Genomic DNA, 67,960 nt, shown 5'->3' with positions numbered 1-67,960 from the left:
ATCCAGGCAATGGAGTTGATTACTGTGCAGCATCACAACATCCTGGCCATCGAGAAAACAACAGGAACCTGGACTGAAGAGCAAATTAAACAGGATTACTCTGATGTATTCCAGGGAGATGGATGCTTACCCAGCAAACTGAAGCTGGAAGTTGATGAGCGAGTGGAGCCTGTCCAGCTGCCGAAGAGAAGTGTGCCAGTAGCACTATATAAACCACTCATAGAGGAGCTCAGTGGTCTCGAGAAAAGAAGGATGATAAAAGCAGTTGAAAAAAGCACAGATTGGATTAGCAGCCTGATGGTAGTGAAGAAACCATCTGGAAAACTAAGAGTGTGTATTGATCTGAAACCTCTCAACAAGGCGCTCAAGAGGAGCCATTACCCACTTCCACTGTTGAAGACGTGCTGCCAGATCTGAACAGAGCACGCGTGTTCTCTGTTTGTGATGTAAAAAACAGATTTTGGCATGTGGAACTGGAGGAGGAATCCAGCTATCTCACCACGTTCTCTACTCCCATGGGACGCTACAGGTGGCTGCGCATGCCAATGGGAATCAGACCAGCCCCAGAGATCTTTCAGAGGAAGTTGAACCAGGCAATGGACGGTCTTCCAGGAGTCAAAATCATTGCAGATGACATCCTGATTGTGGGAGAAGGAGACAATGATGAAGCAGTGACTCTGGAAAATGACAAAAACCTGAAAATGCTCCTGGACAGATGCAAGAAGCTCAATATCAAGCTGAATCCGGAGAATCTGCAGCTCAGGCTGAAGGAAATGCCCTACATTGGCCACCTGCTAACATCAGAGGGGTTGAAAGTGGACCCAGGAAAAGTGACAGCCATCAAACAGATGCCTAGGCCTACTGATGTGCAGGGGGTGCAGTGCTTCCTCGGCATGGTAAACTACCTAGCCAAGTTCTGCAGCCACGCCACAGGGCTCTGCGAGCCACTGCGACAGCTAACACACAAGGACTCACTGTGGGAGTGGTCAGAGAGACATGAGCAGACTTTCAATAAAATCAGGGATACCATTGCACAGACCCCTGTGCTGAAATACTACAACCCAACAGAGCAACTTGTACTACAGTGTGATGCTTCAGACAGTGGGTTAGGAGCAGCCTTGATGCAGGGAGGACAAACAATAGCATACGCCAGCAGAGCCCTGACAGAGACTGAAAAAGGGTATGCACAGATAGAGAAGGAGCTGCTTGCAGTTGTCACGCCCTGACCTTAGAGAGTCTGTTTTATTCTCTATTTGGTTAGGTCAGGGTGTGACTTGGGTGGGCAAATCTATGTTTATATTTCTTTGTTGGCCTAGTATGGTTCCCAATCAGAGGCAGCTGTTTATCGTTGTATCTGATTGGGGATCATACTTAGGCAGCCCTTTTTCCCACCTGAGATTGTAGGATCTTGTTTTTGTATAGCTGCTGTGAAGCCTGCAGAACTTTACGTTCGTTTTTGTATTCTTTTTTAATCTAATAAAGAAAGATGTACGCTGACCACGTTGCACCTTGGTCTAATTCTTCAATCGACGAGCGTAACAGCAGTGGCATTTGGCATGGAGAGGTTCCACCAATTCACATATGGACGAACTGTGGAAGTGCAGTCAGATCACAAGCCTCTAGAGCATCATGACAAAGCCTTTCCTCAGCGCACCAAAAGACTACAACGCATGCTCATGAGACTCCAAAACTACGAGGTTGGTCTCCGATGCGTTCCGGGAAAACATGTGGTACTGGCCGACACCCTGAGCAGGGCGTACCTCACAGAACAAGACAACAGAGGCCCTGTGGAGGTCCAAGTGGAATCAATCAATATGATACACTTCCTCCCTGTGTCAAGCAAGAGACTAAAGCACATCCAGAGAGCCACTGAGCTGGATTGGGAGCTCCAGACACTGAAAAATGTGATCCTGCAGGGGTGGCCTGAAGTGAAAGGACATGTACCCTTGGAAGTAGCCATGTATTTTCACAAAAGCGATGAGCTGAGTGTGAAAAATTGAGTTATCTTCAGAGGTGAGCGAGTCGTTGTGCCTACTGCCCTCAGGTCAGAGATAATGCAGAGAATCCATTCCTCACACATAGGAACAGAGGGATGTCTGAGAAGAGCTCGCAAGTGTGTCTACTGGCCAGGCATGAATGCACAGCTGAGAACGTACATGGCACAATGTAGCACCTGCACTGCATGGGGTATGAGGTAGCAGAAAGAAACGTTGAGGCCACACGAAGCACCAAAGCGTCCCTGGGAAAAAATAGGGACTGACCTGTTCCAGTTCAACGACTGAGACTACATGTTCACAGTTGATTATATCTCCAACTTCTGGGAAGTGGACCATTTGGAGAACACACAGTCAGACAGTCATTCCAAAACTGAAGACACTTTGCACGCTATGGGATACCTGACATCCTTTACTCAGACAATGGTCCCCAGTACTCTTCAGACGAGTTCCGAAGTTTCAGCAAGGCTTGGGACTTTACATACATGAAGCGCACATTTCGGCACTTGCTGTATGACTGATGAGGAAGTCCATATTGCAAATGTACGGTCCCTTACTAGACGTCCGTGAACGTTTGTAAAATCGGCGGACGGCGGCGGGCCGTGCACCGGGGCCGGGAAGTCATCGAACGAAGTCTCTCGGACGTTCGGTTTCCGTTTAATAAAAAGTTCAAATTTTGGTCATTTTTCACCTGTCCCGGAAAATAACAGCAGAGGACGAATGGATCATATTGCAAATGTACAAAACATCACCAATCACGACGTGGCCTTTTCTCCTAAACGGAAAAAACTTCAAAGACAAAACTTGGCGAGCATAGGTTTGGCATAATGGGCTGTTGGCCCCGATCAAGATGGATTTTAGGCCTCAACGCTTTTTGAGTTAAGGCCAATTTTCTGGGATTAAAGGTCAAAAACGAAAATAGAGCGCTAATTTGACCGCTTCAGGTCAAAGTACATGAGCCTACGCTGTCAGGAAAAAAAGAACCAGACATTTATCTATCGTCATTTAAGAGAAATCGTACAATGTACAATTGGTGATGTTCAAAAAATAAAAAATAAATTAAAAAATTACAGATCCAGTTGCAGCGTGTTCAGATGAATCTGTTAAGGTGGGTTTCGGAGCTCTGCGAGATTTCTGTGATTTTCTGAAATAACACAAACTCATTCAACCCTCTGTAAATAAGTCAGTTCTTAACCTCTCTCGGGGAGTTGGGACGAAATTACACCATTCAAACAGTTTTAGAAACTTCAGAGTGTTTTCTATCCAAATCTACTAATAATATGCATATTCCAGTTTCTGGGCCTGAGTAATAGGTTGTTTAATTTGGGTACGTTTTTCATCTGGCCGTGAAAATACTGCCCCCTATACCTTAAGAAGTTAGCGTAAAGACTTAAAACTCAATATTCTATAAGAGCCTAACCCAAGGAGGATATGTGTTCACTTTCAGCTTCCTGTGTCAACCAGAAGTGCCTTAAAATGGTGTCATAGGGGCTGTTTCGAAGGGTTAAAAAGGTCAGATCTTTCCAAAACTTCATATGTGTGACTAGGTAACCCTCATGAACTGTAAATCAGTCATTTATCCCATCAGATGTCAAAGAAAAGCTCTCACACACACATATACACACACAGCAAGGATGGAGTGACACAGTGCGGTGCTTAAAGACACACAGAGCCTGCAATGGCATTACCATTATCTCTAGGCTGTGCTGAGTTCAACGAGATGCCCCGCTTGACCGTAGCTCGCTCGGTCTGAGCGCAGCGACCTTGAAAAAAGTAGGCCCATAATGAAGCCTGGCCCTAAATTGCAGGTGCTTTTGGGTGACAGCGAGAGAACCGTTAGGGTTAGAAGCACAATTCGACCCCAGGAACGTTCCTGAGGTCCTCCCGATCTGTGCAAGCCTAACCTTGATCGTGTGGCATTAACGCTTAACCTGTTTAGGATAGGGGGCAGTATTTTCACGGCCGGATAAAAAACGTACCCGATTTAATCTGGTTATTACTCCTGCCCAGAAACTAGAATATGCATATAATTGTTTGATTTGGATAGAAAACACCCTAAAGTTTATAAAACTGTTTGAATGGTGTCTGTGAGTATAAGAGAACTCATATGGCAGGCCAAAACCTGAGAAGATTTCATACAGGAAGTGCACTCTGACCATTTCTTGGCCTTCTATAGCCTCTTTATGGAAAATAGAGGATCTCTGCTGTAACGTGACATTTTCTAAGGCTCCCATAGGCACTCAGAAGGCGCCAGAACGGGGAATGATGACTCTGCAGTCCTGGGGCGAAAAACTGTAGCGCATTTGGAAAGTGGTCGATCTGAGAACAATGACACGGGCGCACGCAAAAAACATAACAATTATTTTAAGAATTATAGATACAGAACTCCTTTATGCAGTCGCGGTGTCCGATTTTAAAATAGCTTTTCAGTGAAAGCACATTTTGCAATATTCTGAGTAGATAGCCCGGCCATCATGGCTAGCTATTTTGACACCCACCATGTTTGCCACTCACCAAACTCAGATTTACTATAAGAAAAATTGGATTACCTTTGCTGTTCTTCGTCAGAATGCACTCCCAGGACTTTTACTTCAACACCCAGTGTTGTTTTGGTTCCAAATAATCCATAGTTATATCCAAATAGCTGCGTTTCTTCTTGCGTTCAAGACACTATCCGAAGGGTGACACGCCGGCGCATATCGTGACAAAAAAATTCAAAATATTCCATTACCGTACTTCGAAGCATGTCAAACGCTGTTTAAAATCAATTTTTATGCGATTTTTCTCGTAAAATAGCGATAATATTCCGACCGGGAGACGTATCCGTTCAAACACTGAAAATGTAAAATGGACTCTTCACATGCACGCACGCCCATCTCATTGTTCTCAGATCGACCACTATCCAAATGCGCTACTGTTTTTCGCCCAGGGACTGCAGAGTCATCATTCCCCGTTCTGGCACCTTCTGAGAGCCTATGGGAGCCTTAGAAAGTGTCACGTTACAGCAGAGATCCTCTATTTTCGATAGAGATGACAAAGAAGGCCAAGAAATGGTCAGACAGGGTACTTCCTGTATAGAATCTTTTCAGGTTTTGGCCTGCCATATGAGTTCTGTTATACTCACAGACACCATTCAAACAGTTTTAGAAACTTTGGAGTGTTTTCTATCCAAAGCTACTAATTATATGCATATTCTAGTTTCTGGGCAGGAGTAATAACCAGATTAAATCGGTAAATTTTTTATCCGACTGTGAAAATACTGCCCCCTATCCATAACAAGTTAAAATCGGACACCGCGATTGCATAAAGGAGTTCTGTATCTATAATTCTTAAAATAATTGTTGTTTTTTGTGAACGTTTATCGTGAGTAATTTAGTAAATTCACCGGAAGTTTTTGGTGGGTATGCTAGTTCTGAACGTCACATGCTAATGTTAAAAGCTGGTTTTTGATATAAATATGAACTTGATTGAACAAAACATGCATGTATTGTATAACAATGTCCTAGGAGTTTCATCTGATGAAGATCATCAAAGGTTAGTGCTGCATTTAGCTGTGGTTTTGGTTTTTGTGACATTATATGCTAGCTTGAAAAATGGGTGTGTGATTATTTCAGGCTGTGTACTCTCCTGACATAATCTAATGTTTTGCTTTCGTTGTAAAGCCTTTTTGAAATTGGACAATGTGGTTAAAAAAAGGAGAGTCTTGTCTTTAAAATGGTGTAAAATATTCATATGTTTGAGAAATGGAAGTTTTGGGATTTTTGAGGTGTTTGTAATTCGCGCCACGCTCTATCATTGGATATTGGCGAGGCGTTCCGCTAGCGGAACATCTAGATGTAAGAGGTTAACATAGGGCTATATATCATTTGGGCAGTATAAATGCCATTTGGACATGGTTCACTGACTTTTGGGTTTGGAAACCATCTTCCTATGATCGTACATGGCAAATGGACAAACATCCTGATTTGGCACATTCAATACTTTCATGTTGCAGTTGGACATTTCTAATGGCATTTGGCAAAAAAAGGGAAAAAAAGTGACTTTTGACTTCGACTTTTGTCTTCCTATGAAATCATATTGCAAATGGACAAAACTTATGCCTTATGTACAAGCAAAATAAAAAAAATAAAAATGATGTCAATAAAATATGTGAAAAGTATGTTCATACGGTTCTTATACATGTGTAATTGACAACAACAAAAAAAAGGAAGAATTTCAAAAAACGGTCCAGAATGCACTTTTTTAAGGGGGTGATACGTTTTCGGAAAAAAAACCTTTTCTTCAAAATTTGACTCTTGGGTCTTGACTTGTGTTACATTTGCAATAAGAAAATTCCCGGTGGAGCGCACTCGCCATCTATTGGATATTTGCTGTAATTTGGCACATTCAATACTTTCATACATGTATAATTGACAAAAAAATTATTGGATATTTCATTTGGACATATCTTATGGCATTTGGCAAAAAAAAGGAAAAAAATGTCACTTTTGACTTCCTATGAAATCATATTCCAAATGGACAAAACATATGCCTTATGTACAAGCAAAAACAAACAAAAAAATTCCGTCAATAAAATATGTCAAAAATATGTTCATACAGCTCTTATACATGTGTAATTGACAAAAAAAATCAAAAGAATTTCGAAAAACGGTCCAGAAAGCACTTTAAGGGGGTGATAATTGTTTTTATTTTTTTTGATCACTTTTTCAAAATTTGACTCTTGGGATTTGACTTGTGTTACATTTGCAATATGAAAAAGGTACGGTGGAGTGTGCTCGCCATCTATTGGATTTTTGCGGTGTGACACTTGGCATTTGCAATATGATTTGGATGAAACGGCGTCCAAATGAGTGGTATTGTACATCGTGTGTATGATTCGTACAGTGCCAATATGTTCCCATTCATTTTTGTCCATTTGGAGGGGGTCTTCCCTTACACACAAAACATCGTCTCCGGGATACCCGCAAAGTAATTGGAAAGTGGATTTGGCAGTGAAAACAGCCAAAAGACTGATATCAAAAGCAAAGAGAGCATGCTGACCCATACCTGGCCATGCTGGATCACAGATATACCCCGTCACAAGGAACATACAGCAGCCCTGCAATGGTGCTCATGGGAAGACACTACTTATAACCTCTCTGGGCTAGGCGGGACGAATTCGTCCCACCTACGTAACAGCCACTTGCAGCCTGTGGCGCGATTTTCAAAACCTTAAAAATCCTATTACTTCAATTTCTCAAACATATGACTATTTTACAGCTATTTAAAGACAAGACTCTCGTTAATCTAACCACACTGTCCGATTTCAAAAAGGCTTTACAACGAAAGCAAAACATTAGATTATGTCAGCAGAGTACCAAGCCAGAAATAATCAGACACCCATTTTTCAAGCCAGCATATAATGTCACCAAAACCCAGAAGACAGCTAAATGCAGCACTCACCTTTGATGATCTTCATCAGATGCCAACCCTAGGACATTATGTTATACAATACATGCATGTTTTGTTCAATCAAGTTCATATTTATATCAAAAAACAGCTTTTTACATTAGCATGTGACGTTCAGAACTAGCATACCCCCCGCAAACTTCCGGGGAATTCGCTAACATTTTACTAAATTACTCACGATAAACGTTCACAAAAAGCATAACAATTATTTTAAGAATTATAGATACAGACCTCCTCTATGCACTCGATATGTCCGATTTTAAAATAGCTTTTGGTGAAAGCACATTTTGCAATATTCTAAGTACATAGCCCAGGCATCACGGGCTCGCTATTTAGACACCCGGCAAGTTTAGCACTCACCATAATCATATTTACTATTATAAAAGTTTCATTACCTTTTGTTGTCTTCGTCAGAATGCACACCCGGGACTGCTACTTCAATAACAAATGTTGGTTTGGTCCAAAATAATCCATCGTTATATCCGAATAGCGGCCTTTTGTTCGTGCGTTCCAGACACTATCCGAAATGGTAAAGAAGTGTCGCGCGCATGGCGCAATTCGTGATAATAAAATTCTAAATATTCCATTACCGTACTTCAAAGCATGTCAACCGCTGTTTAAAATAAATTTTTACGCCATTTTTCTCGTAGAAAAGCGATAATATTCCGACAGGGAATCTCCTTTTCGGCAAACAGAGGAAAAAAATCACAAAGGCGGGGGCGGTCGGGTCACGCGCATAAGCCCAGAGTCCCTTGATCGGCCACTTGAGAAAGGCGATAATGTGTTTCAGCCTGGGGCTGGAATGATGACATTCTGTTTTTTCCCGGGCTCTGAGCGCCTATGGACGACGTGGGAAGTGTCACGTTAGAGCAGAGATCCTTAGTAAAAGATAGAGATGGAAAAGAAGTTCAAGAAATGGTCAGACAGGCCACTTCCTGTAAAGGAATCTCTCAGGTTTTGACCTGCCATTTGAGTTCTGTTATACTCACAGACACCATTCAAACAGTTTTAGAAAATTTAGGGTGTTTTCTATCCATATGTAATAAGTATATGCATATTCTAGTTACTGGGTAGGAGTGGTAACCAGATTAAATCGGGTATGTTTTTTATCCAGCCGTGTCAATACTGCCCCCTAGCCCTAACAGGTTTTAAGGGGGTGATAATTGTTTTTATTTTTTTTTATCACTTTTTCAAAATTTGACTCTTGGGACTTGACTTGTGTTACATTTGCAATATGAAAAAGGTACGGTGGAGTGCGCTCGCCATCTATTGGATTTTTGCGGTGTGACACTTGGCATTTGCAATATGATTTGGATGAAACGGCGTCCAAATGAGTGGTATTGTACATCGTGTGTATGATTCGTACAGTGCCAATATGTTCCCATTCATTTTTGTCCATTTGGAGGGGGTCTTCCCTTACACACAAAACATCGTCTCCAGGATACCCGCAAAGTAATTGGAAAGTGGATTTGGAAGTGAAAACAGCCAAAAGACTGATATCAAAAGCAAAGAGAGCATGCTGACCCATACCTGGCTATGCTGGATCACAGATATACCCCGTCACAAGGAACATACAGCAGCCCTGCAATGGTGCTCATGGGAAGACACTACTTATAATGAGTGAAAATCTTCTGAGACCGGGGATGGCAAACTGTCAGCTGGAAAAGTTCAAAGAAAGACAACAGAAACAGGCAAAGTACTACGACACCTCTGCTAAGGATCTCACAGAACTGCAATGAGAGGACAGGGTGAGAGTTCAGCCACTCACAGGACAGAAACAGTGGTGGCAGAGGGCCACAGTAGTCAGACCTGTGGAGCAAAGGTCCTACGAGGTGAAGACAGAACAGGGACAAGTCTTCAGGAGGAACAGGCGACACCTGAGGAAGAGCAGAGACATAGAGGAGGATTTCCCCACTGTTGAGGAGCCTGGCACAGAGCCAGTAAACAGAGCACCAGCTGATGCCCAGCAGGGTGCTGAACACAACCTAGAGGTGAACGCTGCACCTCAACAAGAAGATCCAAACATCTCAGGTCAAGCACCTCCTGATGTAATCAACACTCCCCACACAAGGTGTGGTAGGACCTATACACCTGAAAGAATATGTGTGAAGGTAAAAAAAATAAAAAATTAATGGACAGTCAGAGACAGTAAACAAACATTCAGTTCACATTCCAGTTTATTGCAGACATGGACGACAAGCCAAAGTTAGGTGGAGTCTGCCTTTGTTGTAAAAAAATTAAAAAGAGAACATGTAGCAATATTGATGTTACTCATATTGATGTTACACAGGAAACCAGTTGTTACTTACTTGATTAATGTGCTGGTTGACAACATGCCTAGTAAAGTTTGCTTAACTATATATATTTGTCTGTCGTGACTACAACACAAAGCATATTGAAACATGGATCATAGAACCATAACACATTCACATTGCATGCCTGGAGTTAGATCAGAGATGGAAGAGAAAGTGAGACATCTCACTGGCTCCTTGTTTCTGGTTCATAACAGAGAGGTAGAAGAAGAGAGAGGCCCAACTCCCTCTTCCCTCCCCTCCCCCACCCTAGCACTAACACACTTGATTCCACTCATCAACTCACCCTTAATTAGTGGAATCAGGTGTGTTAGTACTGGGCAAAAGCTAAATGTGTATACAGGATTGGGAAACACTGCTATAGGTAAACCTACCCTACATACACATGCACTCAGATCCTCTACTATAGACCTATAGTCTCACCACAACAGCTCTCAACTTTCAACAACTTTCCCTGTCTCAACACCATTAAATAAATATATATATTTTTTAATGTTTGCACTAGATACGTATCAGTGAAGTTCATCTGTCCCTATTCAAATATACTTATTACTTAGTCTGAATGTCTGTATGGTCTGCCAGCTTAGTGCACAAACATAACAGGCCCAAGTAATTTCACTATCCAAATATTTGTATTCATTTTCATGAATTATTATCATAGTTAAAATGTTCCACCCCCCTCTCTCTTTGTCCTCCAGGCATACCCAACACTGCAGGTCTGGTGTCCCGGCGAGGGGTGCTCTCCGTGGGGGACACTACTCCCCTGGCCCTGCTGAAGGGGGGGCTGAGGCTATCCCCCAGGTGGCAGCTCAGGTGTGGCATTATAGTGCTTATAACATGGTAATAACATGGTTGTAACATGTAATAACATTATGACTGTGCTGATGTAATAACAACACAGATAGATGTCATAGTAATAGGATACCAGGAAGAAGCTCAGGCCTGTTATGTTAAGTGTTCAATTCTTGCCATATCAGGCTACCTCACTCTATAGAAAAGGGATATGGGCTCCTGCCCTGTGGGCCGTTCTGGCTCGGACAAGGTTTACTTCTTCCCCCATTGTCTTCTCTCCTCCTTTCCTGTGGACTCCAGGTGGAGAGGGCATTAAACTGGGGAGAGGAGCATCAGTGATCAGGATGTGTTCTGACATTGGTGGAAGTATTCGTATGCCGTGCTTCCACAACGGCATTTTTGGCCATAAAACCACACCATCCTGACTGGTTGCATCACCTCTTGGTTCAGCAACTGCTCTGCAACATAGGGTAGTGCGTACGGCCCAGTACATCACTGGGGCCAAGCTTCCTGCCATCCAGGACCTCTACACCAGGCAGTGTCAGAGGAAGGCCCTAATAATCTGTCAAAAAAGAGTCCAGTCACCCAAGTCATAGACTGTTCTCTCTGCTACCGCAAGGCAAGTGGTACCGGAGCGTCACGTCTAGGACCGAAAGGCTCCTTAACAGCTTCTACCCCCAAGCCATTAGAATGCTGAACACTTCATCAAATGCCTACTCTGACTATTGACCCCCTCATTTTATATATAAAAACAATGTGCACCGATTCTCTTAGACAGGCTCAATGTACACTCCCTGGACTCTAACCACATGCTACACCCCAACACACACACACAAAAAAACACACACAACACACACAAAAAAACACACACCCCCCCCCCCCCCCCACACACACACACACACACACACACACACACACACACACACACACACACACACACACACACACACATTCCCTCACACGCCTCACATACGCTGCTGCTACTCTGTTTATTATATATGCATAGTCACTTTAACCATATACATATTACCTTAATTACCTCGAGTATCCTGTACCCCTGCACATTGACTCCGTACCCCTTGTATAGAGCCTAATTGTTGTTTTATTGTTTTACTATTTTCTCTTCAATTTATTACGCACATTTTTTCTTACTTACATTTTAAAAACTCTGCATTGTTGCTTAATGGCTAGTAAGTAAGCAGGTCTACACCTGTTGTATTCGGCGCATGTGACAAATAAAATGTGATTTGATTTAAATACCACATTAATCAGATATCATACTGTACCTGACCATTACAACAGATCAACGATTTGACCAAATCAGTAGTCACTGCGTTTTTCCTTTGTTGTGCAGTGTGGTAGAAGTAGGCCTAATAGTAGTACCAGTTACTGTTGGTGGGTTCCACAATCCTGCAGAGTTACATTACATTTGACAAATTGTAAATGGCCGTTATAGACCTAAGTGGAGTGGCCATCTTGGAACACAACGACTGTTCTTTCACAAACTGTTTTTAGACTACTACAGAGCCTGTGTCCAAAATCTGTCTTGCCTACTGCTTACTAAAACTACATACTATGTACTAATTGTACTACATCCTTTTTACAACATACTGTTTAGTAAAAATGTGCTAAGAACGGTGCAAGGACCCCTAATTAAAGCTGCATCAGCATCTTGGGGTCCAAGCTCAAGGCCAGATCCCCACATGGTTCTGTTTAGTCTTTAAAGACTTTAATGTTCTGAGAGATATGAAAAAACTAAGGTTTTATAACAAAGGAGGGGTACCTGCTAGGCTGCACTCCATGTGGTGCAAAACAGAGTTGGGATCAGCAGGGTTTGTGGCGCTTGTGATAATGATGCTTCAAGCCACCCTCTTCAGGAATGTGTGATGGCATGTTGAAGCAGGCAGCAGGGTTTGTGGCGTTTGTGATAATGTTTCAAGCCACCCTCTTCTGGAATGGAGGAAGCAGTGTGATGGCATGTTGAAGCAGGCAGCAGGGTTTGTGGCGTTTGATAATGATGCTTCAAGCCACCCTCTTCTGGAATGGAGGAAGCAGTGTGATGGCAAGTTGAAGCAGGCAGCAGGGTTTGTGGAGCTTTTGACAATGATGCTTCAAGTCACCATCTTTAGGAATAGAGGATGTAGGGTGATGGCATGTAGAAGTAGGCAAGCCAGCAGTGTCTGTGAAGCTTATGATGAGGATGCTTAAAGCCACTTAATTTGTGAATACCCTGAAAGTATGGGCCACCAACAACAATGTTAACAATGGAGCAAATGCATCCCATGACATTTCCACATGCAAATAACAGTTGATTTGAATGATACATCTGTATTTCTTAAAAACGTTAATGTTCTGACAGATATGAGGAAACAAAGGTTTAATAAAAAGAGAGGTACCTGAATAAAATATATACTTAAACAGCTGTATCTCCTGATTGGTAGAATATATCTCTATCTGATTGCTCATTTGTAAAGCAGACAAGTAGACTAAGATATCATAAGCTCCAAGTATTAGTCTAATTTGTTGGGAAAGTGAACAAAACAGTGGGTGTTTCTAAAATAGGTTATTAAATCTTGGTCTACTTGTCTACCATTCAAATCTGAAATCAGAACAGAAATATCTACTGTCATTCAAGAGCTATCGCTGTTTTAGTAACCGCATCAGCTACTTTCATTAAGCTAACTTCCCACCGTTTATATAAATGGCATTGACCATTCAGAAATGTCAAATTATAGCACTTCCAGGGGTGAAAGTAAGGCAGTACGGTCCGGTATCGCATCCCGGCAAAATAAATAGTTGGGGTGCGCCGTACCGATAAAACATGAGCCTATAATGAAAACAAAACGTCAAGACAACTGTAGGTTATTAAACCATTATAATTAACGCCAGTCAGACAATTGAACGAATGGACTTGAAAACTGGTGGTATAGCCTACGCTCCAACATGTGATGTTGTTCGACGACAACATTGACATTTTTTGAAGGCAGATATGAGCGGCTGAGATGTGCGCGGACAGCAGTGGATGCATAAATTCTGGCCTAATGACAATCACCAAATGTCATTAACTTTTTTATGTTTTGTGTAACAGATGTCTGTTCCCATTCACCACTGTTTGGAGGCTGTAAATACATATACTGTATGTTGGTAGTGGATGAACGTGCGCGGGTAGCCTAGTAAAGATGAATGTGTGTGGGTAGCCTAGTAAAGGAGACCTTTGAAGTGATTGTTTGACAAGTGCGAGCAGACAGAGGTCCCATACCGGGAAGTAATTCATTCTACTTTCACCCCTGATCACTTCATAATTAAATGAGACAATTAGTAAACAATGAGACTTTTGACACACATAAATCAAGTCTTATTCGCATGTGCTCCAATGTTAACATTGTTGTTGGTGGCCCAGTCATTGAGGATATTCACAAATCACAAAGTAGCATGACAACATGACAAAAAACAGACACAGTATTTACATACCAGTCAGGGCAAATACTGTATATACTGTAGCAGCATCTAAGGTACAGTTGAAGTCGGAAGTTTACATTTACTAGGATTAAATGTCAGGAATTGTGAAAAACTGAGTTTAAATGCATTTGGCTAAGGTGCATGTAAACTTCCGACTTCAACAGTACCTTAAAGAATGTGAAATGTCAGAATAATAGTAGAGAGAATGATTTGTTTCAGCTTTTATTTCTTTCATCACATTCCCAGTGGGTCAGAAGTTTACATACACTCAATTAGTATTTGGTAGCATTGCCTTTAAATTGTTTAACTTGGGTCAAACATTTCGGGTAGCCTTCCACAAGCATCCCACAATAAATTGGGTGAATTTTGGCACATTCCTCCTGACAGAGCTGGTGTAACTGAGTCAGGTTTGTAGGCCTCCTTGCTCGCACACGCTTTTTTCAGTTCTGCCCACAAATGTTCTATAGGATTGAGGTCAGGGCTTTGTGATGGCCACTCCAACACCTTGACTTTGTTGTCCTTAAGCCATTTTGCCACAACTTTGGAAGCATGCTTGGGGTCATTGTTCATTTGGAAGAACCATTTGCGACCAAGCTTTAACTTCCTGACTGATGTCTTGAGATGTTGCTTCAATATTTCCACACAATTGTCCCTCCCCTCATGATGCCATCTATTTTGTGAAGTGCACCAGTCCGTCCTGCAGCAAAGCACCCCCACAACATGATGCTGCCACCCCCGTGCTTCACAGTTGGGATGTTGTTCTTCAGTTTGCAAACCTCCCCCTTTTTCCTCCAAACATAACGAGGTCATCATGGCCAAACAGTTTTATTTTTGTTTCATCAGACCAGAGGACATTTCTCCAAAAAGTACAATCTTTGTCCCCATGTGCAGTTGCAAACCATAGTCTGGCTTTTTTATGACGGTTTGGAGCAGTGGCTTCTTCCTTGCTGAGCGGCCTTTCAGGTTATGTCAATAGAAGACTCGTTTTACTGTGGATATAGATACTTGTGTACCTGTTTCCTCCAGCATCTTCACAAGGTCCTTTGCTGTTGTTCTGGGATTGATTTGCACTTTTCGCACCAAAGTACATTCAAGTCTAGGAGAGAGAACGTGTCCCTTCCTGAGCGGTATGACGGCTGCGTGGTCCCATGGTGTTTATACTTGCATACTATTGTTTGTACAGATGAAATGGTACTTTCAGGCATTTGGAAATTGCTCCCAAAGATGAACCAGACTTGTGGAGGTCTACAGTTTTTTTCTGAGGTCTTGGCTGATTTCTTTTGATTTTCCCATGATGACAAGCAAAGATGCACTGAGTTTGAAGGTAGACCTTGAAATACATCCATAGGTACACCTCCAATTGACTCAAATGATGTCAATTAGCCTATCAGAAGCTTCTAAAGCAATGACATTTTCTGGAATGTTCCAAACTGTTTAAAGGCACAGTCAACTTAGTGTATGTAAACTTCTGACCCACTGGAATTGTGATACAGTGAATTATAAGTGAAATAATCTGTCTGTAAACAATTGTTGGAAAAATTACTTGTGTCATGCACAAAGTACATGTGCTAACCGACTTGCCAAAACTATAGTTTTTTGACAAGAAATTTGTGGAGTGAAAAACGAGTTTTAATGACTCCAACCTAAGTGTATGTAAACTTCCGACTTCAACTGTACATCAGGAAGGCTGAGTGACACTGAGGCTTGAGTGACGTTTAAAAAAAAATATGAAGTGACATGTTGGTACTAGCGAAAATAAAATGGTTATAGGTGTCGGCCTACTGGTTATGTTCAGTATAAGAAAATCATCCCCCAAAAATCCTACCACTCCAGTTCCACAAGGAAGTGTCACTAATTATGTGTTCCTGAGCAACAGTTAGGTGTCTCCTAGATATTATCCCAGTATCTGTCACTCCCAGAGTGTGTGTGTGTGTGTGTGTGTGTGTGTGTGTGTGTGTGTGTGTGTGTGTGTGTGTGTGTCTGGGCCTATATAAGATGACAGAGGATGGGACTAGAGTGTGGAGATCAAGAGGAGATCAACTGGAGGTGAAGATTAAGACTGGACTAGTCTGCTGTACTACACTATACATCTCTGGTAAGACTTCTCTGTCTATAAACTGCATGTAGCATTTGTGTTTAGTTTTACTATTTTCTTGATTTTATATATATAATAATCAAGAAAATAGTATAATATCATATTGTTGTAAAGCCCTTTGTGACAATCTGTCTTTGTAAAAAGTGCTATATAAATTAATGGGATTGAATGTTGTGTAATAGAATGATGCAGGTGACCTTTATTCAAATCAGTCTAGAGTCTTTGGCTTCTAGTTTTGAAGTCACATTGATAGATGTGTTTAGGACATAGAAAATATATATTAGAGTGCCTTTCGGTTTCAACTGAGTACTATGTCCTTGAGTAATTGACTATCAAATCAAATCAAATTTATTTTTATATAGCCCTTCGTACATCAGCTGATATTCTCAAAGTGCTGTACAGAAACCCAGCCTAAAACCCCAAACAGCAAGCAAAGCATGTGAAAGAAGCACGGTGGCTAGGAAAAACTCCCTAGGAAAAACTCCCTTTATCACAGTAAAGTTATTAATTTATATAACATGTTATCAAGAGTTTTCTGACCCTTTGACATGGATAATAACAAAGGGATTGGTTTGTGTTTAAAGGATCTGTGTAAATGAATTCAACAAGAGCAATGTTGAAACCAAAAGATACTCTTAAGGTAAGAAACTCATCTTCACAATATAGAATAGGACATTTGTCTGAAAGAAACTCCACAATACTATAAAAATACCTTCTTATTGAAATGGTATGCTACTGCATAGTGGATATCGCTAAAATATATATTGAATAAAGCCCTTTTCTGTTGCTGTCAATATGAAGTTCACCAAATTGTATCACAATGAAAGGAAGCTTACTTCATTATGTTTATGTACAGTACCAGTCAAAAGTTTGGACACACCTACACATTCCAGGGTTTTTCTTTATTTTTCCTATTTTCTACATTGTAGAATAATAGTGAAGACATCAAAACTATGAAATAACACATATGGAATCATGTAGTAACTAAAAAGTCTTAAACAAATCAAAATATATTTTATATTTAAGATTCTTCAAAGTAGCCACCCTTTACTTTGATGACAGTGTTGTGTCTTTGGCTATGCAGGATTAAGTGATATGACATGCTATTCTATAAAATAATTTCTCTGTAATTAATATTACCTGATTAAGCTAATCAGATAGATAATTATCTAGAAAGTCAGGGCACCATGAAAGAATGTTTATAGTGCTGTTATCTCCTGAATAAACTCTTAAAGACCTAGTAATCTTTTACATCAGTAGCAGTCAATATTTAATTGTCACCTTGTTTAGTCTCATCTGAAAGTGGTAAATTCTTGGTTATCTTCACGAACCCTGGCTAACAAGTTGAACCAGCAATACAAAATTGGGTTTAATTATTTATTTACTAAATGCCTAAGTAATCACACAGAATTACATATACCGAATGGAACATACATTGATTACAAATTATGTCATAAAGAAAACGTCCCTGGTGGACGGAGCCGACATGATGGCTGGTTACACAAATGAAAGGGGGTTGGGTTTGAGTGAAAGAGCGGGAAGACTGAGTAACAAAGGGAGAAGCTATGCTATCGTAAATACAGTATCTTATGCATTGTAAATGACCACCCATTTGAAAAAGGAGAATACAATAAATATTTACTCTCAGCTGCGCTTCGGTAGATTGGTCATCGATGGAAGGCCGGTTTGTCCTTTATGGATCTCTGAAGAATGTTTAGTGGTGAACTGGAGCGTGGTAGACTGGTTACTCTGTCCGTCCTCTCCTAGCCCACGTTTAGCGACTGCTGCTAACTCCAATGGCTAGGAGGTATCACTTCTGGAGTGAATAAGAGTTCAAAGTTCATACCATTTACATTTATATTTACGTCATTTAGCAGACGCTCTTATCCAGAGCGACTTACAAATTGGTGCATTCACCTTATGATATCCAGTGGAACAACCACTTTACAATAGTACATCTATATCTTTTTTACTATATCCTATTCCACGTATTCCTTAAAGAGGTGGGGTTTCAGGTGTCTACGGAAGGTGGTGATTGACTCCGCTGTCCTGGCGTCGTGAGGGAGCTTGTTGCACCATTGGGGTGCCAGAGCAGCGAACAGTTTTGACTGGGCTGAGCGAGAACTATGCTTCCGCAGAGGTAGGGGGGCCAGCAGGCCAGAGGTGGATGAACGCAGTGCCCTTGTTTGGGTGTAGGGCCTGATCAGAGCCTGAAGGTACGGAGGTGCCGTTCCCCTCACAGCTCCGTAGGCAAGCACCATGGTCTTGTAGCAGATGCGAGCTTCAACTGGAAGCCAGTGGAGTGTGCAGAGGAGCGGGGTGACGTGAGAGAACTTGGGAAGGTTGAACACCAGACGGGCTGCGGCGTTCTGAATGAGTTGTAGGGGTTTAATGGCACAGGCAGGGGAGCCCCGCCAACAGCGAGTTGCAGTAATCCAGACGGGAGATGACAAGTGCCTGGATTAGGACCTGCGCCGCTTCCTGTGTTGCCATACCAAGTTGCCATACTTTTAACTCATGCTATATTCTGGCTGATATAGTCGAAATTCATCCTTTCGGCGTGTATATCGTCATCTTCACGTTAAAATTCGATGCTAATTTCATTAGGTTATTATCTGAGCCATTTCAACGTGGGGACCGTCGTCCTCGGAACAGGAAGTTACATTTTCGTCAAGAGCTTTATATAGGAGGTGAGAGAAGGGCGTGTTTCATAGTTTATAACCAATGTCTCTTCACTTGGGCGGGGCCACTGAGTTGAGCATAGTTCACTCATGAAAACCCAATTCTCTCATTTGGAAGCTAAAATTACATTTCATCTTTTCACAAATAGTTTCATATTTAAACATTTAAATTGCACAACAATTCCATGTGAATCTGATAACTATAATGTGTAGACTTTCCAAGATACTAATGATAGGATGACATAAACTGTAAGAATGTCTCAGATGCCAACTGATCTGACATCATATTCATTAAGTACCAACGCATATTTTCAACTGGTTGGATTACCGAAATATGGTTCCATTTCCCACCTTTTGATGTCCCCAGAATCTCTATGTTAACCAAGGGATTTTCAATAGTCACATCAGTAGAGTAGAGAGGAAAAAGGGGAAAGGTATTTATGGGAGTCATAAACCTCCCCCCCTCCCCCCAGGGCAACGTCATGACAACAGCTTCATACACTCTTGGCATTCTCTCAACCAGCTTCATGAGGTAATAACCTGAAATGAATTTCAATTAACAGTGTGTCTTGTTAAAAGTTCATTTGTGGAATTTCTTTCCTTCTTAATGCATTTGAGCCAATCAGTTGTGTTGTGAGAAGGTAGGGGTGGTATACAGAAGATAGCCCTATTTGGTCAAAGACCAAGTCCATATTATGCCAAGAACAGCTCAAATAAGCAAAGAGAAATGACAGTCCATCATTACTTTAAGACATGAAGGTCAGTCAATCCGGAAAATGTCAAGAACTTTGAAAGTTTCTTCAAGTGCAGTCGCAAAAATCATCAAGCGCAATGATGAAACTGGCTCTCATAAGGACTGCCACAGGAAAGGAAGACCCAGAGTTACCTCTGCTGCAGAGGATAAGTTCCTTAGAGTTAACTGCGCCTCAGATTGCAGCCCAAATAAATGCTTCACGGAGTTCAAGGAACAGACACATCTCAACATCAACTGTTCAGAGGAGACTGCGTGATTCAGGCCTTCATGGTAGAATTACTGCAAAGAAGCCACTACTAAAGGACACCAATAAGAAGATGAGACTTGTTTGGGCCAAGAAACACAAGCAATGGACATTAGACCAGTAGAAATCTGTCCTTTGGTTTGATGAGGATGGTTCCAAACTCAGTGTCTTTGTGAGACGCAGAGTCGGGGGAACAGATGATCTCCGCATGTGTGGTTCCCACCGTGAAGCATGGAGGAGGAGTTGTGATTGTGTGGGGGTGCTTTCCTGGTGACACTGTCTGTGATGTATTTAGAATTCAAGACACACTTAACAAGCATGGCTACCACAGCATTCTGCAGCGATACGCCATCCCATCTGGTTTGGGCTGAGTGGGACAATCATTTGTTTTTCAACAGGACAATGACCCAACACACCTCCAGGTGTGTAATGGCTATTTGACCAAGAAGGAGAGTGATGGAGTGCTGCATCAGATAACCGGGCCTCCACAATCACCCGACCTCAACCCACTCGAGATGGTTTGGGATGAGTTGGACCGCAGAGTGAAGGAAAAGCAGCCAATAAGTGTTCAGCATATGTGGGAACTCATTCAAGACTGTTGGAAAAACATTCCAGGTGAAGTTGGTTGAGAGAATGCCAAGAGTGTGCAAAGCTGTCATCAAGCCAAAGGGTGGCTACCTTGAAGAATCTAAAATATAATTTGATTTGTTTAACACTTTTTGGTAACTACATGATTCCATATGTGTTATTTCATAGTTTTGATGTCTTCACTATTATTCTACAATGTAGAAAATATTACAAAAAAAATAGTACAAACCCTTGAATGAGTAGGTGTGTCCAAACTTTTGACTGGCACTGTATACTGTACTCATAAGAAACTCAGAATATGAGGATGACATTAGTCTGCAACATACCACACTGTACTGTAATACATAGCTATGAATATGCATCCAGAATTACGGAATAAAATCTACTTTTCTGACAAAGTAAGAGTATAAACTGTCAGAATTATGTTTAATTATCTTAAAATAACTTTCAATTGAAATGCCATGTTACTTTATAAATGTTATGGCTCAATTAAAACAAACTGTATCATTATGAAATAATATCCTGTACAGTTTTTTCCATCTCTCGTTCATTCTGTCAGACTGTGCGTCTGTCTCACTCCATCAATGATGAAGAGATAAAATACGTGACGTTGAGGAAGACTCTGATTAAGAAGTGGCTGAAAGATCAGGGTATCAATTGTGAACTGGTGGGTACTCCTGTCTTCTCTATCGATCACTCTCTCTGGTACACATGGTCTTTCTCTAACTCCTCCCTGTCTCCACAGCCAGCTACATATGGAGCCCCCTCCCCACTCCCATGTCTCCAGCTGCCTGCTATTAGCCCCCCCCCCATCATCCATATATAACGCACTGTATGATGGGACACTGATGTGAAATCCTTTAGATTTGATCTCTCTCGGTCTCCCTCTCTCTGTCTGTCTGTCTTTCGTTCTCTTTCCTTCCCTCTCTCTCCCCATCTCTCAGGAGGATGTTCCTAACATAGCGTTGCTGGGGTCAGGTGGAGGAGAGAGGGCAGCAGTGGGCATGCTGGGATCTCTGCATCAACTGGCACAGGACAACCTGCTGGGCAGCCTCCTCTACATGTGTGGGGTGTCAGGCACCACCTGGTACACACACACACACACACACACACACACACACACACACACACACACACACACACACACACACACACACACACACACACACACACACACACACACACACACACACACACACACAATTATTCTTAGCAGGAAAGTTAATTTTGAATGTGCTGAAACAAATGAGGTATCTCTCTCTCACACCCTCTTACTCACTCACCCACTCACTGACACACACACAGGTGCATGTCATCTCTGTACAGCGATCCAGCCTTGTTGTCGAAGGAGCGTTGTGATGAAATGATAAAGAAGCTGAAGGATTCTACGGTGAACTTGAGCAAAGCTGTGGAGTGGCTGAAATTGAGGAAAGCACAAAACCAGGACTTCAACCTCACTGACTTCTGGGGCGCATTCACTGCATCCTATTTCATGAAAGAGGTCAGTGTATGATTGTGTGTGTGTTTGTGTGTGTGTCTATCTGTCTGTTTGCCAGTGTGTGTGTGTGTGTGTGTGTGTGTGTGTGTGTGTGTGTGTGTGTGTGTCTGCCTCTGTATCCCCCATCATCTCTTCACCACCGTTGTTCTCTCTTGCCCCCCTCCCACCATCTTTCCCTGCCTCTCCACCCCCCCATCTCTCCACTCCCCATCTCTTCCCCCTTGTTCTCTCTCCTGTATCAGATGCACACTCGCTGTCTCTCTGAAGATGCTAACACCAAACCCTACCCCATCTACAGCGCCATAGACCTGGACTGCCACAGACAGGATGACACTAAAGGTGACTTATGCAGGGTTCATGCAAACTTGGAAATTCAGAACTTTCTGAGTCAGACAAAGCCAATGAGTGTACATTTCTGTAATTTACCAACTTTCTGTAGGGGTGTGGTTTGAGATGACCCCCTACGAGAGCGGCTTTTCTGGATTGGGCGCTTTCATCCCCACTTCCTGTCTTGGGAGCCAGTTTGAAGGCGGGACTCTGAGAGAGAAGAGGAAGGAAATGGACATGGTTCTGCTGCAAGGTGGAGAACGCATAGACACACATGCAAACGTGCACACACACACACACACACATCAATTTATTGTTGTTTGTTTGTTGTTGCTGGGCAGGTATCTGTGGGAGTGCCTTTGCAGACAAGCAGGTGAACAATGCTTATGTGGTAAAAAAGATCTGGAGCTTATTTGGAGGTAAGCTACAGTACAGCATGCTAGTTAGCCTGCAACCCAGGAACAGACACAGTACAGACACACAAAGAAACAACAACAACGAAGAGAATCACCTTCAATCAAAAAGAAACACAAAAAAATGTAAAACAATACTCCAAAACACTACTAGACCATAAACTACAGGACACTACCAGACCATAAACTACAGGACAATACTAGACCATAAACTACAGGACACTACTAGACCATAAACTACAGGACACTACTAGACCATAAACTACAGGACACTACTAGACCATAAACTACAGGACAATACTAGACAATAAACTACAGGACAATACTAGACCATAAACTACAGGACACTACTAGACCATAAACTACAGGACACTACTAGACCATAAACTACAGGACAATACTAGACAATAAACTACAGGACAATACTAGACCATAAACTACAGGACAATACTAGACAATAAACTACAGGACACTACTAGACCATAAACTACAGGACAATACTAGACCATAAACTACAGGACACTACTAGACAATAAACTACAGGACACTACTAGACCATAAACTACTGGACACTACTAGACCATAAACTACAGGACAATACTAGACCATAAACTACAGGACACTACTAGACCATAAACTACAGGACACTACTAGACACTACTTTGGGGCAGGTAGCCTAGTGATTAGAGTGTTGGACTTGTAACAAAAAAGGTTGCAAGATCAAATCCCCGAGCTGACAAGGTCATTTTTTATTTTATTTTTCTGTTATTTTACCAGGTAAGTTCACTGTGAACACGTTATCATTTACAGCAACGACCTGGGGAATAGTTACAGAGGAGAGGAGGGGGATGAATGAACCCATTGTAAGTTAACCCGCTGTTCCTAGGCTGTCATTGAAAATGAGAATTTGTTCTTAACTGACTTGCCTAGTTAAATAAAGGACAATACTTAAGTGATAATGCCAGTGAAGCCGGTGTTTGAGGATATTTTGGCACGGGAGTTGTTAGGTTCGAGACAAAGCCGAGGTCAGCAAACTGTGCCAATATATCCTCCAAACACCGGCTTCGAGGGCATAATCACTTTTATACAATGGGGTAGCTACATATTCAAATAATGATTGACATATTTTTATTAAAAACATTATTTTGATATATTTATTAATACTATTTCATCCTTCCACAAGATATAGTCGCAACACAAATCTAGGGTTGCTACCCAAGCCGGCCGGCCGGTTAAGTTGTTAGAGACGCGACCCAGCCGTTCAGTCTTTTTGTTCTTTATCTATGGACGCGACCCAGTCGTTTGTTCTAAATGATCTTTTGCCATATTGGCTGTGATCAGCATTAATTTTGCAGATAGATTATAGCTTCCATCAATGTAAATGTCTTCATCACTTCCAAACTCCCATATATTCTTTTGCAAATATATATACACACATACAGTTGAACTCGGAAGTTTACATACACTTAGGTTGGAGTCATAAACTCCTTTTTCAACCACTCCACAAATTTCTTGTTAACAAACTATAGTTTTGGCAAGTTGGTTAGGACATCTACTTTCTGCATTACACAAGTAATTTTTCCAACAACTGTTTATAGACAGATTATTTGACTTATAATTCACTGTATCACAATTCCAGTGGGTCAGAAGTTTACATACACTAAGTTGACTGTGCCTTTAAACAGCTTGGAAAATTCCAGAAAATTATGTCATGGCTTTAGAAACTTCTGATAGGCTAATTGACATAATTTGAGTCAATTGGAAGTGTGGATGTATTTCAAGGCCTACCTTCAAACTCATTGCCTCTTTGCTTGACATAACGGGAAAATCAAAAGAAATCAAACAAGACCTCACAATTTTTTTTGTAGACTTCCACAAGTCTGGTTCATCCTGGGGAGCAATTTCCGAACACCTGAAGGTACCACGTTAATCTGTACAAACAATAATACGCAGTATAAACACCATGGGACCACGCAGCCGTCATACCGCTCAGGAAGGAGACACGTTCTCTCTCCTAGAGATGAACGTACTTTGGTGCGAAAAGTGCAAATCAATCCCAGAACAACAGCAAAGGACCTTGTGAAGATGCTGGAGGAAACAAGTACAAAAGTATCCATATCCACAGTAAAACGAGTCCTATATCGACATAACCTGAAAGGCTGCTCAGCAAGGAAGAAGCCACTGCTCCAAAACCACCATCAAAAAGCCAGACTACGTTTTGCAACTGCACATGGGGGCAAAGATCATACTTTTTGGAGCAATGTCCTCTGGTCTGATGAAACAAAAATAAAACTGCTTGGCCATAACGACCATCGTTATGTTTGGAGGAAAAAAGGGGGAGGCTTGTTAGCCGAAAAACACCATCCCAACCGTGAAGCACAGGGGTGGCAGCATCATGTTGTGGGGGTGCTTTGCTGCAAGAGGGACTGGTGCACTTCACAAAATAGATGGCATGAGGGAGGAAAATTATGTGGATATATTGAGCAACATCTCAAGACATCAGTCAGGAAGTTAAAGCTTGGTCGCAAATGGGTCTTCCAAATGAACAATGACCCCAAACATACTTCCAAAGTTGTGGCAAAATGGCTTAAGGACAACAAAGTCAAGGTATTGGAGTGGCCATGACAAAGCCCTGACCTCAATCCCATCGAAAATTTGTGGGCAGAACTGAAAAAGCGTGTGCGAGCAAGGAGGCCTACAAACCTGACTCAGTTACACCAGCTCTGTCAGGAGGAATGGGCCAAAATTCACCCAACTTATTGTGGGAAGCTTGTGGAAGGCTACCCGACATGTTTGACCCAAGTTAAACAATTTAAAGGGAATGCTACCAAATACTAATTGAGTGTATGTACACTTCTGACCCACTGGGAATGTGATGAAATAAATAAAAGCTGAAATAAGTAATTCTCTCTACTATTATTCTGACATTTCACATTCTTAAAATAAAGTGGTGATCCTAACTGACCTAAAACAGGGCATTTTTACTAGGATTAAATGTCAGGAATTGTGAAAAACTGAGTTTAAATGTATTTGGCTAAGGTGTATGTAAACTTCAGACTTCAACTGTACCTTTAAAAAAATATATACATTTCCTTTATTACTCTTCAACCCTCCCCCAATTGGAGCAAACTAGTGAACAACCATTCTTAGGCCTGTATTTCCAGTTCATACATACTATATACATTTTATGGACAGTCTATTTTACAATAGTTATATATACATATATGTTACTCCTGTCACTCCTCTTCCATCTATTTCTGATGTCCATCCGGTTTGATTTCCATATCTTTCAAATTGTGCTTTTTCAAAAAAGTTCTTAACCTGTATACATTTTACGGGCACAGTATGTTTTACATTAGTTATCTTGTTGTTATTAGTCCCAACCTTCAGCTCCATTTAACCCCTTCCACCTATCTCTTAACACCATCCATATTGGATTTCTATTTGCCATATATTTTTCTACTGTGCTATGATCTTTCACAACATTTCTGAACCTTTCTATTCTCATTGTTTTTACAGATTGTAAATTGAAAATAAACATTTTTGCTAAAAGTATTATTATATTATTGATCAATTGACTATGACTTTTCAGATCCCCCAGTACTGTCATCTGCAGGGTCAGATCCAGGTAAATATTGCAATTCTTCAGCTATTCCTGGGCTTGTGGCCGTATGGACAGTACCAAAACAAATGATCTAATGATTCCTCCTCTTCACAGCAAAATCTGCAGTGCTGGGAAAGTTGTATCTCCCATATAAATAACATTCTATTGGTTGCAAGAATTTGTATAATAATTGAAATTGAAAAGTTTTGAATCCGGCGTCATTTTGCGTATCAGTTCAAAAACCATGTGCCATGGAATCGGTACGTCAGAAATCTCTTCCCAACTATTTTGCAATCTATATGGCACGGCTGTCAATTTTTTGGTCCTTAAATGAAACTGGTATACTTTTTTATTTATCACAATTTTCTTTAACCAATTATGGGTTCCTGAGTGGCGCAGCGGTCCAAGGCACTGCATCTCAGTGCTAGAGGAGACACTATAGACCCTGGTTCGATTCCATAATGTATCCCAATCAGGCCGTGATTGGGAGTTTCATAGGGCGGCACACAATTGACCCAGCATCGTCTGGGTTTGGCTGTCATTGTGAATAAGAATTTGTTCTTAACTAACTTGCCTAGTTAAATACAGTTTAAAAAAAGTTCCTTCTATTTTTGCGGTAATGCTGCAATTAGTTGGTTGTAATTTTGGGTAGAGCAGACATTTCCATATGTTTTTGTTAGCTGCATGTATGACATCACTCCACTCGTATTGATGATATCATCTACAAAGATGATACTTTCTTTTTTTCCTTTTTTTTTAATGTTTTTTTTAATCAATTACTATATTTCAGTTTAACGACAATATCTGGTGTATTATTTGTTTTGTCTTTTCTGGTGGATTTAAACATTACATTTAAATTGCAACCAACCGAGATTATTGTTATAATCTCCACCTGGCACAGCCAGACGGGGACTGGCCACCCCTCAGAGCCTGGTTCCTCTCTAGGTTTCTTCCTGGGTTTCTTCCTTTCTAGGGAGTTCTTCCTAGTCACCGTGGATCTACATCTGCATTGCTTGCTGTTTGGGGTTTTAGGCTCGGTTTCTGTACAGCACTTTGTGACATTGGCTGATGTAAAAAGGGCTTTATATATACATTTGATTGATTGTATATAGACTGTAAACTCTCCTTCCAGACTCATATCAAACATCTCCAATCCAAAATCAAATCTATAATCGGCTTTCTATTTCACAGCAAAGCCTCCTTCACTCACGCCGCCAAACTTGCCCTAGTAAAACTGACTATCCTACTGATAGGAAAACTGACTATCCGACTTCCAATACTCTACTTAGCAAATTGGATGCAGTCTATCCCAGTGCCATCCGTCTTGTTACCAAAGCCCCATATACCACCCACCACTGCGACCTGTATGCTCTAGTCGGCTGGCCCTCGCTACATATTCGTCGCCAGACCCACTGGCTCCAGGTCATCTATAAGTCTATGCTAGGTAAAGCTCCGCCTTATCTCAGCTCACTGGTCACGATAACAACACCCACCCGTAGCACGCGCTCCAACAGGTATATCTCACTGGTTATCCCCAAAGCCAACACCTCATTTGGCCGCCTTTCCTTCCAGTTCTCTGCTGCCAGTGACTGGAACCAATTGCAAAAATGGCTGAAGCTGGAGACTTACATTTCCCTCACTAACTTTAAACATCAGCTATCTGAGCAGCTAACCGATCGCTGCAGCTGTACACAGTCCATCTGTAAATAGCCCACCCAATCTACCTACCTTATCCCCATATTGTTTTATTTACTTTGCTGCTCTTTTGCACACCAGTATCACTACTTACACACCTTCATCTGCTCATCATCATCTGCTCATCTATCACTGCAGTGTTAATCTGCTAAATTGTAATTACTCTGCTACTATGGCCTATTTATTGCCTTACCTCCTGTTATGAGAATTCTGTTCCCAATGTTCATAAACTGAACTTCAATTAAACTACTCAGTCTGCACCCCAGAGTTTGTAAAGTTCTGGTTAAATGACACAGACGGAGGCCCAGCCTACAATAATCAACCAAGTTTATTCACGAGAGCTCTGAATATCATACAATGTACACAGCCTTTTATACCTAACATTTGGTCATATCATATGTCATACCCCTTACAGATGCCTCCTCCTCTTCTTTAACACTGTCAATGCTTATTTACAAGTCTTCTCCATCACATACATTGCTTATCATATCCTGCCCCATGTTACATAATCTACTGTAAGCCTAAAGGTTTCTCCCCTCCCTGGGTGGGGAGACCTTCTTCCTGTTATTAGTTTCACAGTGGTCACAAGTTGTCTGCTGTCTGTTCACCTCTCTAGGGTAGGTGGCACCAAATCGTCCCACCTACGTAACAGCCAGTGGAATCCTGTGGCGCAATATTCAAATACCTTAGAAATGCTATTACTTCAATTTCTCAAACATATGACTATTTTACAGCATTTTAAAGACAAGACTCTCGTTAATCTAACCACACTGTCCGATTTCAAAAAGGCTTTACAACGAAAGCAAAACATTAGATTATGTCACAAAAAGCATAACAATTATTTTAAGAATTATAGATACAGAACTCCTCTATGCACTCGATATGTCCGATTTTAAAATAGCTTTTCGGTGAAAGCACATTTTGCAATATTCTAAGTAGATAGCCCAGCATCACAGGGCTAGCTATTTAGACACCCAGCAAGTTTAGCCTTCACCAAACTCCGATTTACTATTAGAAAAGTTTGATTACCTTTGGTGTTCTTCGTCAGAATGCACTCCCAGGACTTCTACTTCAATAACAAATGTTGGTTTGGTCCAAAATAATCCATAGTTATGTTCCAACAGCGGCGTTTTGTTTGTGCGTTCAAGACACTATCCGAATGGTAAATAAGGGTCATGCGCACGGCGCATTTCGTGACAAAAGATTTCTAAATATTTCATTACCGTACTTCAAAGCATGTCAACCGCTGTTTAAAATCAATTTTTATGCCATTTTTCTCGTAAAAAAAGAGATAATATTCCGACCGGGAATCTGCAATTAGGTAAACAGACGAAAGAAAATAAAGCATGGGGTCGACTCGGGCACGCGCATAAGCCCTTTGTCCTCTGATCGGCCACTTGTCAAAGGCGATAATGTGTTTCAGCCAGAGGCTGCCTCGATATCGTTCAGCTTTTTCCCGGGCTCTGAGAGCCTATGGGAGCCGTAGGAAGTGTCACGTTACAGCTAAGATCCTCAGTCTTCAATAAACAGAGGCAAGAACAACAACACCTTGTCAGACAGGCCACTTCCTGCATGAAATCTTCTCAGGTTTTTGCCTGCCATATGAGTTCTGTTATACTCACAGACACCATTCAAACAGTTTTAGAAACTTTAGGGTGTTTTCTATCCAAAGCCAATAATGATATGCATATTCTAGTTACTGGGCAGGAGTAGTAACCAGATTAAATCGGGTACGTTTTTTATCCGGCCGTGTAAATACTGCGCCCTAGCCCTAACAGGTTAACAGTTCCCCTTTTTCCTTGAATGTCTTGCTTACATTGCTAAATCCTTAAGCTTAAACTTTTCCTACACACACACATTAGTACCTTCATCTTATAATCACTCGGTTATACATTTTCAGGGTGAAATCATTTAGTCAAACCTTTAATCATAAAATTTTCATAACACCTCCTCATGCCATTTGCACACACTGTACACTTGTGTGTAACTGTGTTGTTGTTTCTGTCGCACAGCTTTGCATTATCTTGGCCAGGTCGCAGTTGTAAATGAGAACTTGTTCTCAACTAGCTTACCTGGTTAAATAAAGGTGAAATAAAAATTTAAAAAATGGATTGAAAAATAGCAATATTTTCAAATAACTGAAAGTGAGAGGTTAACCTGAATAAAGGGAAAAAGGCCTTTTTTTGAATATAGGGTGAGACATTCTTACTAATTTGCTAGAGAACCAGTTTGGATTAAGTATAACTTTTGTATGACTGAAGCTCTTAGTGCGAGGTCTAATGCTTTAATATTTAATCACTTCTGCCCTCCAAATTCATATTCATTATATAAATAGACCTGTTTAATTTTGTCTGGCTTGCCGTTCCAAATAAAATTCTATATTTTTTTCTCATATCATTTCAAAACTGTTGGCTAGGTGTAGGCAAGACCATAAGCAAATAGGTAAACTGGGATATGACTAAAGAGTTAATCAGGGTGGTTTTTCCACAAGGTATTTACCTTTCGATGGTAGCAAGATCTTATCTATTTTTGCTAACTTTCTATTAAAATTATTGGAATGAGATAATTTCTTTCTTTCGGGATATTTATACAGAGTATATCCACATCACCGTCAGACCATTTTATTGGTAAACTACATGGTAATGTAAAACTAGTATTTTTTAGTGATCCAATACGTAATATAGTACAGTTATCACAATTTGGTTGTAATCCAGAGAGGTTAGAAAAATTATCTAGATCCTCTATGAGGCTGTGGAGGGACCCAAGTTTTGGACGTTCTTATCCCTTGCTTGCTAGCTAGCCAACTACGGCTAATTACAGTCATGGCAAAAAGCCAGAATAACAGCAATGTAGCCGCATTTGAATTTGTTTAATTAAGCTGTTTTCTAGTGACATTATTTGCGTACATCCATAAGTGGGCTAATGAGGCGTGATTTCGCATGGCATAGAAATTTGTTCACTTGTCAAGGCCACTGTTGTTCAGAGGAGCTATCCAACAAGACAGCTAACAAAATCACTTCATACTGAAGCTGAAAAGACTGCAAACTAGTTGCACTTTGTTTCGTTTGACCTGTTTTCAATTGATATTTCATTGTATACTCGTTCATTACTATGGGGCAGCTGGAGATCGAATTGGTAAATTGAAACAATGTTGCAAATGTCAGAGATAGACAGCAATGTTTATACAAATCTCTGCTGTTGAAAACTAAATGTTAGTCTAAATTAAATGTGAGATTATGTCAACATGCTTTTTATAGTAGAGATCAAGTTTATAAATTGCCTGGCTGGGCTGATGAGACAGTGGATTGCGTAGTCAGATGGAACAGAGTAAATAGCTATTTTAATGTCATAGATTTAGACGTGGAATCGACACCGGCTGGAAACTGGTTTTAACCAATCAGCGTTCAGGATTAGACCCACCTGTTGTATAATAGACAATAAACTACAGGACAATAGCAGACAAACTACAGGGCAATACTAGACATTATTCAACGGGTGGGTCTAATCCTGAATGCTGATTGGTTAAAACCGCATTCCAGCCGGTGTGGGGAGGTAAATTGACCAGAGGAGGCTGGTGGGAGGGGCTATAGAAGGTCAGGCTCATTGTAATGGCTGGAATGGAATAGGCCAAGAGGACATCCTCAAGGTCCGAGGGCGACATGAGTTTTACATGTCTCAGGCAGGGTTACCACATCATGAGAGGAGGTTGTGTTTCCAAATCACCTCTTCTACACGTGACCAACCTGTTCTGTTCTGCAGGGCACGAGAGCATGAGGTTGGAGTTTGAGAGTACAGGGAAGGTAGAGGTGCGTGAGTGTGTGCCCTCCCAAGTGGTGAGGTGTGTGTCTGAGCTGATCATGTACACTGAGGACCCAGATCCACTGAAGACAAGGGAAGTCATCACCACACTGGGACAGCTACTGAATGGTGAGACACACACACACACACACACACACACACACACACACACACACACACACACACACACACACACACACAATTATCATGAACTATGTGCATAATGACTTTAGGTCTTGTGAGCAGTAAGGGCGAGATGCTGTGGAACATGGACTCTGAGAGGTGGAAGAGAACCAGCCTGGAGGAGAGAAAGAAGTTCATAGAGACAGTCAGTCTGGAGCTCATCCTCACCTCAGACAGCTGGGCAAAAGACTGGAAGGACAAACGCTACGGTAACAATGGCATAATATTGCTCCAACACCAGGTTAAACCATTGGACTACAGCCTGCACTCTGAGATAAAAAGGGTTATTGGCTGTCCATGTGGGAGAACACTTTGAACAACCTTTATGGGTTCCATGTACTGTTGAACCCCATTAAGTTCCATTCATAACCTTCTGTGTAAAAGGCTCTACATGGAACTTAAAAGGGTTCAACATGAAACCCAAACGGGTTATCAAAGGGTTCTCCCACGGCGACAGCCAAAGAACCCTTTATAGGTAGGTAACACTATGTAGTACTTTTATTCTTAGAGGCATTAGACCCTGCACCTGCTCAGGTAACACTAGCTTCCACAGTACCACTTCTATTACCTGACTTTGGCTTCATGACTCAAGACCCTGTTAGTTCACTGAGCTGATGCCTTGGAGCTGAGTTTTTTACAGAAGGTTTGGGGACCTGGATGTAAAATGCAGTATGGTTATGTGGTAATATGGTCTTAGTGTAAGAGGGTTTATGGTACTAGGTAGTTATAAACAGTGGACATCTGTATCTAGTACAGCTCCAATAGGGGAGGCTGGTGGAGGGAGAACTCAGAGGACGGCTTATTGTAATGCTTGGTAATGGCATCATGAACGGTATCAAACACATATCAAACACGTGTTTGGTACGATTTCTCAATCCGTTTCATCCATTACAATAAACCCATGCTCCGATTTCTCCCGCCACCAGCCCCCTGTGGTTCAGCATCATGTCCAGCCACCCAGTCACTAATAGGATACGTGTTCCTGCTGTACATGATAGTGGTTACTGGCTAAGTGTGTGTGCACGCACGTATCAGACAATAACAAGAGGGATACATATGGAAGATTGGCCTGTCAGGTGTTAGATTAGGGTTGGTGAGTGGGAGTACAACAATGACTTAAATCTTGAAGATTGGCCTGTCAGGTGTTAGATTGGGGTTGGTGAGTGGTAGTACAACAATGACTTGAATCCTGAAGATTGGCCTGTCAGGTGTTAGATTGGGGTTGGTGAGTGAGAGTACAACAATGACTTGAATCCTGAAGATTGGCCTGTCAGGTGTTAGATTGGGGTTGGTGAGTGAGAGTACAACAATGACTTGAATCCTGAAGATTGGCCTGCCAGGTGTTAGATTGGGGTTGGTGAGTGGTAGTACAACAATGACTTGAATCCTGAACGTCAGGAGTTCAAATCAGTTTCGGGTCAATTTTGACAAAAGTCCTTTAAGTGTTTTTGTTTGCTAATTCTTGTTGCTAATGCACCTTTTTGATAGTACCTTCCATTGACAACGTACCCTTATCCAAGCCACTCCAAGTTAATGCCTAATCCTAACCACTCAAAGTTAAGGCCTAACCTTAACTAGTGATGTTATGTTTGATACTGGAGCTCTGAGGCATGTGTCGACGTCTCTAAGCAGCTAACTTTGAACCATTGTGCCAATGTGTGTATTACTTTATCAAAAGTATGAAATCAATGACGTACGAAGCTTCATTTTTATCATGAGCTTTTTCAAACTGTGTGTTACATGTGTTACATGCCAGACCATGCAAATGAAGGGATGTCCGCGGAGTTGAGGAACACAACGGACAAAATGTCATTTACAATCTCCCAGTTCCCCGATGGTAAAGTTTTTTTTTCATTAAATCAAATCAAACTTTATTTGCCACATGCGCCGAATACAACACGTGTAGACTTTCCCGTTAAATGCTTACTTACAAGCCACTAACCAACAATGCAGTTCAAGAAAAAACTTACCTTTACCTTTCTATTACCTTTCTATCCAGTATGTGTGTGTGTACTCCAGTAAAGGAAGGATATAGAACAGACTGTATACTCTCTCCATCACTGAGATTATTTTTGACCAGTTGATATGAATTATTTTAAATTGGTGTGTGTGTCTCCCCAAGGGTTGTGGATTGTAAAGAACATTTTCCCTTTGGTCCAAACATGGGAATGGGGAACCACGTCCAACTTCCTCTTCAAGTTCCAAAGTACAGTAACATCAGACCTCTTCCTAACATGATAACATAACTAGTATCAGTCATCAGGATCTGATGTTTCCCTTCAAAATATCTACTTTCTTGGTTGGTTCTCTTTCTCTCTCTACCCCCCTCTCTACTCCTCTCTCTTCTCGCTCCCCCTATCTCTCTAATCCCCCCATTTCTCTCTACCCCCTCGCTCTCTCTCCCCCCTCACTGTCTGTCTCTCTACCCCCTTCTCTACGCTCCCTCTCTGTCTACCCCTCCTTTCCCCCCATCTCCCCAGATACTAACGTTCCGAGCAGCATGGCATCCAAAGAGAAGATTCACCTGGTAGATGCTGGGTTAAAGATGAATTCTCCCTACCCCCCCGTCCTGCGCCCATCCAGGGAGGTTGACCTCATCATCTCCTTGGACTTCAGCGAGGGAGACCCCTTTGAGGCAAACACACACACACACACACTTATTCCTATTCAAGCCTTTCAGAAGAACATGAAGTGCCTAGATAGTAGTGACCCTCTCAATTCAATTCAAGGGGCTTTATTGGCATGGGAAACATATGTTAACATTGCCAAAGCTAGTAAAGTAGATAATATACAAAAGTGAAATAAACAATAAAAATTAACAGTTAACCTTACACTCACAGAAATTCCAAAAGAATAAAAAGACATTACAAATGTCATTATGTCTATATACAGTGTTGTAACAATGTGCAAATGGTTAAAGTACAAAAGGGAAAATAAATAAACATAAATGTGGGTTGTATTTACAATGGTGTTTGTTCTTCACTGGTTGCCCTTTTTCTGTGGCAACAGGTCACAAATCTTGCTGCTGTGATGGCACACTGGTATTTCACCCAGTAGATATGGGAGTTTATCAAAATTGGGTTTGATTTGAATTATTTGTGGATCTGTGTAATCTGAGGGTAATATGTGTCACTAATATGGTCATACATTTGGCAGGAGGTAAGGAAGTGTTGCTCAGTTTCCACCTAATTTTGTAGGCAGTGTGCACATAGCCTGTCTTCTCTTGAGAGCCAGGTCTGCCTACGGTGGCCTTTCTCAATAGCAAGGCTATGCTCATTGAGTCTGTACATAGTCAAAGCTTTCCTTAAGTTTGGGTCTGCCACTGTGTACTCTCTGTTTAGGGCCAAATAGCATTCTAGTTTGCTCTGTTTTTGTATTAATTCTTTCCAATGTGTCAAGTAATTATCTTTTTGTTTTTTCATGATTTGGTTGGGTCTAATGGTGTTTCTGTCCTCTCTCTCCCTTCTCTTGCTCTCTCTCTAGGGAGTAGGGGCTAGGAGGTAGTGACTAGGAAGTAGGGCCTAGGGCACATGTCAAACTCATTCCACGGAGGGCTGTGTCTGCGGGTTTTCGCTCCACCCTTGTACTTGATTGATAAATGAAGGTACTAATTAGTAAGGAACTCCCCCTCACCTTGTTGTGGAGGTCTTAATTGAAAGGAAAAACTAAAACCCGCAGCCACTCAGCCAGCCATGGAATGAGAGACACCCCTGACCTAGGGAGTAGGAACTAGGGACTAGGGAGTAGGGGCTACAGAATAGTGACTAGGAAGTAGGTAGTTGTGACTTGGAAGTAGGGCCTAGGGAGTAGGGACTAGAGGCTGGTTAGGAGAAGGACATTGACATAACCATACTACTGATCCTGCTCCTCACAGACGGTGTTTAGTGCCAAAAAGTATGCACGTCAGCAGAAGGTCCCCTTTCCCCCGGTGAAGGAGAGTGTGAGAGATGAGAAAGACCGTCCGCAGGGCTGCTACGTTTTCGAGGGGCGACGCCCTGAAGAGCCCACCATCATGCACATGCCCCTGTTCAACCTGCAGAACTGCAAAGGTCTGTGGTAGTCATCATAGTAGTCAGTGTCTGTCTTTTATACTTGTCTCTCTGACTACACCATATTCTGACCTCTCTCTTATTTTCTGTCTCTTTGTTTTTCTGTGTCATGTCTTTTTCTTGTTTATCTGCACACACTGTCTGCTTTTTATGATGGAATTAGTATTTTTATTTTACTTTACATTTATATAACTAAGCAAGTCAGTTAAGAACAAATTCTTATTTTCAATGACGGCCTAGGAACAGTGGGTTAACTGCCTTGTTCTGGTTGCAGAACAACAGATTTTTACCTTGTCAGCTCAGGGATTCAAATCGTGCAACCTTTCGGTTATTAGTCCAACGCTCTAACCACTAGGCTACCTGCCATAATGCACTTTAAGGTGCATTACCACTACCGGGCTGGGCTGGACTGGAGTGTAGACTTCAGTTCACCTTTCAATCACCCACGTGGGTATATGTTACTAAAAACCAAATCAGGAGATGAGAGAGGCAGGACTTGCAGCGTGCAAGCATTGTGGGTGAAATGATTGAATACTGCACGCGACACGAGCAGTGTGGTCAGCATGTTAGTCTCTGTCTCAGTCTCTGTCTCTAAGTTGTTCTAAGTGTTGTGTCTGTATTAATTCTCTGGGCTCTATTTTTAACAAACCTAATGCTATGGTAAATCTAAACATTGGCGGTAGCACCATAGAAGCCATACTCAAGCGCGATCCGGACCCAGAACGGGGTCAATATGTCACGAACTGGCTTGTAGCCCATAACAAAAAGGGGAGGCAATGCAGAGATCAAGGAATAACAAATATATTTATTAACTAAAGAAAACTATATACAATTAACAATGCTGTGTGTAGTCAGTAATGTACAGTGAGGGAAAAAAGTATTTGATCCCCTGCTGATTTTGTACGTTTGCCCACTGACAAAGAAATGATCAGTCTATAATTTTAATGGTAGGTTTATTTGAACAGTGAGAGACAGAATAACAACAAAAAATCCAGAAAAATACGTCAAAAATGTTATAAATTGATTTGCATTTTAATGAGGGAAATAAGTTTGCGTACGTAGATGTGATGAGGGATGAGGGGTGTCCCTGGCTACACCCCCATAAAATCAGGGACCACCAAGGACCCCGGAACATCACCCTAACCAAACATACACAAACAAAATACTGCCCTGATAAACGCTATCACCCTGCCCCAGCCAACCTCATCCTCCCCAGACCTCAGAAACCTTTGCGCACAGGAACCAACCTTTAAAACCTCTTATGGCTTGGCGGCAGTATTTCGACGTCTGGAAGAGAAGCGTGCCCAAAGTAAACTGCCTCTTACTCAGGCCCAGAAGCTAGGATATGCATATACTAGCATTGGATAGAAAACACTCTGAAGTTTCCAAAACTGTTAAAATAATGTCTGTGTAAAACAGAACTGATATGGCAGGCAAAAACCTGAGGAAAATCCATCCAGGAAGTGGATTTTTTGACGTGGGTAGTTTTCAATTGAATGTCTATAGAGTATCTAATGGGTTAGGACCCAGATTGCAGATCCTATGGCTTCCAATAGATGTCAACAGTCTTTAGACATTGTTTCAGGCTTGTTTTCTGAAAAATTAAGAAGAATGAGACCTTTCTGTCAGTGGACTGTAGAATCATGCAGTGCTGGTTTGCGTGCATGACTGAGTGCGCGCCCTTCATTGTTTTTCCTTTCTATTGAATATGCTATTGTCCGGTTGAAATATTATCAATTATTTACATAATTGACAACCTGAGGATTAATTATAAACATCGTTTGACATGATTCGACGAACTTTACCGGTACTATTAGGATGTATTCGTCTGCATGTTTTGACCGCCTTTGAGCCAGTGGATTACTGAACAAAACGCGCCAACAAAACAGAGTTTTTGGGATATAAAGAGGGACTTTATCGAACAAAACAAACATTTACTGTGTAGCTGGGACTCTTGTGACTGCAACCATATGAAAATCTTCAAAAGGTAAGTGATTAATTTTATCGCCATTTCTGACTTTTGTAATTCCTTTACTTGGTTGTAAAATGTTTGTATGCTTTTGTAAGCGGGGCGCTGTCCTCAGATAATCGCATGGTATGCTTTCGCCGGAAAGCCTTTTTGAAATCTGACAAAGCGGCTGGATTAACAAGAAGTTAATCTTTAAGCCGATATTTAACACTTGTATTTTTTATGAATGTTTATTCTGACTATTTCTGTATTTTGAATTTGGCGCTCTGCAATTTCACCGGATGTTGTCGATGTGGGTCGCTAGCAGAACGCCTGCGCCAGAAAGGTTAAGAGGAAAGAAGAAAATGAGGACAGCAGAGAATAGATGACAGGAGCGACAGGACAATACAAAATAGATCAAATAAACAGTGGCCAGTCACGTGGACGACACACATACCCTCTGGGACCACGCATATGAGAAAACGCGTGTCCACCGATCAATAGGACCAGACGCATTCAGGAACAGCGCGCACGAGAGAGCACGTCAGCAACGACATTATCAGTACCCCTGATGTGCCGCACATCGAGATGAAATGCCTGTAAAAAAACACCATCTCATTATCCTCTGATTAGGACACATCATAGACCTCAAAAAGGTGAGAGGGTTATGGTCGGTGTAGACCACAATAGGCATTACACCCGACATGGCGCTGTTGGAAAACGTGACCAAACAGATAAGAGGTGAAATTAGAACATTGGTCACTCTGAATAACCTTAGGGATTCCAAACAGCGAGAAACTGAGTCAAAGCTATTAGCAGACTTAGTGGTGATAGAACGGAGAGGATAGGCAGCAGGAAACCTAGTTGTCTGACATCACAGTGATCACAGACCACTACTACCATTCTTCGAGTGAGGCAGAGGGCCAACATAGTCAATAATCAGATACTCAAAAGGTTGCCTGACTACGTGAATAGGAAACAGTGGTACCGGCTTAATAGCTTAACTTCTCTAGGGCCAGTGGGACGAAATCGTCCCACCTACGTAACAGCCAGTGGAATCCTGTGGCGCGTTATTCAAATACCTTAGAAATGCTATTACTTCAATTTCTCAAACATATGACTATTTTACACCATTTTAAAGACAAGACTCTCGTTAATCTAACCACACTGTCCAATTTCAAAAAGGCTTTACAACGAAAGCAAAACATTAGATTATGTCAGCAGAGTACCCAGCCAGAAATAATCAGACACCCATTTTTCAAGCTAGCATATAATGTCACATAAACCCAAACCACAGCTAAATGCAGCACTAACCTTTGATGATCTTCATCAGATGACACACCTAGGACATTATGTTATACAATACATGCATGTTTTGTTCAATCAAGTTCATATTTATATCAAAAACCAGCTTTTTACATTAGCATGTGACGTTCAGAACTAGCATACCCCCGCAAACTTCCGGTGAATTTACTAAATTACTCACGATAAACGTTCACAAAAAGCATAATAATTATTTTAAGAATTATAGATACAGAACTCCTCTATGCACTCGCCATGTCCGATTTTAAAATAGCTCTTCGGTGAAAGCACATTTTGCAATATTCTAAGTAGATAGCCCGGCATCACAGGGCTAGCTATTTAGACACCCACCAAGTTTAGCCCTCACCAAAGTCAGATTTACAATAAGAAAAATGTTATTACCTTTGCTGTTCTTCGTCAGAATGCACTCCCAGGACTTCTACTTCAATAACAAATGTTGGTTTGGTTCAAAATAATCCATAGTTATGTTCAAATATCCTCTGTTTTGTTAGTGCGTTCAAGACACTATTCGAAGTGTAAAGAAGGGTGATGCGCACGACGCATTTCGTGACCAAAAAAATTCTAAATATTCCATTACCGTACTTCGAAGCATGTCAACCGCTGTTTAAAATCAATTTTTATGCCATTTTTTCTCGTAATAAAGCGATAATATTCCGACCGGGAAAGCGTGTTTATGTTCAAAGAGAGAGAAAATAAAAACATGGGATCCCCTCGTGCACGAGCCTCAGTCTGATGGTCCTCTGATCGGCCACTTACCCAAGGCGCTAAAGTTTTTCAGCCAGCGGCTGGAATTACATCATTCAGCTTTTTCCCGGGTTCTGAGAGCCTATGGGAGCCGTAGGAAGTGTCACGTTAGAGCAAAGATCCAAAATTTTCAATAAACAGAGCCAAGAAGCCCAAGGAATGGTCAGAGAGGGTACTTCCTGTACAGAATCTTCTCAGGTTTTTGCCTGCCATATGAGTTCTGTTATACTCACAGACACCATTCAAACAGTTTTACAAACTTTAGGGTGTAGGGGTTCGTGCGTTCCAGACACTATCCGAAATAGTAAAGAAGTGTCGCGCGCATGGCGCAATTCGTGACAATAAAATTCTAAATATTCCATTACCGTACTTCGAAGCATGTCAACCGCTGTTTAAAATCAATTTTTACGCCATTTTTCTCGTAGAAAAGCGATAATATTCCGACAGGGAATCTCCTTTTCGGCAAACAGAGGAAAAAATCCCAAAGGCGGGGGCGGTCGGGTCACGCACATAAGCCCAGTGTCCCTTGATCGGCCACTTGAGAAAGGCGATAATGTGTTTCAGCCTGGGGCTGGAATGTCGACATTCTGTTTTTTCCCGGGCTCTGAGCGCCTATGGACGACGTGGGAAGTGTCACGTTAGAGCAGAGATCCTTAGTAAATGATAGAGATGGAAAAGAAGTTCAAGAAATGGTCAGACAGGCCACTTCCTGTAAAGGAATCTCTCAGGTTTTGACCTGCCATTTGAGTTCTGTTATACTCACAGACACCATTCAAACAGTTTTAGAAAATGTAGGGTGTTTTCTATCCATATGTAATAAGTATATGCATATTCTAGTTACTGGGTAGGAGTGGTAACCAGATTAAATCGGGTATGTTTTTTATCCAGCCGTGTCAATACTGCCCCCTAGCCCTAACAGGTTAACCTGACACTGTCGACTACACCAAGAGCTGAATATGCTTCCTGCGCTTTACCAGTCAACACACACTGCAACATTAAACTGTGATCAGAATCAGGCCAGCTCCTAGCGTCAGCAACACCCTCAAACAACGAAAAAAAAGTCTCTGGGTCCTTCTCATTAAATTTTCAATTTTGGCAACAGCCGTACGTTTTCAACAGTATCAAATGTGTCCGTGGCACGACCGAGCGAGGAACAACCGCTAGGTAAATCAGGGTCACTTTCACAAAGCAAACTCTCCCCCGGAATCTTTCCTTCCCTAACTAATTCTAGCCGCTCTTGTTGCAGCTTGATTTTAGCACACGCCAAATCCGGTTTAAATTCCAATTCCTTTTCATACTTAACACGATCATGCTCCAGTTTAGCTTGTTCTTGCTCTAGCTGTAACAGAAGCAGTTCTTTCTGCTGTTCAAAAGGAAGACTACTAGGGCTAACAGACGGAGAGGCCATTGTAACAAAACAGGGAGACTGCTGGGGCGGTGGCGAATCCTTGTCAGAGGCTGCCACAGTGGTAATGTTGATTATACCACTTTGCATCAGATTGGCCTTCAATATCAACCTAACAGAATTTGACGTTTATCACTTATTTCAACCTGGTAGTGATTAGTGATCTTCAACAGCTGTTCTTTAGTACATAATTCTAACAGTTCCTCTGATGGAACGCGAATGAACTCATCTACATTAGACGCCATAGTCACAAGTAACTACTAAAAATAATCTTGCTCTACCCCTCTGCTGAGCACACCAGACCACAACAAGAGAAACGCAAATCACACTGGGTACCACAGGATAGAGATGAGATGCATAAGGAGCTTCCCCAAATCCTACAATAACTCAACCCTAGTCTTCATGCGGATTTGCGGTGTGTAATTACGCACTGTAGCCCGCTGGCATGGGGGAAAAACTGCACGGATGTGCCCCCGGGACAACTGCTCCGTCCACAGACACCACACAAAAAAAAACATGCCCAACGTATTTCAAAGTGGAACATGTCACTAAGCCTAACAGGGAAAAAGATAGTCTATAGCTCCAGGTAGCAGGTGGCACTACCCTACCTAAATCTCTCATTGGAGGTACACAGCAGGTTGAACTCTGCTCCTCAAACCAATGTCCCAACAGCGAGAGGAGCAAGAATTCCCAGCCTGGGCAGGGGCCTGAAACGAACCAATGTTACTCTCTCCAACGCAGCACATAACCAATTATCCACTGCAGCGGCAAGTTTAACAAAGGCAACCAACACTGGTCCTACCAAACAGCGCAACTCAAAACAGCTGTACCAAAAGATGCAAACAAAGCACCTACAGAGTTTATCAAACACTAACTCCACATTTTCTCCCAAACAAAATACACTTACCAGTTAGCTTAACGACACTAGAATTAGGCCTATTGGCATACTTTTCCATTCAACGCACCATTTGATGACATCACCGGACAACCAAAATCACTGATCCGTCTAAGGCACTATACCGAACACTTATAAGACAATGCAATGAATACCAACCAAAACGCATCCCAATTAGCATTAATCCCTTATAATGCAACAAAATACTATACGCAAAAATGTCTAGGAACCAACCTTATAATCCTGGATGAGCCCCCACTTGTCACGAACCGGCTCGTAGCCCGTAACAAAAAGGGAGACAACGCAGAGATCATAGAATAACAAAATATATTTATTAACTGAGGTAAACTATATACAATTAACCATGGGGTGTGTGTGTTGCCTTATGTAAGGGAGTAGTTGCGTACATAGATGGTGATAATGAGGGCCGTTGAAAGGTGCCAAAACAAATAACCCACAAAATGCCACAACCAAAAATAACAGTGTGTCTGCATGGAGTGAGTCTCCTCAATGAACAGGGGAAAGGTGAATTTATTCTCGGGACACACCCAAGCCCAGGTGTGTCCCATTTCCCTGACAACCATCCCGGCTCCACCCACCGACATCCTATTAAGGAAAACAAGAGCAAAGAAAAAGAATTTGGCAGACAGAGTGGGAGGTTGTCACACTCGGACCCGCGGACCATATAGACCCTGTTATGGGTCTGGATCCGGACCGCATTTGAGTATGGATGCTATAGTGCTACCGCCAACGCTTAGATTTACCATGGCACTAGGTTTGTTAAAAATAGAGCCCAGAGAATTAGAATACAGATACTTACAAAACTTGTTTTACTCAGTCAGGCTTTGATCCCAGGTATCATAAACACACATAAGACATGGACAAATGTGTAGAAATTAGCTTTAAAACTTCAAAATGTTCTCTCCGCCAACAACAGGTGTGTAAACAGTTTGGGGTCGATTGGGTTGCGAGGTGGGGGTTTGTTACTGTGCAGATAATTGATGATATCATCCAGTTATCACCTACAGCAAGGTCAAACAAGTTAATGTTTTCGACAATTTACTAAACTACTTATTTAGAACCATATAGTTACAGCAAGTCATCACAAAGACAACAGGAGGAGGGTCTATTTTTCTCCACTTCCTGTCTGACTGACGTGCCCAAAGTAAACTGCATGTTACTCAGGACCAGAAGCCAGGATATGCATATAATTGGTACCATTGGATAGAAAACACTTTGAAGTTTGTAGAAATGCTAAAATATTGTATGAGACTATAACACAATTGATATGGTAGGAGAAAATCCAGAGAAAAACCAACCGTAAAATTATTTTTTTGAGAGCCCATGCTCTTCCAATGGAACGTATAAGGTCCTATCCAAATCCAGCTCCCAGTTTGCAATTCCTATGGCTTCCACTAGATGTCAACAGTCTTTGTTCAAGGTTTCAGGCTTGTTTCTACCCAAACAAGGAAGAATTGAGTTTTAGTACTGGGAGTCAGAGTTGGAAGAGGACGCGCACCTGCAATTTTGCTTTCCTATTGAACATACTTATTTCCGTATGAAATATTATAGTTTAATTATATTTTAGGGCACCTGAGGATTAAATAGAAACATATTCTGACTTGTTTTGAAGTTTAGCGGAAGCTTTTTGGATTCCTTTGTCTGCAGGTTGAAAGAGTGGATTACTCAAATCGATGGCGCCAACTAAACTGACTTTTTGATATAAAGAAGGAACTTATCTAACAAAACGACCATGCATGTTGTAGCTGGGACCCTTTGGATTGCAAATCAGAGGAAGATTTTCAAAATAAGTTAATATTTATTCGCTATTTGTGATTTTATGAAGCCTGTGCTGGTTGAAAAATATTTTGATGTGGGGCGCCGTTCTCAAACAATCGCATGGCATGCTTTCGCTGTAAAGCCTATTGTAAATCGGACAATGCAGTTAGATGAACAAGACTTTAAGCTTTTAACCGATATAAGACACTTGTCTTTACCCAAATGTTTAATTTACATCATTTTAATGATTATTTATTTGAATTGCGCACCCTCCAATTTCACCGGAAGTTGTCGACAGGTGTCCCCCTACTTGTAGACTAGTTCAACGCCAATTCCATCCTCCTCTCTTTCATTTTGGCAAAACGGTCTATGGCTCTGACATACAGTACACTTTTATTTTTTGTTGTCATAGGCTAGCAAGTATTTTAACTAAGTAGCTTAACTTCATCACATGGGCAACAATGAACCAGCTAAGTTTGCTAGCTAGTTAATGTGAGCTACATATAGGCTACTACATGGGCAACACATACTGAGACAGTGGGGCAGTGTTTCCCCTGCTTGGATGATTTCGCCAGTGAGCCTCAGCCACTTGCAAATTGACTTAAACATTATGAAAACACAGAGAGAGGACATAAATTATTTCATAATTGAAAATGTTTTATTGGTCAAATATTTGGGGAAGCCTAGCTTCCCTTGGCATCCATGACTACAAGCCACTGCTAGGAAATTGTATGACCGGACCTTCTCAAATAGTACTTGAGTACCCCTGCGTTTTAGGTTTGGGGTTGTTTAAGAAATATTTTAGCTATTTTCACAACCAAAAAGTATCAGTGCACTGCTGGCGCAAAAGGACTGGGTTTTGATGAATAAACAAGTTGTGGGTATGACGAGGCTTGGCCTCTCACTGGCCAATCAGAACGTGCTCCACGGCAAAATGTGGTTTCTTCCATTTGTGTATTTAAGGTATTTTATGTATTGCCCTGAAGTCAATTCCAATATTAGTCCGTTATAGTATGTTAAATGGCTTACATAAACAAAATATAACCTATCTTTGCTAAATAAATTAACTTGAACCCATTTGCTGTCCACATTGTTCAAAGTAATTACATGGTTGGCTTCAATAGCATTCACACTGATATAGGGGCTAGGCCTACTGTAAATTGCATTATGGCTGAGCATGGACATGCCAAACATTGTCAATAAGCAAAATGTAATTAATTATTGATAAGGCCTAAAAAGAGAACGAATAATTCTAAACAAAACAACAACTAATTTTAAATAGGCTATGTCACACTTAGAGGTACCATCATTTCTCCCAGTGGGCATGTAATATTAAAACAATGCAGCACATCCAAACTTTTCACAGTAGCAGGACAAATATCCAATAAAAAGGGAGAATGTCCACTCACCATTATACTGCTCCCAAATAGGCCTACTGTATGTTTTATGAACATAATCGGAACCATTTCACAGATCAGATCGCATTCACACATCTCCAGAAGATGTATTGCATGCGCGGCACAGACGTTGTAACCCTAAATCCAGGAAGGTGAATCATTCTAATAAGATTGGTTGTAATACAATTAAACGAAAAACAATCTTTTTTTAAATGCATGTAAAATGTAATCGGCAGGATAAAAAGACACTCATTGCTGTTGAACCATCATTCGTTATAGGGAGGGCTTGGGTTTTGAAAATATGAAACGGAAAACATGCAGGTGTTACAGGTTACAGATAACTTCTAAATATGAGGTTTACCAGTGTTCACCGAGGTTCTCATCTCTCGTTTCATGATGGGAATGGACACGTAGGTTTTTGCGCACGTCCAAAACAGGACCTCATGGCTAAAATAAATGTGGGCCTGCCTACAATTCATAGATACAAAGTGTCACGTTGCGTCAATTCGAATCTGGTATTAGGATATAAACAAACCATGCAACTTAGTTTTGCAATGATTATTTAATTCATAAATAGAATGATAGTACAAATGGAAAATGTGATGTTCGTATACGGTCTCGCTGTGACACCACGCAGGGCAGACAGAGAAGAGAGCGTCACATCCTATTGTTCTCCCTTATATACTCTGACAGATATAGTTCCCGCTCAATGCTGGCCTGTCAGAGTGAGGAGGAGCGTGGTTTAAACTTGCTCCTCCTAACGTCGGCGTGTAGGCTGGTCCCAGCGTCGTGACGCACTTCCTGTTGCCGGTTGTAGTTCTTCTTGTCTTCAACAGTTGATTTACTCGTAGTTTATGTACTTAGCATAGCTTCCCCAGTATATTATATAAGTTATGCATACAAATAGCCAGTTCAACCCTAACAAAAGGGAATGTCAGTTCACTGTTTTATTCCTATGAAACTTCATATTTTAATAACGTTTTGGTGATTTTAAGATTTATTTCCAAGCTGTCTCAGGAGTCAAACCCTTTATCGACATTATTGACTACTTTGCGATTGCTCTTGTTCCATGCGCATATGGGAAGTGTGTCACCCCAAACAACAGCTTTTGGTTGGTCTTAAATATCCCAATCAGCGGTTGCTGAAATTAGCACTTTGGATCATGTTTTTAAGGACACACCTCAAATATTTCCACTCCTCCCATCTGAGCGCAAGCGAGTTGATATAAGACAGGTAAATTGCCTAACCCGGCGTTAGGACTGGAAAATGCCAGTGGGTCCGTTTTTACATGACGAAATGGCAAACGTACGTGTATTTGACACTAGTGTCGCCTTAATCCCCCAGCTGTAAATAGAACCCTCTGTGTTCAATATGTTCAAAGTTGTGTTATATAAGGTTCTCTGTTCTCTTCCTAGGCGAGGAGGAGATTAAGAAGGAGAGGGAGAAGTACACAACGTTGCACCAGCACTACGATGAGCCTGAGTTCGAACACCTCCTGAAGAAGGCCAAGGACAACATGAAGAACAACAAATACAGGATCCTGGTACAGATCATTATGGCTATCCAACGCAGAAAGAATCGCAAGTCAGTGGTTCGATGGCCTGTATCTGTGGTGTAAAGTACTACAGTATTTTTTGGAGTATCTTCACTTTACTATTTATGACAACTTGTGCTTCACTACATTCCTAAAGAAAAGTATATATTTCTTACCCCATACACTCTCCCTGACACACAAAAGTAGCCTACTTGTTACATTTTGAACGCTTAGCAGGACAGAAAATGTATAATTCACGCATTTATCAAGAGAACATCCCTACCTGTTAGTCCCTACTGCCTCTGATCTGGTGGACTGATTAGAAGCACGTGCTGCTCATCTGTGTTCCCAACAAATGCTGATTTAAAACGATGTGTACCTACACACTGGAGAAAGCTGAACCGTCTGTGTATACCATCCCTAATGCATTAAAAACCTTGATTTTATTTTTGAGTGCAGACACATCACACCCTTCGTCTGAATTTGCGGTTTTTACGCACAAACCAAGCTTCTGGGAATGCTTGATTGTCCCCTTGATTAGAACTCACTAAACACAAATGCTTATTTTGATGTTGGAGTGTGCCCCTGGCTGTCTTTGAAAAATAAAATGGTGCCGTCTGGATTTGTAATTGAAGTAATGTGAAATTATTTATACTTTACTCAAGTATTTTACTGGGTGATTTAAACTTGAGTCATTTTCTAAACTCAGCAAAAAAATAAACGTCCTCACTGTCAACTGCATTTATTTTCAGCAAATATATATTTATATGAACGTAACAAGATTCAACAACAGACATAAACTGAACAAGTTCCACAGACATGTGACTAACAGAAATGTAATGTGTCCCTGAACAAAGGGGGGGAAATCAAAATCAAAAGTCTGGTGTGGCTGCCAGCTGCATTAAGTACTGCAGTGCATCTCATGGACTGCACCAGATTTGCCAGTTCTTGCTGTGAGATGTTACCCCACTCTTCCACCAAGGCACCTGCAAGTTCCTGGACATTTCTGGGGGAATGGCCCTAGCCCTCACCCTATGATCCAACAGGTCCCAGACGTGCTCAATGGGGTTGAGATCTGGGCTCTTCGCTGGCCATGGCAGAACACTGACATTCCTCTCTTCGCACAGCTTTGAGATTGCCTGCAATGACAAGCTCAGTCCGATGATGCTGTGACACACCGCCCTAGACCATGACGGACCCTCCACCACGATCCTGCTCCAGAGTACAGGCCTCGATGTAACGCTCATTCCTTCGACGATAAACGCAATTCCGACCATCACCCCTGGTGAGACAAAACCGCGACTCATCAGTGAAGAGCAGTTTTTGCCGGTCCAGCGCCGGTGGGTTTGTGCCCATAGGCGACGTTGTTGCCGGTGTTGTCTGGTGAGGACCTGCCTTTCAACAGGCCTGCAAGCCCTCAGTCCAGCCTCTCAGCCTATTGCGGAGAGGCTGAGCACTGATGGAGGGATTGTGCGTTCCTGGTGGAACTCGGGCAGTTGTTGTTGCTATCCTGTACCTATTAATTTCCTGTTACACTTTACATTAGAATTATCACTGAGCCCACCGTTATGTCTATTTAGGTGGAATCTACATTTATATAGCTATATTCATAAAAAATTAAATTGTGCAGAGAAGGTTTTTCCATGTTACAATCATTTCAGCACCATTACAATATTGAAATAAGCATGCATGGACATACTTATCTTCGATTGTATATAATTTCACTGCCATCAGGAAAGCACAAAAGGGTGTTTCAGAACTATGTTGAAACTGGTGGTCAAGCTTCATGCCCGTGGTCTGGTTTTGTATCCCAGCAGGTAAGATTTATTTGAAAAAAAAAGTTTTTGGGGGGTGAAATGCTAATTTCTAGTGACTTGTTTTGAGTAAAGGATACAGACAAATCTTAGCCTTGTAATTTGCTTACATTTTAAGGCAGGCCTTGCAGAGGAGCACTTACTCTGGTACAGTCCAATCAGTCTTAGGGACATTCATATGAGTGGCGGCTCGTGATTGACTGAGGCGGACGGCCTGCTGAAATGTTTGGACAGAAATGCATTTCATTACCTTAGCCTATAGTTTAATTAAACCAGTGAAAATCAACAGTTCGCCAAGAAAATAGGGTTTTTCAACAGGTCCAGTGCTGCGAGATCCATAAATTCAACTAAATGCCCCAAATCATGTGTTAATTAAAAAGCCTGACTGGATTGACATAACAGAATACCACCAGTCCTGATAGAAATCAGAAATGACTGCAGATCAAAAACACAGTTCCAGCATAACTGAAATTGCAGAGAAAAGCTTAATTGTCAACTATATTGCCTTGCAAAAAATAAAAACCTTATCCTCTCCTCCATTAGTGAATAAGAATACAATTTTGGGACATACAAATGGTAAACATTCAGGGCCATACACCAAAGCAAAGCGCCAGTCTGAGTCTACTGAAGGATTGGGCCTCATCAAGTAGCAAGCAATGAACATTCAAGCTGTGTTGGCTAATCTGGAAATTAATTCCACCAACCTTTCATCTTGTAGCCTAAACCTCTGTCATGAGCATGACAGTCAATCCGAAGGTCAGGTGCCACACAAAGTCAGTGCTGTATTGATTATGTGTTACTTTATTCCTGATTTCAGATTGTAATGACATATACAGTATACTCACAGCCGCTCATCCCACCACGAGATGCTGCCTGTTGGTGCCAAAATCCCATTCGTTTTCACATTTGTTGACCATGATTACTGCCTGCTGTTGGAATGGAGTTAGATCAGAGTGGTTAGGGCGTTCAAAGCTCCACGACCCAAGAGGTGCAATAGACTTGAAGCAGCAGTGCATTTCTTCTCAGAACCGCTAGCTGTCAATGTAATCTAATGTAGCGGTCCTGGATGCTAAAACATGCCCCCCTCAAAGCAATGAAGCCAACTGAAATAGTTTGGAACATATACTGCTCAAAAAAATAAAGGGAACACTTAAACAACACAATGTAACTCCAAGTCAATCACACTTCTGTGAAATCAAACTGTCCACTTAGGAAGCAACACTGATTGACAATAAATTTCACATGCTGTTGTGCAAATGGAATAGACAACAGGTGGAAATTATAGGCAATTAGCAAGACACCCCCAATAAAGGAGTGATTCTGCAGGTGGTAACCACAGACCACTTCTCAGTTTCTATGCTTCCTGGCTGATGTTTTGGTCACTTTTGAATGCTGGCGGTGCTTTCACTCTAGTGGTAGCATGAGACGGAGTCTACAACCCACACAAGTGGCTCAGGTAGTGCAGCTCATCCAGGATGGCACATCAATGCGAGCTGTGGCAAGAAAGTTTGCTGTGTCTGTCAACATAGTGTCCAGAGCATGGAGGCGCTACCAGGAGACAGGCCAGTACATCAGGAGACGTGGAGGAGGCCGTAGGAGGGCAACAACCCAGCAGCATGACCGCTACCTCCGCATTTGTGCGAGGAGGAGCAGGAGGAGCACTGCCAGAGCCCTGCAAAATGACCTCCAGCAGGCCACAAATGTGCATGTGTCTGCTCAAACGGTCAGAAACAGACTCCATGAGGGTGGTATGAGGGCCCGACGTCCACAGGTGGGGGTTGTGCTTACAGCCCAACACCGTGCAGGACGTTTGGCATTTGCCAGAGAACACCAAGATTGGCAAATTCGCCACTGGCGCCCTGTGCTCTTCACAGATGAAAGCAGGTTCACACTGAGCACATGTGACAGACGTGACAGAGTCTGGAGACGCCGTGGAGAACGTTCTGCTGCCTGCAACATCCTCCAGCATGACCGGTTTCGCGGTGGGTCAGTCATGGTGTGGTGGCATTTCTTTGGGGGGGCCGCACAGCCCTCCATGTGCTCGCCAGAGGTAGCCTGACTGCCATTAGGTACCGAGATGAGATCCTCAGACCCCTTGTGAGACCATATGCTGGTGCGGTTGGCACAGGATTCCTCCTAATGCAAGACAATGCTAGACCTCATGTGGCTGGAGTGTGTCAGCAGTTCCTGCAAGAGGAAGGCATTGATGCTATGGACTGGCCCGCCCGTTCCCCAGACCTGAATCCAATTGAGCACATCTGGGACATCATGTCTCGCTCCATCCACCAACGCCACGTTGCACCACAGACTGTCCAGGAGTTGGCGGATGCTTTAGTCCAGGTCTGGGAGGAGATCCCTCAGGAGACCATCCGCCACCTCATCAGGAGCATGCCCAGGCGTTGTAGGGAGGTCATACAGGCACGTGGAGGCCACACACTACTGAGCCTCATTTTGACTTGTTTTAAGGACATTACATCAAAGTTGGATCAGCCTGTAGTGTGGTTCTCCACTTTAATTTTGAGTGCGACTCCAAATCCAGACCTCCATGGGTTGATAAATTGGATTTCCATTGATTATTTTTGTGTGATTTTGTTGTCAGCACATTGAACTATGTAAAGAAAAAAGTATTTAATAAGATTATTTCTTTCATTCAGATCTAGGATGTGTTGTTTAAGTGTTTTTTTGAGCAGTGTATTTAAACCGTAAAATGTAAAGGCTACAGCACTTATGAGAGTTTTAAACATACTTTATTTTGGACTATAGGGTGCCGCCCCCAACACGCTAATGGACAAGCCGCCACTGAATACCAGTGAGACTGCATTGTCTTACGACAGGTGTCGTCATGCTAGTGCAACCCCCGTTGCCTGAACTTCCTGTCTTGAAGAGTAATCCGACAGATCAGTGTGGACGAAGCTGTCAACAGTGCGTCTTTACCATAGACCACCTTTACCCTAATCATCATGATCTTAGAGAGCGATGTTCTGAAGGACTTATGTTAAACACTCTGGAATCTGAACATGTTTTCACTTTATTTTCTTCCCTTCTTGGTAAGCTGCAAACGTCCCATTATTTACCTTCTCACAATGAAAAACACAGACAGTTGTAATAACGACTTTCTCTTGACATAGTGTGGCATGCTTGTACCTTTAATAGTAAAGCAAGTGTTAAGTTGTCTTATCAAAATAAGGTATAACTTTGTACCCCTCCCCTTACCAAACATTCAGGAATCTGAGGGAACAGAAAAACAAACCAATGGGGGGAATAAAGTTGAGTATCCCCCCTGCCTGGCAATGCAGGAACTTTGAAAGAGGGAGCCATACCCCCTTAACCTGTACCCTCCTATCCCTCCCACTCAACCCTCCCTAGCCCCTCACACACTGAATTTGGCCCATGTGTGTATGCACAAGTGTGTGTGTGTGACAAGTCCCTGTCCACCAGAGGAGGATTTGGTCTGTGTGTTGATGCTTGCGCATGCAAATGTATGTATGTATGTATGTATGTATGTATGTATGTATGTATGTATGTATAGTCCCGACAGGCAGGCCAGCAGCCTCCTCAGGAGGCGTTGGTGATTGGTTTGTACTTCTTGAGGCGGGTCCACTGTCCTGTGGAGTAGTTCATCTCAAACACTGTGTCCACAAGCATGGTGGTGCTGCCCGTGCCATCCGCCTTGGGAAGGATCTCTGTGTGTTCACTCAGCTTTATCTGGATAATGTCCCCCTGCTCCGGACATGGGTTCTCTGGAGGAGGAGATAGATCAGTTAGATGTTCTAGAGTGTTAGGGTAGAAGGGTTCTCTGGAGGAGGAGGGGATAGATCAGTTAGATGTTCTAGAGTGTTAGGGTAGAAGGGTTCTCTGGAGGAGGAGGGGATAGATCAGTTAGATGTTCTAGAGTGTTAGGGTAGAAGGGTTCTCTGGAGGAGGAGGGGATAGATCAGTTAGATGTTCTAGAGTGTTAGGGTAGAAGGGTTCTCTGGAGGAGGAGGAGGGGATAGATCAGTCAGACGTTCTAGAGTGTTAGGGTAGAAGGGTTCTCTGGAGGAGGAGGGGATAGATCAGTTAGAGATGTTGTGTGGTGATATGGTAGAAGTCAGACATTTTCAACTAGCAGTGAGGGTAAGAGTGTTAGGTGTGTTTGTGTACACATGTACATGTGAGTAAATAGCCAGTTAGGCTTAGATTTGACCCCCACCAGAGGGCTTGCACATATCCACATTACAAAAACATTACTAGTATGTTAAACTCACAGTATACGACTAGGTGGACATACTCCAGGGAATATTTCTAATCCATTGCAAAAAGCTATTACTTTTTACTAAAATGAGGGAGTATTTTGCAGAAAGCAGTACAGTACCTCTGGATCCGGCCATGAAGCCAAGGATGAGCGCTTTCTCTGGTCTGGTAACCTTGTTGGCCGTCTTGAACATTTCCTGAGCAGCATACATCTGGTCTCTCTGAGGTTACACACAGCGGCACAGAGGTTACACACAGCGGCACAGAGGTTACACACCACTAAGGTAGGTAAAACAACCACACATCAGCCATTGCAAGTAAACCACCATTCCACATACCGTACTACAATCTCTACAGTCAATGTTTGTATGTAAGCATAGCAGTCTCACATAGTAAGTAGTCCAGATTAGAACGCTCGCCCAATATAATGGTTATTCTAAGTAGAATACTAGTGTGGATATTGGAAGTCCCAATGATGCCTTGAGCCAACTCACCGTGAGCGAGAGGTTCTTCTTGGGCTGGGGCTGCTGGGGCGTGGGCGTCGGGGGCTGGGGGGGGCTGTGTGGTGGGGGTCTCGGGCTGCGTGGCGGTGGCGGCAGCCGGGGGTCCGTTGCTGCTGGCGGGGGTGCTGGCTGGCGTGCTGGGCGAGGCGGGGGGCGGTGGGGCTGGTGGCAGTGTTGCTGGCGTTGTACATGGGCGTCCTCTGTTTGAACTGGCCCGGGAGGGTGCTGGTGGCGGCAGCGCCGAGCGTGGCTGACTCCTCAGGCTGGCGACCCGACTGCAGGGCGTCACGTCCCAAACCACCTGCGTTCGCTAGAATGAAGTACCAGTTATCGACATGAGACTATCGCTATATCACTCTGCCAATCTGAGAAGATTGGATAGGAGTAACTACAGAAAACTGGAATGTTAGCACAAACCGACTGATACCCAGGCTAGCCAAATGGAGGGTTACCCTGAGATCTGAGTAACAGCTCTGTAGGCGTCTCACCTGGCTGTGTCTCTGAACTGGGAATGTAGGAAGAGGACGGGACCATACTGGGGGTAGACGGCAGGTAGCTCGTAGACGGCAGGGCGCTCTCGTTGTTCAACGCACCCAGTTTCTGAAACACAGGAGAAGTGGGTCAATACCGCTGTATAAGTTGCATTACATTGTGTGAGTTAGTGTGTGTGTGCGCGCGAGACACCGAGCGAGTGTGCGCGCGAGTGACACCGAGTGAGTGTGTGACACCGAGTGAGTGTACCTACCTGTGTAGATACCAGTCCAGCAGCATAGTCTGGTGTTGCGTTCTCCACCACAGCCTCCTCTTTAGCAGCTTTCTCCCCAGCCTCTGTTTCTGTACACACAGAGACACAGAGAGAGAGAGAGGGCCATAAGTGGTTTAAGTGAAGACTCAACTTTTCTTGTCCTGAATGTTGTAGAAAATACCACTAGCAGATAATCAATTAGTAAGAGTCAGTGAGTCTGAAGGATGGTGAACAACAGTGAAGACTGCTAGCTAGAGAGGGATAGATGGAAATAGAAAAGGCAGTTACCCAAAGTCTTTCTTCTCCTCTTTGCCTCTCTACCAGCTCCCACCATATCCAGCTCTGAGATGTCTAACAACTGGAGAACAGAGAATAATATGCATCAGCTTCTCTTGACACATTTCAACATACACTATGTAGGGAATAGGGTGCCATTTGGGACACAACCCATGCCACTTGTTAAGCCCCCTTAGTCACCTTGACCCCCCTCTCCTTGCGCAGGGGTGTCCGTGCTGGGGCGATGGGTGTGCGGTTGCTGGGGGGGCTGAACATGCTGGGGGTGGTGGGGCTGCGGAACGGGGCTTTGGGTATCCCCTTCAGGGGTGCTGGAAGGAAGGGTAGAAAACATGATAACATGATCTCAGCAACCACTCAGATACCAGTGGGTATAAATCAGGTTTTCCGTTAGGAAAATGTGGCGCCGGACATTTGACTGGCAGCATTTCCATTTACCGGACATTTGAGAAATGTACCAGACTCATATGCATTGGGTGTGTAACCTGATTAGGGCGTCCAACCACAGTGCTCAAAATCACATTTAGAGTATGGTAGTTCATCTTAACCGAACATGCAACTCAAGGATGCAACTTGCGCAATTTGAAGATGCTAGAATAACTGTCCCCATGTATTTTTCCTCAGCCAACAAGATAAGTAACGAACAGCAAAATCACTAGCGTATGTCAATCTATCTCCCATAGTAGAAAAGTTGACCTACTCCATTTGTCAGCTTGTCGTTCTGTGCGACAAAGAAATGCCCTATTCCAAAACAGACACTGGGGCAGTTGTGGGACAATAGAGCCCAAATCCATACAAGGATACTTAGGATACTTAAACCCTGCTAAAAAGCAATGAATCTGATGCAACAGATCAGAACGTTTAGCTTAATAAGTTGATCAACTATAATTTCTTCACATTACAAAGCGCAGCGATGCACAGATTGATTGTTTAATAGTCACATGTACAGGGTTGCAGGTGTGATGCAGGACTAAGTGAAATAAAATAATTAAAATGGTAATAAAAAAAAACAAATAGCACTATATACATCTTAACTGTAGCAGTGATGAATAAATAAATATCCATTGGGGTGGAGGCAGAATAAAGACCATAGGGAGAGCATCATGACCATTGAGGGGGGTGTGGGGACCAAGTGAAATAAAAACAAAATATGTTAAAAATAAATACATAATATACATATTAACAACTGCAACAGTGATGAACGCTATTGGGGTAGGGGGGAATGTCCATGGTGGAGTAGCAGGGGTGGGGGAGCAGCAGGTAATGTAAGTGACCATTGAGGGTGGGAAATGTCCATGGGGGAGTAGCAGTGGGGAGGCTGGAGCAGATAGCTGACTAATGGTGGATATTCAGCAGCCTGCTAGTCTGAGGGTAGAAACTATTGTCCAGTCTGCCCACGCCTGAGTAATTGAACTGGGCATGGTTTGGGTGGCTGGGGTCCCTGATGATCTTCTTGACCTTCCTGTGACACCTGGTGCTTTCAGCTGCACGTATCGCCATCTAAAGAGTCCTGCAGTCCGCGGCAGTGGAGTTTCCGTACCAGGCTGTGACCCAGCCCGACAGTATGCTCTCCATGGTGCTCCTGTTGAACACTGAGGGCCCTCGGGGACAGGCCGGATTACTTCTGCATCCTGTTTAAGAGTCTCTGTCGTGCCTTTTTCACTACGGTGTCCCAGTGGTTAGACCTTTTCTGCTTCTCTGAGATATGTACGCTGAAGAATTTGAAGTTATTGACCTTCTCCACGACGGCCCCGTTGATGATGGGGGCGTGTCCAGCCTGGTTCCTCCTGAAGTCCACAAATCAGCGCCTTTGTTTTGCTAACATTTGAGGGAGAGGTTGTTTTCCTGGCACCATGCCGTCAGAGTGCCTACCTGTAGGCTGTCTCGTCGTAGTTGGTAAATCAGGCCTACTACTGTCGTGTCGTCAGTGAACTTGATGATGGAATTGGAACTCTGAGACCACGCAGTCGTGGGTATACAGGAGGGGACTAAGGACACACCCTTGTGGGGCCGTGTTGAGAATCAGTGTAGATGAGGTGCCTACCTTCACAACCTGGGGGCAGCCCGTCAGGAATTCAAGAATCCAGTTGCACAAGGCAGTAGGCTACACGCGAATGTTCATTCCATAATGCAATTAGTGGGAAAACACTGTCAAAAGCGCACCGCACACGCGCTGCTAATATGACCAGGATTCTACTTTTGGATACTGGACATTGAAGGAAACAAATAGAACATGAGAGAAATAGACTACTGGTTTCATTGGCATATGGAAGTCTTTATAAAATAATTGCCTCCATGTTGGATCGGATTTTGGATAGAGGATACTTTGAAGCAAGGTAAGACATGCCCTGTTATATGCAGTTAAATGTTCAGGTTTCAAACAATTAAAGGATAAGTAATTTTTTCGCAACAAAATGGAATAGAACATTGCAAATGTAACAATTTAATGTGTATAGTGAGAGCTTTGCCGTATCTAAAACTAGGTATTTTGGTGTTTTTGGAGCATGCTTTTCCTGGGGTCCCCATACTACACAACGAGGAAGCGATTTGCTGTAGCTATGTGGAATCGTTGCCATCAAAAACATGTTTTTTTTTTAAACACGCAATTACATTTAGAATTGTTCCGCAATGATTGCGCTAATAAAAGCATGTTTCACTCCAACAGCAACAAATTACTTGATTGAGGCGCTGTAGCAGCAGCTCTTGCGTTATTCATTTCAAGGCTAAACCCTGGTATAAATGGTGTAAGTGTTCATAGGCATAGTCTTGGCAACAACAAGAAGTGTGTCAAACTCACTGGTGGTGTCCATCTTCTTGACCAGGCCTCTTCCTTTGGCGTGGAAAGGCACTCCCGCTGTCTTCTTCAGCTGTTGAGCCGTCTCTGTGGCTGAAAACACAATAACAATGAGTCAATGGGGTGTATTAAATCAGTGAACATTGTAGCATAACATTTAGCAATGGAAAACATTTTAAAACTAAAATAAGACTTTCAATAGAACCAATTCAGGTAGGTCATTTTTCATCCTGTTTGCTTCCGTTAGGGTCCTAGTGAATACACCCAAGGGTGCTGTTCATTTGGCACCTGACAGAAGAAAACTGACTGAAACAGGGAGGGACTACATTAACTTGTCCAATAAGAAACGCTCATGTTTCTTTTCCAGTGCGTGTCCCGCAATGAACATGAGTCATGACCATTCATCAATGTGACAAAAAGACCATTCAACTTTCTGTAAAATTAGCACAAAGGAGAGGAGACCTGAAACATGGGGAGGTATTTCAACAGTCTAAAGTGGCTTCCTTTTCTCATCTGCTTTCCTTCATCTGCACTAATAACAGTAAATGGACAGGAGGGGGACCTGATCCCAGATCAGCACTACTAATCTGAGACGCTCGATACATTTGTCCCCAGATGAAGATGCGGAGATTGAGGTGAAGAAACGAGGTGGCCATTTTAGATTCTTGTCATGTACCCTGGATGGAGTGAAGGTGTCTTATCTTACATTTCTGCAGCAGCTCTGCCCTGAGCGTGGCACTCTTGGGCTTCCTCTTCAGCTGGAAGTGTTTGACGGGGGGCGTGAGTGGGCCCACCAGTGTGGTCAGGGCGCTCTTGTTCAGGTACTGGCACTCCAGAGGGAGCATGGCTGACGCCTCACACTCACTAACTGCAGGGAGGAGAGCAATCAAAAGCATTTATTTTCTTGTTTATTACATCTCTAAATGGATGTTGAAACCTTAATTAAGCCCTTTTTACATCAGCAGCTGACAGTGTTTTTACAGTAACTCGACCTAGACCTCAAAGAGCAAGCGAAAGCCGTTAGCATGATGCAGACAGGCAGGTGTACTCTAACCAACCAGTACCTCTATATACATGTACACAGGTGATTAATAAAAAGTGCACAATGACAAGTAGTCTAGAGCTCAGCAATTCACCGCTCATGTACTGAATACAAAACACGATTCTCCACTCTGATACACGGCCAATCAACAGGTGATTGTAGAGCAGCACCAACATGCTGGAAAATGTATCCTACTTGAAATAGGTACAACAACAAAAAACAGAGCACCATTTTCATAAATCATTCATTCCAGTGACAAAGCTAGAACCTTGCACCTCAATGACCCCTGCTGTTCTCATTTTCCCCCTTGACTAGTGACCCCTGACATATGGTAGCGTACCCACCTTTCTCCCGGAGCTCCCCCAGGATGTCCTGTACGTTGGGGTTCTGCTCCTCCAGGTCCAGGTTGAGGGAGCCTGTCTCAGGGAAGGACTTTAGGATGTCTGCCACCATCAGTACCCAGGGCTCAGAGTCCACCGTGGCCAGCTGGATGATCTCGGACAGGGCCTCCTTCATCTGCACAGACAGGGTCAGGGAGGATATGATTGTGGAGGTGAGTAGAGCAAGATTCAAAAACATTGTCCAGTCTTGTGGAATGGTAATGTGTTTTTAGGCTTTACATGCATGTCTCACAGTAGGCCTAAAGCAGTTTATATAAATGGTATAGAACAAGGTATAGAGAGAAACTGAACCTAGACTCTCCATGGGGCAGGGTGTGTAGGGGCAGAGGGTGGATATGGAGGTTAGAGCTGGGAATGGAAATGGAATATATGTCAACACCTGGACACTCGCCAACTACACCACCAGTTGAGGCTCCTCAAAGGAGGAAAGAGAGGACCATCCTCCTCAGTGAATTTCATAACATTTAAACATTCCAAAAGTTAAACTTTTTTGATAAAACTACACTAAATATGTTCACGTCACCAAATAATTGTTTAAAACACACTGTTTTGCAATGAAGGTCAACAGTAGCCTCAACAGCACTCTGTAGGGTAGCACCATGGTGTAGCCAGAGGACAGCTAGCTTCCGTTGTCTTCTGGGTACATTGACTTCAATACAAAACCTAGGAGGCTCATGGTTCTCACCCCATTCTATAGACTTACAAAGAAATTATGACAACTTCTGGAGGACGTTCTCCAACCTATCAGAGTCCTTGCAACATGAACTGACATGTTGCCCACCCAATCAAAGGATCAGAGAATTAATCTAGTACTGAAAGCATAAACTACAGCTAGCCAGCACTGCAGTGCATAACATGTGGTGAGTAGTTGACTCAGAGAAAGATAATAGATGAACACTTTTGAACAAATTAATTTCTTTAAAAAAGTCACTTAGCTAGCAAATGCAGCTAGCTAGTTTAGCCTACTCAAACACCCTGCTCAAACAGATGGATGCTATATTAGCTTACTGACTATGACTGTCCAACACAGCACTGGAACTGTTCCAAGTCAAGGTAAGTTTTTGGTTTAACTAATTTAATGCCACCGGGGCCAGCTGGTGTAAGCTCTAAACTGCTTACTGACTATACACTAACGTTACTGCATGATTGAAGCAGGTTTCCTAATGCTTTAGTTCTGTTAGCTATGCTGACTATGGTTACTTTAGCTAATATGGTGACAACGATGTAGGCTGTGTTTAGCGGTTATGATATGGTTTGGCTTGGAAAGGTTTTTCGGCTGGTCACATACAGCTGATGCATTGAAGTCCACAAACAAAGGGGAAAGGTGAGAGGAGGTGAGCGCATAGATGCCAGAAGGAATACAATGTGGCTGCTATGAAAGTGAACTGGGTTTACACATGATCAGGGGTGTATTCAATCTGCCGATTCTGTTGAAAACATTTCTTAAACGGAAGCAAACACAACAAAATGTGGATAAACGTACCTGAATCTGTCCAATAGAAACTCTTGTTTGCAACTGATGGACTAATGATTACACCCTTGGTAAGCTAGATGCACGCAAGAGTGTGCAAGGCGGTATTGAATGTGTCACTGTCTGTCCATGCTTCACCGTCTGTCACCTCAAATTTCTCTCAACCTATGTGCACCTACGTTGTAAACTTTCATTCATTTCTAGGTTGTAGCAACCTCATGATGAGTATAGGGAAAAATAATGTATCATGTAGTATCCTAAACCTATCAATTTGACATTGATCTGGGTGAATGGAATATGAATGGCAGTCATCCAATATGCTGTAATAGAAATAAGGCCACGCTCATAAAAATAAAAATGTCCTCCCTCATCATAAACGGCACCGTGGCTACACCTGCCATATAGCGAGTGTGCTGACTTTCTGTTTCCTGGCCTGGTATGGTGGGCTGTCAATTGCCTACAAGGCCATCATCGGGAGGACCTTAAACCTTGGTTTAAGGGGGCTTCATGGCCTCCATCATAGATGGACAAGGCCAAGCGCATCATAGAGAACCCTGCACACAATCTGGCCCAATGTTTTGAGCTGCTGTCCTCCAGAAGGAGATATAAGGTCCCACTGTTCAGCAAGAATAGGAGCAAGGCAAGTTTCATTCCATCAGCCACTAGGCTGCTGAACAGTGGGACAGGCCCAATATATGGTCGGACAGAAGGCTGCAGGGACTGTGAATGTGTGCGTTAAGCTAAAAAAAAGAAAGAAAAAAGGCTGCATTTAAACTGACAGCCAATTCTGATCTTTTATCCACTAACTGGTCTAATCAGATCAGCTCTGAAAAATATCTGATGTGATTGGTCAAAAAAAACAATTAGTGGAAAAAATGATCTGAATTCGGCTGCCTGTGTAAACGCAGCCCTATTAACTTTCCAGTGTTTGTGTATTTGTATTCTGATCGCACAAAATGAATTTCCATGTAAATGAACAATAAAGTATATTCAATCGTACGTAGAAGCTACAACTTCCGTGGTGCAGAATGTCAACCAGAGCTGGCTCCATTGGATGAAACTTAGGGGTGCAAAGAACTTTGGACTAATTTTAGAGATAATATATGACAGGAGACACAGATTTTGTCATGGTCATAAAAAATGGAAGTGACAAGTCTAACTGTATAGCCTACATGTAGCTACGTCAATCGCTTACCGGTATTAATCACGGAAATAGAATGGGTAAATAAAGGAATGTCGAGAAATTTTATGGAATGTACCTGGTTTACAACACGGGTTGTAGACCAGTTGAGTTATATTTATCAAAGCTTAATTGAAAGTTGAACTGTTGATAGCTGATTTAGAATAGAGCAACAACTATTTCAAAGGCCATCTCCCACTAGTTTGGAGTTGTGACCTTGCTAGCTCACTGGTTACGCCCTCCAAAATGGCACTAACTGGCAGTCCAATCCAAAATGAAATCTAGAATCGGCTTCCTATTTCGCAACAAAGCCTCCTTCACTCATGCTGCCAAACATACCCTCGTAAAACTGATTATCCTACCAATCCTTGACTTCGGCGATGTCATTTACAAAATAGCCTCCAACACTCGACTCAGCAAATTGGATGGAGTCTATCACAGTGCCATCCGTTTTGTTACTGAAGCCCCATATACTACCCACCACTGCGACCTGTATGCTCTCGTTGGCTGGCTCTCGCTTCAAATTCGTCACCAATCCCACTGGCTCCAGGTCATCTATAAGTATTTGCTAGGTAAAACCCTGCCTTAGCTCACTGGTCACCATAGCAGCACCCACCCGTAGCATGCGCTCCAGCAGGTATATTTCACTGGTCATCCCCAAAGCCAATTCCTTTGGCCGCCTTTCCTTCCAGTTCTCTGCTGCCAATGACTGGAACGAATTGCAAAAATCACTGAAGCTGGAAACTCATATCTCCCTCTAACTTTAAGCATCAGCTGTCAGAGCAGCTTACAGATCATTGCACCTGTACATAGCCCATCTGTAAATAGCCCACCCAACTACCTCATTCCCATATTGTTATTTATTTTTTTCTCCTTTGCACCCCAGTGCACATTCGTCTTCTGCACATCTATCACTCCAGTGTTTAATTGCTAAATTGTAATTATTTCGCCACTATGGCCTATTTATTCCCTTACCTCCCTAATCTTACTTCATTTGCACACACTGTATATAGACTTTTCTATTGTGTTATTGACTGTAGGTTTGTTTATTCCATGTGTAACTCTGTTTGTGTCGCACTGCTTTGCTTTATCTTGGCCAGGTCGCAGTTGTATATGAGAAGTTGTTCTCAACTGGCCTACCTGGTTAAACAAAGGTGACATAAAATATTTTTTTTAAAGAGATACCACTTGACTGACAAAACTCCGACAAGTTCAGCATTTCAATGATTCTCAGACAAATCTTGTGACAATTACGACTACACTACAAACAGGTCCAATGCTGCATTTTAGGTTAGCTAACTAACGTGGTGTTTATGAAAAGAAGGCATGTGCATTAGGTAAACAAAACAGAAAACATACGACTGGACAGAATTAGCCTAGGCGCGATATTTAACTACCTCCGGTCTGTAGACACGTACCTACACAGCTGACGTTAGCAGCTATCTAGCTAACCAAGGAAGCGATCGATGCGGACTGCTGGCTATCGATAATTTAACTTGAGCAGAGAACACTGTGTAATGATGTTGACTGTCTGCATCGCCATATCTGCGGCTAACTAGCTAAGTATACACTTGAAACAGCTTGTAAGGATGGTGTCCATTAACGTTACAACTATACTTCCCGCTCAGGAAACATCAGCTAGAAACTCGGTCAAGGCTGCCTGTTGCATAATCCCATCTAAACTAGCTACCTAGTGTTCAATCAGTCATATCAACACGCGTAACGTTACCCACCTCGTCAACAGTCCGCCTGGGAAGATGCAGCATCCCTAGCAAGAGTTTTAGCTTCACTGGAGGCGACAAACTCGAAAAACACAACCGTATATTGTCGATAACTGAAACGGTGAGGAGTGAAGCAATACTAGAAGGCGCCCAAAGCTCGTCTGTTGATCCTAGTTTATTATGGAGCCACAGGCCGGTGTCGCTGTCCTTCATCGACGCCATCTTGGAAAAAGAAGTGTATTGAGTTCGGGCATTTTAACAGGCTACCTAAGAAAACAGAACTGTTAGGACCCACCCACATGTTCATATCGGGGAGATCAAAAGAAACTCACCTCTCTGTTACCTGTCCTCAAAAAATATTATTTTACAGGGCCTTTTGAAAATAATTACTTTACAGAACACTTGAGGTGTACAACAGCATTGCATTTATTTACCATTCATTCCGCGTGTTAGAGTTATGCAACTAAAACATTTCTTAAAATAGACAGGCCTGTAGGAATATTATTGTACAACAATTACTGTATCTTTATGGTTATGCAACTAAAGATGCTAAAATTAGTGCTGTGATTAAATTAGCCTATAAGACATGTGACCGGCGTAGCGAACCAGAGAGGCCAACATTTCATTTCCAATGAATAAAACAATTTAGCATAACTTTATGGGCTTTCGGGAGGGACAATCCAGTTTGCCTAATTTACAGAGGGTTTTATACGCATGCGCTTTCTGCCCATCGAATTCATATTCAACAGAATCGTCTCTTCATTATCACACACAGTGAGTAGGCCTACATTTTAATGCTTCTGTAACCGATTTGAGCTGGCTAGCTAGTTAGCGGGTGCGCGCTAATAGCGTTTCAATCCGAGACTTTGAGGTAGTTGTTCCCCTTGCTCTGCAAAGCCGCGGCTTTTGTGAAGCGATGGGCAACGATGATTTGTGGGAGGCAGTTGTTGATGTGTGCAGAGGGTCCCTAGTTCGATATATATATATACATACACACACACACACACACATATATACACACACATATATATATATACATACACACACCCACACACACATATATACACACACATATATATATACATACATCAAATCAAATTTATTTTTATATAGCCCTTCGTACATCAGCTGATATCTCAAAGTGCTGTACAGAAACCCAGCCTAAAACCCCAAACAGCAAGCAATGCATGTGAAAGAAGCACGGTGGCTAGGAAAAACTCCCTAGGAAAAACTCCCTAGAAAGGCCAAAAACCTAGGAAGAAACCTAGAGAGGAACCAGGCTATGAGGGGTGGCCAGTCCTCTTCTGGCTGTGCAGGGTGGATATTATAACAGAACATGGTCAAGATGTTAAAATGTTCATAAATGACCAGCATGGTCAAATAATAATAATCATAGTAGTTGTCGAGGGTGCAACAAGCACGTCCGGTGAACAGGTCAGGGTTCCATAGCCGCAGGCAGAACAGTTGAAACTGGAGCAGCAGCACGGCCAGGTGGACTGGGGACAGCAAGGAGTCATCATACCAGGTAGTCCTGAAGCATGGTCCTAGGGCTCAGGTCCTCCGAGAGAAAGACAGAAAGAGAGAATTAGAGAGAGCATATTTAAATTCACACAGGACACCGGATAAGACAAGAGAAATACTCCAGATGTAACAGACTGACCCTAGCCCCCGACACATAACTACTGCAGCATAAATACTGGAGGCTGAGACAGGAGGGATCAGAAGACACTGTGGCCCCATCCGATGATACCCCGGACAGGGCCAAACAGGCAGGATATAACCCCACCCACTTTGCCAAAGCACAGCCCCCACACCACTAGAGGGATGTCTCCAACCACCAACTTACCGTCCTAAGACAAGGCCGAGTATAGCCCACAACGATCTCCGCCACGGCACAACCCAAGGGGGGGCGCCAACCCAGACAGGAAGACCACGTCAGTGACTCAACCCACTCAAGTGACGCACCCCTCCCATGGACGGCATGGAAGAACACCAGTAAGCCAGTGACTCAGCCCCTGTAAAAGGGTTAGAGGCAGAGAATCCCAGTGGAAAGAGGGGAACCGGCAAGGCAGAGACAGCAAGGGCGGTTCGTTGCTCCAGCCTTTCCGTTCACCTTCACACTCCTGGGCCAGACTATACTTAATCATAGGACCTACTGAAGAGATAAGTCTTCAGTAAAGACTTAAAGGTTGAGACTGAGTCTGCGTCTCTCACATTGGTAGGCAGACCATTCCATAAAAATGGAGCTCACATATACACACATACATATATATATATATTGTGGCAAAGAAGGGGGTCGAGTGATAAATGGCAGATATGTGAGGGCAGAACTAATAAACGGGCTCTGCCCGATCACTAAAATGGCCACCCCGATCAGAACTACAGTTCACAAAATGGCCGACTGCCAAATTCCCAGAAGCAAGGGGAACCCTCAGAAGGTGGAGCCGACCCACAGATAAAAGGTCAAGAAAAACCAGGAAGAGAGAGAGAGGGCGGGAAGGATCTATGAACCATAGAGAAAGAGACAATCTACATTGGCTGGATTTACCGTGTACGAGCTGGACTGTTTTGGACTTACCTGTTGGCGTTTAGACCTGGACCTACCGAGAACCAGATTTGTGTACCGAACCCTGCTATCCTTGACCTTACCTGCGGCCTGGGTGGACCAGGACAGCGAAACAAACACACAGGTACTGTCATGTTCGAAATAACTTTCATTCTGGGCTGACTTTGACAGTTTCCCACTTAATTTGTGACAAACGCTCTTAACTTTGAAGAGGTTTGCCACTAATATATATATATATATATATATATATATATATATTACTGCTCAAAAAAATAAAGGGAACACTTAAACAACACATCCTAGATCTGAAAGAAATAATCTCATTAAATACTTTTTTCTTTCCATAGTTGAATGTGCTGACAACAAAATCACACAAAAATAATCAATGGAAATCCAATTTATCAACCCATGGAGGTCTGGATTTGGAGTCACACTCAAAATTAAAGTGTAAAACCACACTACAGGCTGATCCAACTTTGATGTAATGTCCTTAAAACAAGTAAAAATTAGGCTCAGTAGTGTGTGTGGCCTCCACGTGCCTGTATGACCTCCCTACAACGCCTGGGCATGCTCCTGATGAGGTGGCGGATGGTCTCCTGAGGGATCTCCTCCCAGACCTGGACTAAAGCATCCGCCAACTCCTGGACAGTCTGTGGTGCAACGTGGCATTGGTGGATGGAGAGAGACATGATGTCCCAGATGTGCTCAATTTGATTCAGGTCTGGGGAACGGGTGGGCCAGCCCATAGCATCAATGCCTTCCTCTTGCAGGAACTGCTGACACACTCCAGCCACATGAGGTCTAGCATTGTCTTGCATTAGGAGGAACCCAGGGCCAACCGCACCAGCATATGGTCTCACAAGGGGTCTGAGGATCTCATCTCGGTACCTAATGGCAGTCAGGCTACCTCTGGCGAGCACATGGAGGGCTGTGCGGCCCCCCAAAGAAATGCCACCCCACACCATGACTGACCCACCGCCAAACCGGTCATGCTGGAGGATGTTGCAGGCAGCGGAACGTTCTCCACGGCGTCTCCAGACTCTGTCACGTCTGTCACGTGCTCAGTGTGAACCTGCTTTCATCTGTAAAGAGCACAGGGCGCCAGTGGCGAATTTGCCAATCTTGGTGTTCTCTGGCAAATGCCAAACGTCCTGCACGGTGTTGGGCTGTAAGCACAACCCCCACCTGTGGACGTCGGGCCCTCAAACCACCCTCATGGAGTCTGTTTCTGACCGTTTGAGCAGACACATGCACATTTGTGGCCTGCTGGAGGTCATTTTGCAGGGCTCTGGCAGTGCTTCTCCTGCTCCTCCTTGCACAAAGGCGGAGGTAGCGGTCCTGCTGTTGGGTTGTTCCCCTCCTACGGCCTCCTCCACATCTCCTGATGTACTGGCCTGTCTCCTGGTAGCGCCTCCATGCTCTGGACACTACGCTGACAGACACAGCAAACCTTCTTGCCACAGCTCACATTGATGTGCCATCCTGGATGAGCTGCACTACCTGAGCCACTTGTGTGGGTTGTAGACTCCGTCTCATGCTACCACTAGAGTGAAAGCACCGCCAGCATTCAAAAGTGACCAAAACATCAGCCAGGAAGCATAGGAACTGAGAAGTGGTCTGTGGTCCCCATCTGCAGAACCACTCCTTTATTGGGGGTGTCTTGCTAATTGCCTATAATTTCCACCTGTTGTCTATTCCATTTGCACAACAGCATGTGAAATGTATTGTCAATCAGTGTTGCTTCCTAGGTGGACAGTTTGATTTCACAGAAGTGTGATTGACTTGGAGTTACATTGTGTTGTTTAAGTGTTCCCTTTATTTTTTTGAGCAGTATATATATATATGTATGTATGTGTGTAGTATGTATATGTATAGTGTGTGTGTATATATATATATATATATATATATATATATATATATATATATATATATATATATATATATATATATATATATATATACACACGTGTATGTATATGTAGGCCTATATAATGGTGTGAAATAGACAGTATGGACAGTATATAGGATGAAATAGACAATATATACAGTAAGTTATATAGGATGAGCCTTGACTAGAATTAAGTATGTATATGCATATGCAGTGGGTAAAACAGTAGGCCTATGTAAACATTTATTTCTTTTTTTATAAATTGAACCTTTATTTAACTAGGCAAGTCAGTTAAGAACAAATTCTTATTTACAATGACAGTCTACACCGTCCAAACCCGGACAACGTT

At 42.6% G+C, this 67,960-nt stretch overlaps 3 protein-coding genes across 3 annotated transcripts in view; 2 read left to right on the top strand and 1 right to left on the bottom strand.

The window, feature by feature from the left end:
• The first annotated feature begins 15,985 nt into the window (after positions 1–15,985).
• LOC123728745 (cytosolic phospholipase A2 gamma) lies at positions 15,986–47,471 on the top strand. Its single transcript, XM_045701419.1, has 16 exons — positions 15,986–16,100; positions 16,685–16,740; positions 20,927–21,034; positions 21,312–21,454; positions 21,673–21,868; positions 22,108–22,204; positions 22,305–22,445; positions 22,534–22,611; positions 26,198–26,233; positions 31,664–31,831; positions 31,936–32,094; positions 33,642–33,722; positions 34,008–34,091; positions 34,366–34,520; positions 35,760–35,934; positions 46,841–47,471. Exons 2-16 carry the CDS (start codon positions 16,696–16,698, stop codon positions 47,041–47,043), a joined length of 1,869 nt encoding a protein of 622 aa, XP_045557375.1. The 5' UTR covers positions 15,986–16,100; positions 16,685–16,695; the 3' UTR covers positions 47,044–47,471.
• A 4,312-nt stretch (positions 47,472–51,783) lies between these two features.
• Positions 51,784–63,411, bottom strand: LOC100380775 (negative elongation factor A). The gene is given in 12 exon segments (XM_045701421.1): positions 51,784–52,513; positions 53,128–53,227; positions 53,501–53,661; positions 53,663–53,819; positions 53,998–54,109; positions 54,255–54,343; positions 54,543–54,612; positions 54,732–54,859; positions 57,346–57,435; positions 58,049–58,210; positions 58,729–58,900; positions 63,170–63,411. Coding segments are annotated over 12 exon segments (1,500 nt in total). The 5' UTR covers positions 63,380–63,411; the 3' UTR covers positions 51,784–52,464.
• Positions 63,412–65,784: 2,373 nt separating this feature from the next.
• LOC106577819 (neuropeptide-like protein C4orf48 homolog) overlaps positions 65,785–67,960 on the top strand; it is a 5,562-nt gene continuing 3,386 nt past the window's right edge. The window contains exon 1 of the mRNA XM_014156178.2: positions 65,785–65,847. The gene's annotated coding sequence lies outside the window, so the exon portion shown is untranslated. The remainder of the gene's footprint in view (positions 65,848–67,960) is intronic.

The sequence above is a fragment of the Salmo salar genome, chromosome ssa18 (assembly GCF_905237065.1).
Source record: "Salmo salar chromosome ssa18, Ssal_v3.1, whole genome shotgun sequence".
NCBI classification, from domain to species: Eukaryota; Metazoa; Chordata; class Actinopteri; order Salmoniformes; family Salmonidae; genus Salmo; species Salmo salar.
This window is presented reverse-complemented; position numbering and strand designations above follow the sequence as displayed.

Bases quoted from the DNA above. Each gene is read 5' to 3' on its own strand.
- LOC123728745 (XM_045701419.1), top strand. From the start codon at position 16,696: ATGAATTCAACAAGAGCAATGTTGAAACCAAAAGATACTCTTAAG. The intron at 21,035-21,311 runs GTGGGTACTCCT...CCCATCTCTCAG, and splicing joins AGGGTATCAATTGTGAACTG to GAGGATGTTCCTAACATAGC. The intron at 22,612-26,197 runs GTAAGCTACAGT...ATGACTTTTCAG, and splicing joins GATCTGGAGCTTATTTGGAG to ATCCCCCAGTACTGTCATCT.